The sequence below is a fragment of the Nerophis lumbriciformis genome, linkage group LG28 (assembly GCF_033978685.3).
Source record: "Nerophis lumbriciformis linkage group LG28, RoL_Nlum_v2.1, whole genome shotgun sequence".
NCBI lineage: Eukaryota > Metazoa > Chordata > Actinopteri > Syngnathiformes > Syngnathidae > Nerophis > Nerophis lumbriciformis.
Genome location: NC_084575.2, coordinates 11,365,545 through 11,426,515, shown reverse-complemented (window position 1 = coordinate 11,426,515; position 60,971 = coordinate 11,365,545). Strand labels below are relative to the sequence as shown.

Below are 60,971 nucleotides of genomic sequence, written 5' to 3'. Positions count from 1 at the left end.
TTAGGGTTAAGTTAGATTTTTTTAGGGATAGGTTAGATTATTTTAGGGTCAGTTCAGATTTTATTAGGGTTAAGTTAGGTTTTATTAGGGTTGGGTTAGGTCTCATTAGGGTTAAGTTAGATTTGATCAGGGTTAGGTTAGATTTTATTAGGGTTAGTTTAGGTTTTATTCAGCTTCGGTTAGGTTTCATTAAGGTTAGGTTAGGTTTTATTAGGGTTAAGTTAGATTTTATTAGGGTCAAGTTAGATTTTATTAGGGTTAGATTAGATTTTATTAGGGTTGGGTTACATTTTATTAGGGTTGGTAAGTTTTTTTTAAGGTCAGGTCAGATTTTATTAGGGTTAAGTTAGATTTTATTAGGGTTAGATTAGATTTTATTAGGGTTGGGTTACATTTTATTAGGGTTGGTAAGTTTATTTTAGGGTCAGGTCAGATTTTATTAGGGTTAAGTTAGATTTTATTAGGGTTAGGTTAGATTTTATTAGGGTTAGGTTAGATGTTATTAGGATTAGGTTAAGCTTTATTAGGGTTAAGTTAGATTTGATCAGGGTTAGGTTAGATTTTATTAGGGTTAGTTTAGGTTTTATTCAGCTTCGGTTAGGTTTTATTAGGGTTAAGTTAGATTTTATTAGGGTTAAGTTAGATTTTATTAGGGTTAGATTAGATTTTATTAGGGTTGGGTTACATTTTATTAGGGTTGGTAAGTTTTTTTTAAGGTCAGGTCAGATTTTATTAGGGTTAAGTTAGATTTTATTAGGGTTAGGTTAGATTTTATTAGGGTTAGGTTAGATTTTTTTAGGGTTATGTTGTAAAAAGCAGAGGCGTGGACTCGAGTCACATGACTTGGACTCGAGTCAGACTCGAGTCATGAATTTGATGACTTTAGACTTGACTTGACAAAATGTAAAGAGACTTGCAACTCGACTTAGACTTTAACATCAATGACTTGTGACTTCACTTGGACTTGAGCCTTTTGACTTGACATGACTTGCTACTTTCCCCAAAACCCAAATATTAAAAAGTTATTCAGGATCGCTGCGTATCTTTCATTTCCCAAAGTAAGAACTGAACTGGGCAAGAGAGCATTTAGGTTTTCAGCACCGAAGGCTTGGAATAACCTACAATCGAACATTAAACTTCAAACCCTAGTTACGTTGAATGAGTTTAAAGCTTCTGTGAAAGGATTGCAGTCTACCTTGTCTGTATGCACATGTGTCATGTGAGCAAGTTTTAATGTTGTAAATGTGATGTTTTATGTATTTGTTTACTGTTTTTAATGTAACCTTGCTGCTGCCCTCTTGGCCAGGTCTCCCTTGGAAAAGAGATCTTTGATCTCAATGGGATTTTACCTGGTTAAATAAAGGCTAATAAAATAAATAATTTTGTACTTGTGTGTCTATTAGAGATGCGCGGATAGGCAATTTATTTCATCCGCAACCGCGTCAGAAAGTCGTCAACCATCCGCCATCCACCCGATGTAACGTTTGATCAGAACTGCACCCGCCCGCCATCCGCCCGTTGTTATATATCTAATATTAATAAAAAATTAAAAAAAGGGTGAAAACTACGCGAATTGCACCTTGTGCAGACAAGATTTTTCGATCGGACACGGAGGAATTAGCGATGTAAAAGACCACGTTGGGACAAAAAACACAAGTCTAATGCCGTTGCTAGCGATACAAGTGGAAAACTTTCAACGTTTTTCGTCGCCCAAACAGATTCTTTGGATGTGATAAATGCCGAAGTTTTATTTACGGAGGCAATAATTGAGCATGGACTTCCAATCGCACTGGCTGATCACATGGGACAGTTAATAATGTAATGCAACCTTTAAAAATCATTACGCGGTGATCGCGATCCCAAAAATAAACTTTTCTTGCATGATAATGTCCAGAAAAATTCGCTTTATATTACTATAGAGTCCTTTTAACGAATGAGTTTGATGGTTTATCACAAACCTTAAATGAAAGAAGTCCTTTGTTCTCCTGCACGATGGCCTTGCTTCGTGTTTGGTGCGCGTGTCGGCTGTATTTCACAGCACGACATACTGTTAAAAGTGTTTATACTATTTATACTTTCAATTAACAAATTGTAGTCTTGTGAAAGGTTGACAGGATAACTGGCATTAACTGTCAAAATAATTTCAAACTATTGAAGTTAGCTTACAGAATAAACATGTCAATCAACCCATATGATTTTTTTGAAAAGTCACTGTGACTGATAGAAAAGTGATGGTTTTAGCAACATTTTAACCTGTCTGAAAGCTAATAATCATTTTGCGTCGGGGGGCGAAGCCCTGAACCCTCCACCAGGACTTTGTCCTGGACCTACCGGGGCCTGCGGCCCTTGGACCCTGGCTACTAGGTTTTTCTGATTTAAAAGTTGGCAGGTATGGTGAGGTTATAAAGCTTTTGCCTGTTAAAGAAAGGAGACTGATCCAATGGAGCACAGACTTGCGCGTGCCACGCTGTCACGACCCAGACGCACACCAGTGCGCAATGATATGGGAGCCGCGCTGAGCGCACCTCCAAGCGCGTCTCGCTGCCGGGTAAATGGGCCCACGCTCCAGCGCCATCCATTTTCAGGGCTAGTTGATTCGGCAGGTGGGTTGTTACACACTCCTTAGCGGGTTCCGACTTCCATGGCCACCGTCCTGCTCTCTATATCAACCAGGGTGAGCCCCACCCCTTTCGTGAGCGCACTGCGCACGGAGTGACCCCTGTTACGCGCCCCCGGCAACAGGGGTGGCAAGCAGGTAAGCTGCGCGGGCGGAGCGCGCGGAGTGACCCATGTTACGAGCCCCCGGCCACGGGGGTGGCGGGCAGGTAAGCTGCTTACCTGCTGCGCGTGACGCCGGCCGCGGCGAAAGCGGACGAGGCGGGGTGTCGGTGCGGTGGGCGTGGTAGTGACCCTGGACGTGCGTCGGGCCCTTCTCGCGGATCGCCTCAGCTACGGCTCCCGGTGGGGCCCTCTCGGGGGAAGGGGCCTCGGTCCCGGACCCCGGCGAGGCGTCCCTTCTCCGCTCCGTAAAAGTGTCCATCTCTTTTCTTTTTTTTTCTTCTGTTGTGGCATATGCTGCAGGTGCCTGCTCGTTTTTCGTATGTGGGTAACATTTAACTATGTATATATATTTCCGAATTGGTTTAACTGCCACCCGCAAAAAAAAAAAAAAAAAAAAAAAAAAAAAAAAATCTAATTAATCCGCCCGACCCGACCCGCGAGCGGATAAAATCTTATTTTTTTTAATTTCATCCGCCCGATCCGCGGATAATCCGCGGACTCCGCAGTTGTGTCCGCAAACCGCGCATCTCTAGTGTCTATCTATCAGCGTGTCTGGCAGCGTGTTGTTCCTGTCAGTACAACAGCCAATCAAATTAGATATACGTTGTTTTCATCACACAGCTCTCATCCAATCAAATTGCAGGACAACCAATGAACAAGAGTTGTCAAACAACGCGCCAGTGAGAAACAATTACGCCAAAGTTGGTTTCGTTCGGGTATAAAAACTACGACTTGGTCAACAAAAAACGAATTGCCGTATGCAAATCACGCAGTTCGAAGATTACAGACGGAGACACAACAACTTCCAACTTCGTTCGACATTTGAAGTTGCACAAAGAAGGGTCAGTTTTGAATGTAAGATACCGTTTATTGGCTAAGTAACGTGACTTTTATTTGCTGTGTTGTTAAATCAGTGAGACTGTAAACTCCCTGTTAATGCTATAACCATAGACATCTTTTAAGGAGACGCAGCATGGAGCGCTACTGCCTACTGGCGCAGACGAGACGCGGGGCTGCCATCTTGGAGTGGTGATCCGCTCCACTCAGTGCAATTCATTTGGCAGGAGCAGTGAACTGTCAGCGCATTTAATTCATTTTAGCTCACTGAATACCGCTGATTTTCACGCGCTTTTTTTGTCATACGTGTAGCTATGATAACGGACACATGTTTTGGCGTGTTTTATTATTAATAGTTTGCTTAACAGTAATATAATATTCTTATACGCTATAAATGACCAGACGATCAAAACTGGGAATATAATCCCAGAGAAGGGGAAAAAATTGTCGGCTATTTTTAAGTTGAAGAAGCAATATGATTAGGTTAGATATACATGCGTATATTCTACATAAACAATGTATGAATACATTAGATATTTATATATCTTATAGACTGTATCTCTGTTGCTGCAGCAGCAGAGTTTATTCTGTCTTGACACTTTGTATTGATATTTTGTATTACATTCTTCCCTTAAATGATAATGTTTACATTGATTGTTTTTTATGTATTTTTTATGTATGTCGCTTTGGATAAAAGCCTCTGCCAAATATTTAAACATATATAAACACCTGAAAGTCTTTATATCAGCTAAAACCACCAATCTGTTTCACTGGATTCAGAATAAAACCAAATGCTGTTTTACCCAACAACGTTAGTATTTGAATATTGTTACTTGAAGACTTATTCCTGGTTATAATTGTACTGTTAAGAAAGTATTGTCTTATACTTTGCCTAAAATGAGAATGCATCATAATCAGTGGCGGCTGGTGAATTTTGTTTTAGGTGGGGCTGAAAGTTTGTAAACCAAACCCCTGTAGGGGCGTCATCCTCCCCCAGAAGATTTCTTTGTGATTTTCACATACAAATATTGAAGATCTTTGCTCCTTCTCAACTCTGTGGTAATATTATTTTCATAAAATACAACCAATAGTACGTTAATGTTAAATCTTACTTGTGAAAAGTAATCCCCCGATTCCTATTTTCAACAGTCCGCTCATTTGAGTAGGAAAACGCTGAACACCAGCCCGGCATCTTTGTTTTCTACCTGTCAACTGTCAGTTTAGGCTCCTCGCCGGCTCCTCATCACCACTTCAAGATGGCGGCCAAATTGCCCGCGTCACAGCAGCCAATGCTGCGTCTACTTATAAGATGTCTATGGTTATAACGTCATTGCAAACACTGCAATCTGTTGCGTCCACTGCAGTTCGCTACCTTATTCATACTTTTTGTCAAGTGATTTTTTAAGCAGGGTTTCATGAGGTACCTACACTTAACATTACGTTAGTCAATGTATCACACACAGTAACATTACGTTAGTCAATGTATCACACACAGTAACGTAACGTTAGACGGCGGTCAGCAGCACCGCGTATTTTAGCCACATACAAAAAAACAAAACATAGTCAAATAAAGGTCTGTTAAATGTATACTATATTAAGAATATGTGTACATATTGCATAGGGCCCTGACATCTAAAAAGTACAACTCTGTTCATTGTTATGTTCATGTATTTGTTATGTTTTTCATGTGTACGCACACATCAACACACATACAGTATGAGATGAGATCAATGAGATAAGGTAAAAACAGGACATAAACTGCTGTGGAACTAGTTACAATGCAATATGCCATGGAAATACAATGTTAACACTTTTGTACAAATAAGTACAGTTGGACTTGTTTTTTCAAAAGTGTTTATTCTGTAAAGGAATGAGTTAAATGTTTAAAATGACTGGTTAATAATGCTATTATGAAGTGCAATGTCAGCACTATTTTTTTTCCTGCAATTTCAAATGCACTTGTTTTAATAAATAAATACAGTGTTTTAAAAGCATACACAATCTGTGTAAATATATTAGTCTGTGGTTAAAAAGGACTTGAAAGGACTCGAAACTCAAAATGCAGGACTTGGGACTTGACTTGAGACTTTCCAGTCTTGACTTTGGACTTGACTCGGGACTTGCCTGTCTTGACTCGGGACTTGACTCGAGACTTGAGGGCAAAGACTTGAGACTTACTTGTGACTTGCAAAGCAATGACTTGGTCCCACCTCTGGTAAAAAGACCTGAGCGTCTAATTGAGGGCTCCATCTTTCCTAAAGAATCTTCATCATCAGGACTTTTAGCCTTCAGTCCAATTACTACTTTGAGGTAAAAAACTAAGAAAAACCAAGCAATTACATTTTTCACATCAGAATAATCACACTTTTGCATTTTGTTTAATCACGTTTGATCACAGTTAATTAATGGTATGCATAGTTTAAAATAGCTTTAAAAAAGACCCTGTGGTGGACACTAGGACTAGGGCCTCAGACTCACACCCAGTAGATCTCAGGTGGGGGCGTGGCCTTGGTGCATCTTCCAGAAACTACATCCTGTTAAGAGTTATGTTGGCAGTCTTGGAATAAAGACGTGTTTTGACCTGATCACTGACGTGTAACAACACACCTTTCAGGTAACCATCCACTGTTAAGGTAAAGCAGCATGTGCGCTCATAACATATTACACAATTAATCTGTGATTATACATGATGGAATTTTTTGTGTTTGATGTGATCATTTTGTGTGGGCCTTACACAGCACATGATCTGTGTATATGCTAATGTGGACATGTGTTTATTGATATTGAGCAATTGCCATAGCAACACATTGTTCACGATTAAGTGAAGAAGAATTGAGGAAAAATGTTAGTCATTTGGATTTCAATGTAATTCTAATTCTTTATACTTTACAACAGAGGTGTCCAATATATATATATATATATATATATATATATATATATATATATATATATATATATATATATATATATGTATATGTATATATATATACATATATATACATATACATATATATACATACATACATACATAAATATATATATATATATATATATATATATATATATATATGTATGTATTTATATATGTACGTATATAAATACATATATATACATACATATAAATATATATCTTTGTATTTATATATGTACGTATATAAATACATATATATGCAAACATATATATATATACATACATACACAAATATACATAAATATATATATATGTATTTCTATATGTATATATACATATATACATACATATACATATATACATACACATATATACATATATACATACATATACATATATACATACACATATATACATATACACATATATATATATATATATATATATATATATATATATATATATATATACACACACACATATATATATATATATATATATATATATATATATATATATAGATGGATGGATAATAAATATAGATGTTAATAATTTTTATATTTGGTTTTTAAGAGTATGTGAAAGTTAAACTCCTACCTTGTTTACTTCCGTGACAACTAATCAATCAAAGTTTACCTATATAGTCCTTATTCACAAATGTCTCAAAGGGCTGCACGAGCCACAATGACACATCCTTGGCCCAGATCCCACATCAGGGCAGGAAAAAAACTCAACCCACTGGGAACAACATGAAACCCTCCACTTCCTGTTTTGGCTCGTTTTACTGTTACTTGACCTCTGCTCTTAGCGCTGGTTCCCTCACCTGTCCCTGATGAACAATCAGGAGCTTTCTTAGGCCCAGCGCTAGTTCGTTGCGTGATGATGATAAATATTGATGGTGATGAGTATTTATTGAGTATGTCGTAGTCATTTCCATATCGTACATGTAGTACATATACACATCAGTGACGTGCAGTCAGGGGAGGCAGGGCCTCACGTGCCACCATGGAAAGAAAAAAAATGTAAAAAGAAAAAAACTTAATTAAATTGTTATATGTATCCAGTGATTATACTATAAAGTTATTTTACATTTAACTTCACCAGTTTTAGATTATTTTTATTCAAAATAGCTGAATTTTCACATTTGCCGTTCAAATACTGGGAAGAGACTTGCGGTGATCAACAGCCAGTTGAGCCTCACCATGGATTGCACAATGACTCGGCTAACTGCTGGCCTGCTGTGCAGTGAGACCGTATTGCTATATGAATTATATTATACATTTCCATAGTTTAGTTAGCTGAGGTATATAATGTACAGTGTATTTTGTCAACAACTGTATGTGTGTAACGTATTTCTTGTGCTGAGCAATCATAAAACTGCTGCAAAGACGCACTGTGTGAGGCTCGCAGCAATCCCGCCTCATGGTGGTAGAAGGCGCTAGTGATCCCCGGGATCATTTTTGCGACTACTCGGCTGCAGAAGAAGTGACAACAAGCAGCAACAGTTAGCGATGGACTTTCAATCGAAGCAGGAGTTAATAATTAAAGGAAGATCTCCATCGAGACAGAGAGACTTTTAAAACTGAAGAAAGATAAGGAAGATTTCTATAAACAAGTTATCGATGTTTTTGTTCAGAAGGAGCGGCGCATGGACTTCATTTGTAAGTAAAGGTAAGACCATAACGTTTTTTTTTTTTATTAAATGCACTTTTTTGTGTGCTACAGTTTGTATGCGTAAAGTTAAAGTTAAGTTAAAGTACCAATGATTGTCACACACACTAGGTGTGGTGAAATTTGATGCGGGGCCTAACGTGCCATCATGGAAAGAAAAAAATGTAAAAAGAAAAAAAAATAATTAAATTGTTATATGTATTCAGTGATTATACTATAAAGTTATTTTCCATTTAACTTCTCCAGTTTTAGATTATTTGTATTCAAAATCGCTGAATTTTCACATTTGCCGTTCAAATACTGAGAAGAGACGGTGCGGTGATCAGCAGCCAGTTGAGGCACGTCACTCAGTTGTGCCTCAACATGGATTGCGGACTCGGCTAACTGCTGGCCTGCTGTGCAGTGAGACCGTGTTGCTATGTGAATTATATTATACATTTCCATAGTTTAGTTAGCTGAGGTATATAATGTACAGTGTATTTTGTCAACAACTGTATGTGTGTAACGTATTTCTTGTGCTGAGCAATCATAAAACTGCTGCAAAGACGCACTGTGTGAGGCTCGCAGTAATCCCGCCGCCTGGTGCCGGTTAATGCACCCCCGCCGCAGAATGCACCCCCCGACGGGAGCGCCACACCAACCAAAGCCCACACCCAAACCCTCCACGTGCAAGACCGAATCCACCCAAAAAAAGTCACTTAACAAGAAGCCAAAAAGTGCAAAAAACAACAATGCTCGCGCCGGAGGAGCCGTGGACAACTGCAGGGACACAACATTAGGTACACCTGCAGACTGCAGCGCGGATTTCATATTTCATTCATTCACAACTCCTCCAACACGAACACCACTGTTCCCGCACTTATAAGTAAAGGTAAGACCATAATAACATTTTTTTAATTAAATGTGCTTTTTCGTGTGCTACAGTTTGTATGTGTAAAGTTAAAGTTAAGTTAAAGTACCAATGATTGTCACACACACACTAGGTGTGGTGAAATGTGTCCTCTGCATTTGACCCATCCCTTGATCACCCCCTGGGAGGTGAGGGGAGCAGTGGGCACCAGCGGCGCCGCGCCCGGGAATAATTTTTGGTGATTTAGCCCCCAATTCCAACCCTTGATGCTGAGTGCCAAGCAGGGAAGAATGCTGGTATGAGATTTTAAACATAACCCGTTAACTGCTGCCAATCAAATGGTGAATAAGATACTCTTTAGCCTCACCGCATGTCACTGATATATATATATATATATATATATATATATATATATATATATATATATATATATATATATATATATATATATATATATATATATATTTATATATATATATATAATATAATCCATCCATCCATTTTTCTACCGCTTATTCCCTTCGGGGTCGCGGGGGGCGCTGGAGCCTATCTCAGCTACAATCGGGCGGAAGGCAGGGTACACCCTGGACAAGTCGCCACCTCATCGCAGGGCCAACACAGATAGACAGACAACATTCACACTCACATTCACACACTAGGGCCAATTTTAGTGTTGCCAATCAACCTATCCCCAGGTGCATGTCTTTGGAGGTGGGAGGAAGCCGGAGTACCCGGAGGGAACCCACGCAGTCACGGGGAGAACATGCAAACTCCACACAGAAAGATCCCGAGCCCGGGATTGAACCCAAGACTATTTAGGACCTTCGTATTGTGAGGCAGATATATATTATATTTATACATACATATATATGTAAAGATTATTCGATATTTTTTAAAACTATTAATGTCAATTCAACTTTATAATATAGAATAACATATAATTATTCTTTAGCTCCGCTTTCTATTTGTAAATATGCACCATCTGTGTGGCACTCCCACTTTAGTCACTTAATATTATCAAGTGGGTATAGTGTGTGTGTGTGTGTGTGTGTGTGTCTGTGTGTGTGTGTGTGTGTGTGTGTGTGTGTGTGTGTGTGCAGTATTTATAACCCTCTCAGCACAGCAAAGTGATCTGTAAATGCCATTCAGGCCAGCGCAGCCTTCCAAATATAACTAAACTAACTTTTCTGCAGGCGGCTGAAGGGGCCCCACTCGGAGACTCTGCAGTCTGGACTGTGTTTGTCTCACTTGTTTAAATGGACATCCCGAAGGAGAGGGGCGATCTGGAGGAAGTGGAGATTGACCTGGAAGATTCCAGTGACGTGGAGGATCTGGATGACGGGGAGCGAGCGGAGGCGCCATGGAGGACCCACCCTGACCTGCGGGACGAAGAGGAAAACATTGATACGTCTTCTTTGGTGGATATCAGCGATACCAAACCTCTGCTCAATATCAGAGACCCTCGAGGGATCAACGACTGCCTCAAGGTATCACATGCTAACATGCTAACGTGCTAACACTACTAAAAAGGTATTTTTAGTTTACTTCACAAAAATAGCACAGATGATCAAAATTGTTTGCATTCTTTTTCCTGCTCACCCATTTGTGCTGTCAATTGTTGCTAGGCAGAATATGAGGGCACGCCCACCACTCTGTCTGTCGCTACTCTGCACGAACTATAAAATAGTATAAAATAAAAGCAGTGTCATGCAAATATTTAAAGTAGTTTTTGTTCCAGGGCCCCTAAGCAGAATTTTAATTTTAAACTCTTCCATTACATTTTTTCTTTACACATTTTTTTAAAAGGCAAATTTAAGTGGATGCATGTATTCTACACAAAACAATGGGAAAGATTTTTGAATATAAAATAACTCAGTGATCATAATCAAAACATAACTTTATAAATCTTCCTATCCACCACCAGATTCAAACCCAGTACCTTTGTGTGGAAGTCGATCCCTACCCGTTCCACGGATATCACGTCACAGGAGCCCGGCGTGCCGTTTAACAGAGTTTTATTTTTTCCATGCATATATCAAGCACATTTTTTCATGTAGCTTTTCTCCAGTCTTCCCTTCCTCCGCTGGCTGCTCACTGTTAAAGACAACAGATGATTAGATTAACACGTACCACCTGGGAAATCTAATCACCTGCCAGCTGTGTCTCGCCGTCCCGCACATGCCCCGCCCCTAGCTGATGGTGCTTCGCCCTCGACACCATTGCCAGAGGCGGTGACCTTTGCTCCTGCAGGCGCGATGACGCACTTCCCTCCACACTTTGGTTTTAAGACCAGGCACCACGGGGGACAGTGAGAATGTCTTGGAACATTTGCCATTATATTGTTGTCACTGACAGAGCAGGAAGGGGCTAGGAATACGTTTGGAGTAAAAATTCATGATAAGCGCTGTGTCATTCTTTAATGGACATTTTAAAGTTAAAGTTAAAGTACCACTGTAGTCACACACACACTTGGTGTGGTGAAATTACTTTCTGCGTTTGACCCATTCGCTTGTTCACCCCCTGGGAGGTGAGGGGAGCAGCAAGCAGCAGCGGTGGCCACGCTCTGGAACCGTTTTGGTGATTTAACCCCCAATTCCAGACCTTGATGCTGAGTGCCAAGCAGGGAGGTAATGGGTCCCATTTTTAGTCTTTGGTATGTCTCGGCCGGGGTTTGAACTCACGACCTACCGAACTCAGGGCGGACACTCTTAACCACAAGGCCACTGAGCAGGTTCGAGCAGGTTTACATGTGCTTCTTCTCCTGCGTATTCGGAGGGGTTTTGTTCATTTGTGCGCGACAATTTACTGTTTGACTTGTTGCTAGGCAGAATATGAGGTTAGGCCAGCCACGCCCACCAGCTGTCTGTCACTAGCAGAGGGAAGGGGAGGGGGGCAGGAGGCGTATGAACGGCCTTTCAAAAATAAAAAATAAAAACTTGTCTCTTCTCTTGTAAACCAGCGTTCATGAAGCTAACGTCAAGTTAGTGGAGTTACTTTCTGACTATCACGATTACTTCCACCACGCCAATTATTAGCGACTGCAGAGGTTGTGTGAGAGTGAAAATGAAACAAAGGACACGAGAGATAGACTGACCCTGGATGATGGATGATCAAACTGCTTCCAAATAAATTGTATATTATCCATAAAATGAGTATAGATCCACATAGCTGCATGTCATTTATTGGGTTATATGAAAAGGTTATCAAAAAAAAAAAAAAAAAACCATAAAAATCCACATCTGTAATTGCAAGTGGACTAACTGTCTTTTTTATTTATTGTATTCCTTTTATTTGTGTCATGAATAAATGTAATGGGTTTTATGTTTAGATATTGTATTTTCTCGTTGCTTTGTCGTGTTTAATGTGTAAATAAAATTCTGTGTTCAGGGGGAAGCACGTGGTTAGCCCTTGTGCCTCACAGCGAGAAGGTCCTGGGTTCGATCCCCGGACTCGGGGTCTTTCTGTGTGGAGTTTGCATGTTCTCCCCGTGACTGCGTGGGTTCCTCCCACCTCCAAAGACATGCACCTGGGGATAGGTTGATTGGCAACACTAAATTGGCCCTAGTGTGGGAATGTGAGTGTGAATGTTGTCTGTCTATCTGTGTTGGCCCTGCGATGAGGTGGAGACTTGTCCAGGGTGTACCATGCCCTCCGCCCGAGTGGCACAATGAAGAAAATGGATGGATGAATGACTGGGCAGGGCGCCAAGGGAGGGTTCACAAAGAGCGTAAAACAGGGGTGTCAAACTCATTTTAGTTCGGGGGCCACATGGAGAAAAATTAACTCCCAAGTAGGTCAAATCACGGCACGATAACTTAAAAATAAAGACAACTTCAGATTGTTTTCTTTGTTTAAAAATAGAACAAGCACATTCTGAAAATGTACAAATCATAATATTGTTGTTTTTTTTACACTTCCATGTTGCGGTAAATAGTATTCTATCTTTATTTGTCGTTATTTATACTTTCTGAATAAATTATGTGATAACGTTCATCAGTCAACTCATTTGTGTTAATTTTCAATCTATTAAGATAAAAAAATAATATCAAAATCAAATTACAGGATGTTATTTATGTAGTTTGATCACTTTCCTCAACTGGTGCACTAACATCATGTGGTTGATTTTTTTTTACATATGTAGTATAATCTACAAAGATACAAATAATTGCTATTGTGACATCTAGTGGACACATTTAGGACAGCAGTTTCTTTCATTAAAAAATTTCGGCTCATTTTCATACTTAACAAACTCATCCTGCGAGCCGGATAAAATCTGTTCGCGGGCCTGATCCGGCTCGCGGGCCTTACGTTTGACACCGGTGGCGTAAAACAATTAGCCTCTGGTCACAACTCAGCATTAACTACAAAGTAGTATGATTGAAACAAAAACAGCCTCGTCAGGTGGGACAGTGCACCAATGCAAAGACTTAAAATATTTTTTATTGATTTGCTCAAGAGAATTTATTCTTAAAAGCCACATGTTGTGCATATATATATATATATATATATATATATATATATATATATATATATATATATATATATATATATATATATATATATATATATATATATATATATATATATATATATATATATATATATATATATATATATATATATCAGTGACATGCGGTGAGGTTCATGGCTGGTGAGGCACTGACTTCATCACAGTCAGATTTACAAACATATGAACCCTAAAGAGTATCTTATTCACCATTTGATTGGCAGCAGTTAACGGGTTATGTTTAAAAGCTCATACCAGCATTCTTCCCTGCTTGGCACTCTGCATCAAGGGTTGGAATTGGGGGTTAAATCACCAAAAATTATTCCCAGGCGCGGCGCCGCTGCTGCCCACTGCTCCCCTCACCTCCCAGGGGGTGAACAAAGGGATGGGTCAAATGCAGAGGACACATTTCATTACACCTAGTGTGTGTGTGACAATCATTGGTACTTTAACTTAACTTTTACTTTACACATACAAACTGTAGCACACAAAAAAGCACATTTAATAAAAAAAAACGTTATTATGGTCTAACCTTTACTTATAAATGAAGTCCAAGCGCCGCTGTTGTGCTGGAGTAATGCACCTCCTGACAGGAGTGTTATATCAACTAAAGCCCTCACTTAAACTTTCCACGTGCAAGATTGAATCTATTTAAAAAAGTGTAACCGAGGGTTTATAAATGTCGCCTATACTGAAACTACAAAATAACAAACACGGAGGCTCCAGTTTACACGAGGACCACTTTATTTACCTTCTTTCAAAAACTTCCGCTCCACTCCGTGTCATCACTTCCGCTCTTAGCGCCTTCAAAATAAGAGCTCAAGGCATATACTGTATAACAGCGCATAACAGGAACTTAACATCACAAAGAGGAAAGACGATAAAAATAGGTTACAGAAGTTATTTAATAAGAAGCCAAAAAGTGCAAAAACAATAATGTTCGTGTTGGAGGAGTTGTGAATTAGGTACACCTGCAGTCTGCAGGTGTACCTAATGTTGTGGCCCTGCAGTCATTCACAACTCCTCCAACACAAACATTATTGTTTTTGCACTTTTTGGCTTCTTATGAAATAACTTTTTTAAATAGATTCAATCTTGCATGTGGAAAGTTTAAGTGTGGGCTTTAGTTGATACAACACTCCCGTCAGGGGTTGCATTCTACGCCGGGGGTGCAGGAGGCGGGATTACTGCGAGCCTCAGCCAGTGCGTCTTTTGCAGCCGTTTTATGATCGCTCAGCACAAGAAATACGTTACACACATACAGTTGTTGACAAAAAAACACTGTACATTATATACCTCAGCTAACTAAACTATGGACATGTATAATATAGTCAGGGGCGCCGAAAAGGGGGGTAAAGGAGACGGATTCTAGGGGCCCATGATGGAGGGGGCCCAGAGAGGCCCCTAATGATGATGAAATTATAATACAGAAAAAATAAGGACACTGTGTTGGGGGCCCTGTAAAGATTCTTTTCATGGGGCCCAAAATCCCTAGCGGTGCCCCTGAATGTAGTTCATATAGCAATACGGTCTCACTGCACAGCAGGCCAGCAGTTAGCCGAGTCCGCAATCCATGTTGAGGCACAACGCAGTGACGTGCCTCAACAGGCTGCTGATCACCGCACCGTCTCTTCTCAGTATTTGAATGGCAAATGTGAAAATTCAGCGATTTTAAATAAAAATAATCTAAAACTGGTGAAGTTAAATGGAAAATAACTTTAAAGTATAATCACTGGATACATATAACAATTTAATAAAAAAAAAAATTTTTACATTTTTTTTCTTTCCATTATGGCAGGTGAGGCCATATATATATATATATATATATATATATATAATAATTTTTATTTTCTGGTGTGTGTGTGTGCAGGTGACGTTTGAGGACGTTATCGCAGAGCCGTTGTCAGTGCGCAGCGGCGACCGAGTGTGGATCTGGAGCCACGCCCTGTTCGAGGTGAGCAGGGTGTGGATGTACCGAGTGTTCACGGTGCTTCTGGCCCTTCCCATGTCTCTCCTCTCTGGGCTCCTCTTCGCCGTCCTCAGCTGCCTCCACGTCTGGTACGTTTGACAGCAGCCCATAAAAAACAAAACACGGTTTGCATTTTCACTCCAGGTGTCAGCCGCTTCCACAACTTCCTGTGGGATGCAAGCCCCGCCCACTTTGACAATGCCACACTCAAAATAGCAATCAATCAATCAAAGTTTATTTATACAGCCCTGTGGAGGGGGGCGTGGCCTGCTGGCCTGCAGCGAAGCGGGGTGTGCCAGGACCGGCCTCGAAATCAGCGACAGGTGCGTAGATGGCCCAGGTGGGCCTTATTAGCTAATCACCTGTCGCTCTGTTTAAGCAGCAGCCGGGAGAAGAGACGTTGTTGGAGCTGGGGGACAGCGAGAGCAAGACTAACACCTCATTTACCTTGCGGTAATCCACACTGAATCCCACAGACCCATCCTTCTTCCCTACCAGAACGATGGGGCTGCAACATGCACTGTGGGATTCTGTATGGATTACCGCAAGGTAAATGAAGTGCTCGTCTTGCTCTCGTTCTCCCCCAGCTCCAACAACGTCTCTTCTCCTGGCTACTGCTTAAACAGAACGACAGGTGATTCTAAAAATAAGGCCCACCTGGGCCATCTACGCACCTGTCGCTGACTTCGAGGCCGGTCCTGTCACACCCCGCTTCGCTGCAGGCCCGCAGGCCACGCCCCCCTCCACAAGCCCTTAATCACAAGTGTCTCAAAGGGCTGCAAAATAAAGACATAGAGAAAAAAAACCCACTTTAAACTATTTAGTGGACCAATTATCCACTTGTGTTGGAATATGTACTAATATCAAAAACAAACAAGAAACAGTAAATCACAAAAAATTATTCCCGGGCGCGGCCACCGCTGCTGCTCACTGCTCCCCTCACCTCCCAGGGGGTGACCAAGGGGATGGGTCAAATGCAGAGGACAAATTTCACCACACCTAGTGTGTGTGTGACAATCATTGGTACTTTAACTTTAACTTTTAACTTCAAATACAAGAGTGGCATATTCAACTTGATGGCAAAGACTATCCTGAATGCATCAAAACATTTTCAGAAGTGTAAGAAAACAACATATGACAACTAAATATCACTTGATCAAACATGTTCTAACATCCCACACTACAAAACAAGTCATACGTTTTTATGACTCCTGCTGATATCATATTGGATTGATATCAGTATCAGCCAATAGCCAATAGAATATCTATTGGAAGTGGGAAAGTTGTATCATACTCATATGAGATTTATGTTGAACTAATCAAACATTGGCCTGTTATTATTTTATTATTTGTATTCACATTAATTGATTTTTTTTTTTCAAAATAATGTCTTTTTTCACCCCACATCAAGTGTAAAATTAAGACTTTGGAAAAAGGCAAAGTGTCGTCAGTGTGACCTTTGACCCCTAGAGAACCAAGCAGGATACAGAGAACAAATGAAGTGATGATTTGAAGATGAATGATTGTGTCGTGTGCAGGATGATACGCCCGTGCATGCAGGCCATTCTTATCGGAACTCGCTGGCTGCAGAGCCTGTGGAAGGCGACGCTGGACGTCCTGGTGCGCCCCCTGCTGACCAGCGCAGGACGATGCTGTGGCGGCTTCAGCGTTCACCTGGCAGAGAATTGACACATTTTTCTTTGGTTTTTTGTCAAGCGGACGTTCTTATGGTTGAATCTTGAGATCATATTTACTGTTTACTACTGCTTTGCTCACGTAATAACCTTTCTGCGTGCTTCAAACAGCCAACAAAGTAACTTTCACATGGAAATATTTGGGGTATTTGAAAAAAAAAACAAAAAACATAATTCTTATTTTTAAATCATGTAAACAGTTCCAGTCAAAAGTTGCTCACATAATTGAATGACAAAGTGATGTGACAAAAATTCAGACAGCTACCGTATAAACAATGATAAACATAACTATTGTATAATACATTTTTTACTTATTTTCCGGACTATGAGGCACACTTAAAATATTTTTTTCCCCTCAAAACTCGACATTGGCCTTATAACACGGTGCGCCTAATGTAAGGAATACGTTTGGTTGAGCTCACCCAACTCGAAGCTATTTTATTTGGTGCATAGTGTAATGATAAGTGTGACCAGTAGATGGCAGACAAACATAAGAGATAAGTGTAGGCTGCACTGTGACGGGTCTCAAGTAAACAACACCAACATTTTAAATGTTCCATTGAAAATATAGAACATTACACACACGCTCAAAAATCTTATCAAAATGTTTTAGTACGACTTTGGTAAGCTATGAAGCCGCACCGCTTGATGGATTGTCGGCACATTAAACATACAAGTATTATTATGATGTGTGTATAAGGTAAAACATATTATCTGGCGTTTTGTTTTGCAATATTATGCAAAATCAACTTTTCCTATCTTCTGGTACCTGCTGATCTGTATTTGGGATCTGCATAAATCCTGAAAAATTGCGCCTGTCCGCCTTTGTAGTCCGTGTCGACACCGTAGTCGATAAGCTTCTTCTTTTTCTCTATCTTTTCGTTATGTGACATTCATCCTCCGCTGTTGCCATTTCTAATTTAAAGTAGTGTAAAGTTCTTACTTATATCTGTCAGTAAACTCGCCATGAAAGTACTAAAACATACCGGTGTAGTGAGTTTATATTATTCACCTAAGGAACTTTAGTTATTAGAGTTCCGATCGGACGGTTTTTCACGGGACACATTTCCGGTGTTGTTGTTTCCGGATGAGGAGATGCTGCTCCGTTATTGATTGAAGTAAAGTCTGAATGTCATTAAAGGGGAACATTATCACAATTTCAGAAGGGTTAAAACCATTAAATATCAGTTCCCAGTGGCTTATTTTATTTTTCGAAGTTTTTTTCAAAATTTTACACATCACGCAATATCCCTAAAAAAAGCTTCAAAGTGCCTGATTTTAACCATCGTTATATACACCCGTCCATTTTCCTGTGACGTCACACAGTGATGCCAATACAAACAAACATGGCGGATAGAACAGCAAGGTATAGCGACATTAGCTCGGATTCAGACTCGGATTTCAGTCTGATAAGATAATTACTAACAACTATGAACTAGGTTTACAGCATATGAAATACATTTGGCAACAACATGCACTTTGAGAGTGCAGACAGCCCATTTCAGGCGCGCTAAGAACATATATTTTTCCACGATTTCAGCACTCAGGTTAACCATACCTAAATAGACACAAAATACTGCATTACACAAGACTACCCGAATGTACTCGAATGATTGAAAAAAATAAATGTTTTTAAGCTAAATTATTGGTAAACACAGTTTATGTCTAATAATTTACGTACAACCGCGAGTAATGAATAAAGTTTTCATCAATTAATATATTCTGTAGACATACCCTCATCCGCTCTCTTTTCCTGAAAGCTGATCTGTCCAGTTTTGGAGTTGATGTCAGCAGGCCAGGGAAGCTAGGGTCGATATTCTTCTCTTGATCATCTTCAGTGGCATAAAGGACGGTGTGAGCCAAGACATCCAGGGGGTTTAGCTCGCTCGTCTGCGGGAACAAACTGCCGCCATTGCTTGCCGTGCTACCGAGGTCCGTTGTCCCTGAATAGCTCACACACTCCGGCAGATTCAATGGGGGTCTGGCGGCAGATTTCTTTGACTTTATCGTTGGAAATGCATCTGCTTTGAGTGTCGCAGGATATCCACACATTCTTGCCATCTCTGTCGTAGCATAGCTTTCGTCGGTAAAGTGTGCGGAACAAACGACTGACCATTTCGTCGGCTTTCCCCACAGCCTCGTATTTTGAACAAATTTCGTCCAATTTCTTGCCACTTTCGTATCTTTGGGCCACCGTCCCCGTTCATGTTGTTACACCCTCCGACAACACACCGACGAAAGTGAGAAAATGGCGGATTGCTTCCCGATGTGACGTCACAACGAGAGCGAATAATAGAAAGGCGTTTAATTCGCCAAAATTCACCCATTTAGAGTTCGGAAATTGGTTAAAAAAAAAGAAGGTCTTTTTTCTGCAACATCAAGGTATATATTGACGCTTACATAGGTCTGGTGATAATGTTCCCCTTTAAAACAGTTAGCTCCATCTTTTGACACTTCTTCCACACCCATCCTTGCACGCTACACCGCTACAACAAAGATGACGGGGAGAAGACGCTGTCGAAGGTGAGCCACGTAAATAAGACCGCCCACAAAACGGCGCATCCAGAAGCGACTGTCAGAAAGCGGCTTGAAGATGATCTGTAAAACATAATCCATGCAACATTTTGACCAGTGGTCCCAAACCTTTTTTGCACTATGGACCGGTTTAATGTCAGCATTATTTTCAGGGTGCATAAGTGCATGAAAAATACAAGTAACTATAAGGCTGAATTAGTGGGAGCTTGTTTCTTTGCAATCAGATGCAGATGGAAATCAGCCTTTGGCTACAATCTGTCACATTTATATTCGATATGTTCAATAATGTGCATTGTATCTTGTCACACAGTTATAACAAATATAACAACTTCCAATGAGGAGTTTTATTGTACATCTATAAACCAGCTTATTGGTGTGTCTAGTGGGACAGGCCAAACTTAAGTCGGAGAAAATGCAGTCCTTTATAAATTATTTCATGTTTTTCTGCGGCCTGGTAGCAAATGCGCTACGGACCAGTACCGGTCCCTGGACCGGTGGTTGGGGACCACTGATGTAGACCACAAGGAAGTGTTTTCCATTTAGAAAAAATATATATAATATGACTCCTTTAATGCGACATGTAATCCGGTGTGCCTAATATATGAAAAAAGATAAAAAAAAGACCATTCATCGGCAGTGCGTCTTATAATCCGGTTCGCCCTATGGTCCGGAAAATACGGTAATAATTTTATCAAGATGTTTTTGGCCAGCACTTCTTTATTGCATAAATAATAGGAATATCCGTCATACAGAAAGAGAATGAAGTCGGCAAACTTTAGATCAATCCATCCATCCATCCATCTTCTACCGCTTATCCGAGGTCGGGTCGCGGGGGCAGCAGCCTAAGCAGAGAAGCCCAGACTTCCCTCTCCCCAGCCACTTGGTCCAGCTCCTCCCGGGGGATCCTGAGGCGTTCCCAGGCCAGCCGGGAGACATAGTCTTCCCAACGTGTCCTGGGTCTTCCCCGTGGCCTCCTACCGGTCGGACGTGCCTGAAACACCTCCCTTGGGAGGCGTTCGGGTGGCATCCTGACCAGATGCCCGAACCACCTCATCTGGCTCCTCTCGATGTGGAGGAGCAGCGGCTTTACTTTGAGCTCCTCCCGGATGACAGAGCTTCTCACCCTATCTCTAAGGGAGAGCCCCCGTCACCCGGCGTAGGAAACTCATTTCGGCTGCTTGTACCCGTGATCTTGTCCTTTTGGTCATAACCCAAAGCTCATGACCATAGGTGAGGATGGGAACGTAGATCGACCGGTAAATCGAGAGCTTTGCCTTCCGGCTCAGCTCCTTCTTCACCACAACGGATCGATACAGCGTCCGCATTACTGAAGACGCCGCCTGTCGATCTCACGATCCAGTCTTCCTTCACTCGCGAACAAGACTCCGAGGTAATTGAACTCCTCCCCTTGGGGCAAGATCTTCTCCCCAACCCGGAGATGGCACTCCACCCTTTTCCAGGCGAGAACCATGGACTCGGACTTGGAGGTGCTGATTCATAATTTTTGCCTTCTGGGGAGTTTTTTTCTACTTTGTTCCAGGGAGATGGACACATTATTAGGGACACCTCTCAGTAGTTTACTGTCCATTGCATCTTGTAGGATTTAATGTGTGTTATACTGTAACCATGATCAATTTACAGCATTAATAATCATATTTCATATTTCTATTAATTATGAAACTTGTCTTGGCTTTCATATCATACGACAAATGATGGGAGAATATGTTGTTATGTTGCGTCCGTGTGTGTGCTGGACGTGTGTGCCGAGCTCCTCTGTCTGCTGCTGGTGTTGATGATGTTGTGATGGCTGCTGCCGGAGGAGGCGGACAGGAAGCGGCTGCAAGAGCAGCAGCAGAAGACGAAGCCGTGCGTCACGCCCTGGAACATGTGACCCGCGAAGAACATGTAGATCCAAGGGTTGCAGCAGCTGTTCAGACTGGCTAGCAACATGGCGATGATGAAGGCTGCGTCTGTCAGAAAACACAATTAAAGCTCCCTTTTTGAGATTGTGCTAGCTTTACATTGGATTTGCCATACACATTAGCATTAGTGATTTTACATGGCAATTTGAACACCTACAAAAACTAGAACTAAGATGCACGTTACAATTAAACAGCTGGTGTGTATTCTTACAGTGCAAACACTTTGTAAGACTCAACAAAAGACAAGACTGGTCCATTCAACCTAATGGCAAAGACTACTTCCTGACTACGGCAACACACGTACAACAAACTGAAATGAATGCATACTTGCGAAGGATACTTAGAAGAAAACAAGATAACAACTCAAAGGCATATTTGGAAGCCATGTTAACATTTGACGTCTATAGTCATAGTTTAATGAAGTTAACCAGTTACTGAGCAACTCAAATATGGAACTTGGTTACTTGATGATATCCCAACCAGCATGATCAACGTTCTTGGGCACACGGGTCTCAGGAAAGATCGTCAAAATGGAAGAGAGTTCTCATTTATATCAGAGAGAGATTTAAATGTTTTATTACTGAAGCTAATACAATCAGGATTGAATGCCATGTTTAAATACCCCCCACAATCAAATTTAACATTTTAGATTTATATAGTACACGGTACATATTTTTATCTTGATTTTGATGAAATGCTGAAGCAATTTAGCCTAAAAAAAGGAAACAAATTTGATTGATTTTAATATAAATTGGATGTACAAAAGTAAAAAAAAGATACATTTAAACATAGAGTATCAAATCATAAACTGTGCCAATTTATAAAATATCAAAACAGAATTATTAGGAGTAGTCAAAACTTATCAGATTTTACCTTCACAAACAAACCAGAACGTGTCATTAAACATGTAACTTTGTGACAGGGTTGTCAGATGACAATATGACCCTGATGTAGTGCTGTCCCAATACCAAAATTTTGGTACCAGTACCAAAATGTATTTAGATACTTTTCGATACTTTTCTAAATAAAGGGGACCACAACATTTTTTATTATTTGCATTATTTTAACAAACATCTTAGGGTACATTAAACATATGTTTCTTATTAAAATAGTGAACATACTAGACAACTTGTTAATAAGTAAGCAAACAAAGGCTCCTAATTAGTCTGCTGACATATGCAGTAACATATTGTGTCTTTTTCTATTCTATTATTTTGTCAAAATTATTAAGGACAAGTGGTAAAAAAAATAATTATTAATCTTACTTGTTCATTTACTGTTAATATCTGCTTACTTTCTATCTACAATTATGTTAAAATGTAATAATCACTTATTCTTCTGTTGTTTGATACTTTACATTAGTTTTGGATGATACCACCAATTTAGGTATCAATCCGATACCAAGTCGCTACAGGATCATACATTGGTCATATTCAAAGTTCTCGTGTTCAGGGACATATTTCCTGAGTTTATAAACATAATATATTTTTTTTCAAACGAAAGAAGATGTGATGCCAAAAAATATCGACATAATGTACTTGGTATCATTACAGTGGATGTTAGATGTAGATCCACCAATGGCGTTTGTTTACATTTTGACGCTGGTGAGCTACGGTGTGTAGTGAAACATGTTTCCGTATTTTCCGCACCATTAGCCGCACCTAAAAACCACAAATTTACTCAAAAGCTGACAGTGCGGCTTTTAACCCGGTGCGCTTTATATATGGATAAATATTAAGATTCATTTTCATAAAGTTTCGTTCTCGCAACTTCGGTAAACAGCCGCCATCTTTTTTCCCGGTAGAGCAGGAAGCGCTTCTTCTTCTACGCAAGCAACCGCCAAGGTAAGCACCCGCCCCCATAGAACAGGAAGCGCTTCTTCTTGTACTGTAAGCAACCACCCGCCCCCGGAAGAAGAAGAAGCGCGCGGTGCATGCTGGGATATGTGACGTTTCATTTCCATTTGTGTGTTTATGTAAAGACCCCAAAATGGCTCCTATTAAGTGTGTTGTCTGTCTAATTATAAATAATGCAGACGAGGCGTGTTAACTGAGTTCTCAACGTTTACTCACAGCGTGCTCATAACCACATTCTAACTCCCAGCATACAACAACGCTTCTCAGGGCTACCGCGCATGCTCGTAACTATCGTTGCATGCTGGGTAGTGTAGTTGTTATATTTGCTAGCTCATAACATCACTTTAAGAGACACGCTTACGCGCTTAATTCAATACTCGCCGTCATTCCGGGTGGATTGACAAAAGACCTCCAGCCGCTAGATATTGGTGTCAACAGGGCATTCGAAGCTAGACTGCTAACTGCGTGGGAACAGTGGATGACAGAAGGCGAACACACATTCACTAAGACGGAGGCAGCGCCAGACGACGCCAACATCTGCCAGTGGATCGTAAATGCCTGGGCAGATATTTCGGTCACAACTGTGGTCCGAGCTTTCCGGAAGGCAGGATTCACAGAACTGCTGGATAACAGTGACACTGACTCCGATGACTTCGACGAGACGGAACCGTCCATTTTGGATCTCACATTTGCCCAACTTTTCACTTCGGACACCGAAGACGAAGGATTTACGAATGAAGAATAACTTCAGAAAGTGAGCGCTATGTTTATTTTGTGTGTTGTGACATTAACGTTCGAGCAACATTATGTTGCTATTGCTCTGCACTATTTTGAATTTTACTATGTTTGTGATTGCACATTTGTGTACATTTTGGGAGTGAACAGAGTTGTTAGAACGCTGGTTTTCAATATATTATTAAAGTTTGACTGACCTATCTGACTGTTTTTTTGACATTCCCTTTAGCGCAGCGTAGGCGCGGCTTATAGTCCGGGGCGGCTTATTGGTGGACAAAGTTATGAAATATGCCATTCATTGAAGGTGCGGCTAATAGTCCGGTGCGCCTTATAGTGCGGAAAATACGGTCGCTATTCCTCGTCCTGCAGGGATGATACTTGTAAGAAACGTACTTTATGTGTCACCATGGAGGCGCGGATTAGTGATTTAGAAGTAGCTACAACACTGCTGACTGGGGCTGGACTTTAGCCGCTAGCTAGCTAGCCATGTCTTAAAGGCCTACTGAAACCCACTACTACCGACCACGCAGTCTGATAGTTCATATATCAATGATGAAATCTTAACATTTCAACACATGCCAATACGGCCGCGTTAACTTATAAAGTGCAATTTTAAATTTCCCGGGAAACTTCCGGTTGAAAACGTCTAGGTATGATGACATATGCGCGTGACGTCAGTAGTTGAATCAGACATTTTGGAATAGGTCGGTCGCCAGCTTAAATCGTCTTTTTTCATCGCTAAATTCCACAGTATTCTGAACATCTGTGTTGGTGAATCTTTTGCAATTTGTTTAATGAACAATGGAGACTGCAAAGAACAAACCTGTAGGTGCGATCGGTGTATTAGCGTCTGGCTACAGCAACACAACCAGGAGAACTTTGACTTGGATAGCAGACGCGCTATCCGATGCCAGCCGCCGACCGCATCGATGATCGGGTGAAGTCCTTCGTCGCGCCGCCGATCGCTGGAACGCAGGTGAGCACTGGTGTTGATGAGCAGATGAGAGCTGGCGTAGGTGGAGAGCTAATGTTATTAGCATAGCTCTATCGAGGTCCCGTAGCTAAGTTAGCTTCAATGGCGTCGTTAGCGACAGCATTGCTAGGCTTTGTCAGGCGGTACATCATTAACCGTGTGGTTACAGGTCCAGAGTTTGGTAGTATTGTTGATATTCTGTCTATCCTTCCAGTCAGAGGCTTATTTCTTTTGTTTCTATCTGCATTTAAGCACGATGCTATCACGTTAGCTCCGTAGCTAAAGTGCTTCGCCGATGTATTGTCGTGGTGATAAAAGTCACTGTGAATGTCCATTTCGCGTTCTCGACTCTCATTTTCAAGAGGATATAGTATCCGAGGTGGTTTAAAATACAAATCCGTGACCCACAATAGAAAAAGGAGAGAGTGTGGAATCCAATGAGTCCTTGTACCTAAGTTACGGTCAGAGCGAAAAAAGATACGTCCTGCACTGCACTCTAGTTCTTCACTCTCACATTTTTCATTCACGAATCTTTCATCCTCGCTCAAATTAATGGGGTAATCGTCGCTTTCTCGGTCCGAATCGCTCTCGCTGCTGGTGTAAACAATGGGGAAATGTGAGGAGACTTTCAACTTGTGACGTCACGCTACTTCCGGTACAGGCAAGGCTTTTTTTTATCAGCGACCAAAAGTTGCGAACTTTATCGTCGATGTTCTCTCCTAAATCCTTTCAGCAAAAATATGGCAATATCGCGAAATGATCAAGTATGACACATAGAATGGATCTGCTATCCCCGTTTAAATAAAAACATTTCATTTCAGAAGGCCTTTAAAGCATATTTTCCGGTGGGCATTTCAGTGTTATAACTTCACCTTTTTCTTAAGTTTTTAAGCCAAAATGCTTTCGTTCTCCCTTTTCTTTCTACACACTACGTCTGCTTGTAAGTACTCTGTGATTGTGCGCTGCCGAACATGCTCGTCTGCTCCTAAACAAGCAATGACACGCCGTGATGACGGACCGGTACTTTTCAGAGGCGGTATAGTACCGAATATGATTCATTAGTATCGCGGTACTATACTAATACCGGTATACCGTACAACTCTACTTTACAGATACTCTATTTTCTGGAAGCCGTAACACAACCATTCTTTCAAATGTTTTTGTCTCTATTTCTGAGAATGTATATTCATAGAGCAATTTAACCGTAACAAACTCCAAACAGAAAGTAAAATATTTTACATCGCTAACTCGGATCATTTCTCCAAATTGAGAGCTGACATTGAATGTGAAAGTATAGATGAGACACAGATGTGCTGACGCTGCAAATCATTGTTGAAGCGCAGCAACATCTGGCCTTATAAGTCAACCGGCACACACTTTTCTATAGAAGGAAATATGTTAAAAGTCTTCTCGAATGTCCTGTTATGTTATTTATGGAATTGATTACAACTCCAGTTGTGGGAGGCACAGAAGACATGGGGGGGTTACCATTGGGACAGTGAAAAAGACGAGATGTCATTTGGTTTTAAGTCCTAATGGGGTGCAGAGGATTTTTTCCCCTCTGAAGGTGCTGACCTGCTTTGACATCCTCAAGTGTGCCCGCTTCAAACTGTCAAGACTAGAAAACGCTTTCCGTGCAAGAAATACCTCAAACCACACCGAGACCTTTGAGCGTCCACATTCTTATCGTGCCGCGCTCTGCGCTCCATTTCACGCCTCCGTACGAGCGGAGAGGAGGTCACGTCGAGATTACCGCGCCATCATTTATTCCATTAGGAGCGAGCGCATATCAAAGACGAGGAGTTTAAGCAAACATTGCATGAGTGCACAAATCCCATTTGGCGTTGAGGCCCTGTTGAGCTCATTCAAGTCAACTTCCATACATGGTTCCCCAAAAAATAGACTTAGAAGTCAGTGGAGCGTGCTGGCAAGTGAAGATTGTCCAAATAATCAAGAACGAGGATAGACAATTCAACCCTAAACTCACTCCTTTCCTGCAAATTAAATTTCACAGATGCTGCCCATACTTATGCTCCTTCAAAGGCTGTGCTACTGGCTGCAAAGCATTGCACTTTTAAATACAACAATGAGTAGAGGAGTGTTATGTGTGTGTATATGTGTAAATAAATGAAAACTGAAATTCAAGTATTTATTTTATTTTATTTTATATATATATATATACATATATATATATATATATAAATAAAATAAATACTTGACTTTCGGTGAATTCTAGCTATATATATATATAGTTATTTTATTATATATATATATATATATAAATAAAATAAATACTTGACTTTCGGTGAATTCTAGCTATATATATATATATATTTATTTTATTTTATATATATATATATATATATATTTTTTAAATATATATATATATATATATATAAATATACATATATATATATATATATATATATATATATATATTATATATATATATATATATATATATATAAAATAAATATATATATATAGCTAGAATTCACCGAAAGTGAAGTATTTATTTTATTTATATATATATATATATATATATATATATATATATATATATATATATATATATATATATATATATATATATATATATATATATATATAAGAAATACTTGAATTTCAGTGAATTCTAGCTATAAATATACTCCTCCCCCCTTAACCCTGCCCCTGCCCCGCCCTGCCCCCCCTCTCCCCAGTCTCTCGAATTTGGAGGTCTCAAGGTTGCAGCATGTAGTTCATTGCTTTGTAGATGTCGGAACTCGTCGAGGATGGTTTGTCGTGATCCCAATATGCAGAGCACAGCGGGAGACAGCGTGCAGGTAAAAGGGTATGTAATGCTTAAAACAAAAAATAAACAAAAGGCAAGTCCCGCTAGGAAAAGGCACTGAAGCATAGGGATGGCTATGCAAAACGTGAGCAAAACTGAACTGGCTACAAAGTAAACAAAAACAGAATGCTGGACGACAGCAAAGACTTACAGTGTGTGTCCGTACATGACATGGCAATCAACAATGTGCCCACAAAGAAGGATATAGCGTCCACACAACTGAAATAGTCTTGTTTGCCAATACAAAGCAGGTCAGGCAATGGCACTCAAAGGAAGGAAAACACCGACAAAACAGGAAAAGCCACTAAAATAACAGCGCAAAAGAGGAACTAAAGCACGTATACACACAGGAAAACAACAAACTAAAAAAAAAGGACAACCTGGTGGAGTTTCATTCTTTAACGTTTCTGCTGGTGGTGTGCCTCCTTATTTTTTCAATGAAAAAAATGTGCCTTGGCTCGAAAAAGGTTGAAAAACACTGTCCTAAAGGGCGCATCCCCCCCTAAAGCTAACGTCATTTAGTCATTTGGGGGCCCAGGGCAAACCGAGATATTCAGACCCTCCACATAACAAAAACAACATTCAGCACTTTATCTTTTATTATGTGTCTTATATATTTTATTTATTTATTTATTATTACCTTATCTATTCATTTATTTGTTTGTAATATATTTTGTTAGATTGAATCTTTGTTTGCATATATTCATGTGTATCTATATCTGTAATAGGCACAAAGGGACAATTACCTTGGGAACTGAGTGGGTGGGTACTGTAAGGGTATTGGAGATTTGTAATTGTTCTTGGGTTTATTATGTTACATATCTTAAAATGTGCAGATACCTCAACTTGTTGTTGCCGTGAGACACTATACTGTACTGTCTGCAAAATCCAATAAAAATATTTGGAAAAACAACATTTAGCATGTTGTTAGAAACTATCATACCAACTGATCTAACGCGTTTACTGTAACTAATAGGAACATTCCTCAACATTTAATAAAGAGTAAGCCATTTTTTAGAGATCATTATTTTGTTAGCAAAGTTGGACAGGATGTAATGTGTAGCGTTATTATTGTGAAGGCCAAAAGTGTGTGACTGGTGGGAAAAAGAGAGCTCTTGAAAGTGAACGGTGGCCGTGTTTGAACAGGAGACGAGATTGATGACTCAAAAAAGTGCCTCTGGAGTTCTTCACAGACCCTCAGTTACTTTCCATTATTTTTACAGCCTTTTAATACTCACATATTTGTGATGAAAAGCATCATCCTCCCCTTGCAATAATTCTTTTTAAATAGAAGAAAACTTTTGTTTTTTATGAGACATTTTGCAGGCTCCATAACACCACCATCCATCCATTTTCTACCGCTTGTCTTTTTTCGGGGTCGCGGGGGGTCGCTGGAGCCTATCTCAGCTACATTCGGGCAGAAGGCGGGGTATACCCTGGACAAGTCGCCACCTCATCACAGGGCCAACACAGATAGACAGACAACATTCACACACTTGGGCCAATTTAGTGTTGCCAATCAACCTATCGCCAGGTGCATGTCTTTGGAGGTGGGAGAAAGCCGGAGTACCCGGAGGGAACCCACGCAGTCACGGGGAGAACATGCCAACTCCGCACAGAACGATCCCGAGCCTAGGATTGGACTCAGGACCTTTGTATTGTGAGGCAGACGCACTAACCCCTCTACCACCGGACTCCATGACACTAAAAATAAATTCACTTTTAAAACATGTAAAAACGTATGCTTATTTCTTTGTTTCATCAATAATGTTTTTCCTTAGGCGATCCAACCAGTGGCGTCATTTGACCTTTTCAGGGATTTAAAGACAACTTAAAATATTCTTAAAACCCCCTAAATTATTTGGTGTTTTATTTTTTTAAATATTTTCACAAAAACCTTAACAACAAAATATAAAGTAGCCAGAATGTGAGTTTTAATAATCATACAACATGTTATTATTCACTTAAATATGATTATAAATACACTATATTGCCAAAAGTATTTGGTCACCTGCCTTGACTCACATATGAACTTGAAGTGCCATCCTATTACTAACCCAAAGGGTTTAATATGATGTCGGTCCACCTTTTGCAGCTATTACAGCTTCAACTCTTCTGGGAAGGCTGTCCACAAGGTTGCGGAGTGTGTTTATAGGAATTTTCCACCATTCTTCCAAAAGTGAATTGGTGAGGTCACACACTGATGTTGGTCGAGAAGTCTCCATTCTAATTCATTCCAAAGGTGTTCTATCGGGTTCAGGTCAGGACTCTGTGCAGGCCAGTCAAGTTCATCCACACCAGACTCTGTCATCCATGTCTTTATGGACCTTGCTTTGTGTACTAGTGCACAGTCATGTTGGAAGAGGAAGGGGCCCGCTCCAAACTGTTCCCACAAGGTTGGGAGCATGGAATTGTCCAAAATGTTTTGGTGTCTTGGAGCATTCAAAGTTCCTTTCACTGGAACTAAGGGGCCAAGCCCAACTCCTGAAAAACAACCCCAGACCATAATTCCTCCTCCACCAAATTTCACACCCGGCACAATGCAGTCCAAAATGTACCGTTCTCCTGGCAACCTCCAAACCCAGACTCGTCCATCAGATTGCCAGATGGAAAAGCGTGATTCATCACTCCAGAGAACGCGTCTCCACTGCTCTAGAGTCCAGTGGCGACGTACTTTACACCAGTGGTACCCAACCTTTTTGTAGCTGCGGACCGGTCAACGCTTGAAAATGTGTCCCACGGACCAGGGGGTGTGGGGGGTGGGATATGGTATATGTTTTTTGTTTTTTTTCTGTCATAAAAAAATACAATCATGTGTGCTTACGGACTGTATCCCTGCAGACTGTATTAATCTATATTGATGTATTATGTAGGAACCAGAAATATTAATAACAGAAAGAAACAACAATTTTGTGCGAATGAGTGTGAATGAGTGGGGTGGGGGTTTGGGTTGGTGCACTAATTGTAAGTGTATCTTGTGTTTTTTATGTTGATTTAACAAACAAAAAAAAAAGTTGTATTTTTTTTATTTTTGTTATTTCTTGTGCGGCCCGGTACCAATCGATCCACGGACCGGTACCGGGCCATGGCCCGGTGGTTGGGGACCACTGCTTTACACCACTGCCACTGCATCCAACGGTTTGGATTGGACTTAGATGCAGTTGCTCGGCCATGGAAACCCATTCCATGAAACTCTCTGCGTACTGTGCGTGGGCTAATAGGAAGGTCACATGAAATTTTGGTGCTCTGTAGCAACTGACTGTGCAGAAAGTTGGCGACCTATTTGCACTATACGCTTCAGCTGACCTCTCTCTGTCAGTTTACGTGGCCTACCACTTCGTGGCTGAGTTGCTGTTGTTCATGACTGGATTTGTTGCACAGGTGGCATCCTATGACAGTTCCACGCTGGAAATCACTGAGCTCCTGAGAGCGGCCCCATTCTTTCACAAATGTTTGTAGAAACAGTCTCCATGCCTAAGTGCTTGATTTTACACACCAAGTGATTAGGACACCTGAGTTTGATCATTTGGATGGGTAGCCAAATACTTTTGGCAATATAGTGTATGTCAAGTTTTCCTTTAACTCATAATGCAATGTAGAGAGTAGCTGATTCATCCTTTTAAAAAGGGGTTCTTGAATGTATTACAGTTATGAGCTATGAGATGCAAAAGTAAAATGTAATAACTTCATAATTTCCATCCATCCTTCCATGTTCTACCGCTTATTCCCTTTGGGGTCGCGGGGGGCGCTGGAGCCTATCTCAGCTACAATCGGGCGGAAGGCGGGGTACACCCTGGACAAGTCGCCACCTCATCGCAGAACTTCATAATTTATTATATATTTACATTTCTTCTTCCTTGTTACCAAAATATTGTTGCTGTGCGTGAGCTTTGATGGGGTTATGACGTCTGTGTTGAACGCATAAATAGAATCAAATAAAATAGAACTGTACTGTCATTGCTCTAAAAAGTACAACAAAATGATGCAAAAGTGAAACTTAAACCTGACTTTGTCTGATGCTGCCACACTTTCTTCACTCATCTATCTCCTCCTGGTTCCCAAATGTTGGTGCTTTGTTTTGGATGCATAATCGTGCGCTTTGATGGCGTTATGACGTCTATGTTAAAATGCATAAATGTGAGCTTTGATGTATAATGAATTATATTTATATAGCGCTTTTCTCTAGCGACTCAAAGCACTTTACATAGTGATACAGATTGTCTAATCAATCAATCAATCAATCTTTATTTATATAGCCCTAAATCACAAGTGTCTCAAAGGGCTGCACAAGCCACAACGACATCCTCGGTACAAAGCCCACATACGGGCAAGGAAAAACTCACCCCAGTGGGACGTCGATGTGAATGACTATGAGAAACCTTGGAGAGGACCGCATATGTGGGTAACCGCCCCCCTCTAGGGGAGACCGAAAGCAATGGATGTCGAGTGGGTCTGACATAATATTGTGAGAGTCCAGTCCATAGTGGATCCAACATAATAGTAAGAGTCCAGTCCATAGTGGGGCCAGCAGGACACCATCCCGAGCGGAGACGGGTCAGCAGCGTAGAGATGTTCCCAGCCGATGCACAGGCGAGTGGTCCACCCCGGGTCCCGACTCTGGACAGCCAGCACTTCATCCATGGCCACCGGACCTGTGCCCCCCCCCCCCCTCAAGGAAAAGGGGAGCAGAGGAGAAAAGAAAAGAAACGGCAGATCAACTGGTCTAACAGGGGGGCTATTTAAAGGCTAGAGTATACAAATGAGTTTTAAGATGGGACTTAAATGCTTCTACTGAGGTAGCATCTCTAATTGTTACCGGGGGGCATTCCATAGTACTGGAGCCCGAATAGAAAACGCTCTATAGCCCGCAGACTTTTTTTGGGCTCTGGGAATCACTAATAAGCCGGAGTTCTTTGAACGCAGATTTCTTGCCGGGACATATGGTACAATGCAATCGACAAGATAGGACGGAGCTAGACCGTGTAGTATTTTATACGTAAGTAGTAAAACCTTAAAGTCACATCTTAAGTGCACAGGAAGCCAGTGCAGGTGAGCCAGTATAGGCGTAATATGATCAAACTTTCTTGTTCTTGTCAAAAGTCTAGCAGCCGCATTTTGTACCAACTGTAATCTTTTAATGCTAGACATAGGGAGACCCGAAAATAATACGTTACAGTAGTCGAGACGAGACGTAACGAACGCATGAATAATGATCTCAGCGTCGCTAGTGGATAAAATAGAACGAATTTTAGCGATATTACGGAGATGAAAGAAGGCCGTTTTAGTAACACTCTTAATGTGTGATTCAAACGAGAGAGTTGGGTGGAAGATAATACCCAGATTCTTTACTGATTCGCCTTGTGGTAATTGTTTGGTTGTCAAATGTTAAGGTGGTATTATTAAATAAATGTCGGTGTTTAGCAGGACCGATAATCAGCATTTCCGTTTTCTTGGCGTTGAGTTGCAAGAAGTTAGCGGACATCCATTGTTTAATTTCATTAAGACACGCCTCCAGCTGACTACAATCCGGCGTGTTGGTCAGCTTTAGGGGCATGTAGAGTTGGGTGTCATCAGCATAGCAATGAAAGCTAACACCGTATTTGCGTATGATGTCGCCTAGCGGCAGCATGTAAATGCTAAAGAGTGCAGGGCCAAGAACCGAACCCTGAGGAACTCCGCACGTTACCTTAACATAGTCCGAGGTCACATTATTATGGGAGACGCATTGCATCCTGTCAGTAAGATAAGAGTTAAACCACGACAAAGCTAAGTCTGACATACCAATACGTGTTTTGATACGCTCAAATAAAATATTATGATCGACGGTATCGAAAGCAGCGCTAAGATCAAGAAGCAGCAACATAGATGACGCATCAGAATCCATCGTTAGCAGTAGATCTAAGTTGCATTTAAACCTGTGTGGGTGGCACTGGGAGCAGGTGGGTGAAATGTCTTGCCCAAGGACACAAGTGACTAGGATGGACACGCAGTAACTAGGATGGTGGAAGCGAGGATCGAACCTGGAACCCTTAAGTTGCTGGCACGGCTGCTCTACCAACCAAAATGCGCCGTCCCACAAATTTATGGCGTTATGACGTCTGTGTTCAATGCATAAAAGTGAACTTTAAAAGCATTATGAGGCATGCGTTGAATGCTTAAAAGTGAGCTCTGATGCGTTATGACGTCTGTGTTCAATGCATACAAGTGAGCTTTAATAGAATAGAATAGAATAGAATAGAATGCCTTTTATTGTCACTATACACAGGTACAATCAGATTAAAATCAACTCCAGTCTACAAATATGCAAAACGTAGGAAGAAAAGAAAGAAAAATAGTGCAAAAGGAGGTAAGGTGATGGCGTTATGAGGTATGTGTTCAATGCATAAAATGTGAGATTTGATGGCGTTATGATGTCTGTGTTGAATGCTTAAAAGTGAGCTCTGATGGCGTTATGATGTCTGTGTTGAATGCTTAAAGGTGAGCTCTGATGGCGTTATGACGTCTGTGTTCAAAGCATAAAAGTGAGCTTTGATGATGTTATGAGATGTGTTGAATGCATGAATGTGAGCTTCGATGGCGTTATGACGTCTGTGTTCAATGCATAAAAGTGAGCTTTGATGGCGTTATGAGATATGTGTTGAATGCATGAATGTGAGCTTCGATGGCGTTATGACGTCTATGTTCAATGCATAAAAGTGAGCTTTGATGGCGTTATGAGGTATGTGTTGAATGCATAAATGTGAGATTTGATGGCTTCATGATATCTGTGTTGAATGTATTGATTTGCGCTTTGATGGCGCTATGATGTCTGTGTTGAATGCATGAATGTGAGCTTCGATGGCGTTATGACGTCTGTGTTCAATGCATAAAAGTGAGCTTTGATGGCGTTATGAGATATGTGTTGAATGCATGAATGTGAGCTTCGATGGCGTTATGACGTCTATGTTCAATGCATAAAAGTGAGCTTTGATGGCGTTATGAGGTATGTGTTGAATGCATAAATGTGAGATTTGATGGCTTCATGATATCTGTGTTGAATGTATTGATTTGCGCTTTGATGGCGCTATGATGTCTGTGTTGAATGCATGAATGTGAGCTTCGATGGCGTTATGACGTCTGTGTTCAATGCATAAAAGTGAGCTTTGATGGCGTTATGAGATATGTGTTGAATGCATGAATGTGAGCTTCGATGGCGTTATGACGTCTATGTTCAATGCATAAAAGTGAGCTTTGATGGCGTTATGAGGTATGTGTTGAATGCATAAATGTGAGATTTGATGGCTTCATGATATCTGTGTTGAATGTATTGATTTGCGCTTTGATGGCGCTATGATGTCTGTGTTGAATGCATGAATGTGAGCTTCGATGGCGTTATGACGTCTGTGTTCAATGCATAAAAGTGAGCTTTGATGGCGTTATGAGATATGTGTTGAATGCATGAATGTGAGCTTCGATGGCGTTATGACGTCTATGTTCAATGCATAAAAGTGAGCTTTGATGGCGTTATGAGATATGTGTTGAATGCATGAATGTGAGCTTCGATGGCGTTGTGTTGTCTATGTTCAATGCATAAAAGTGAGCTCTGATGGCGTTATGAGGTGTGTTGAAGGCATGAATGTGAGCTTCAATGGCATTATGACGTCTATGTTCAGTGCATAAAAGTGAGCTTTGATGGCGTTATGAGGTATGTGTTGAATGCATGAATGTGAGCTTTGATGGCGTTATGACGTCTGTGTTCAATGCATAAAAGTGAGCTTTGATGGCGTTATGAGATATGTGTTGAATGCATGAATGTGAGATTTGATGGCGTTATGACATCTGTGTTAAATGCATAAAAGTGAGCTTTGATGGCGTTATGAGGTATGTGTTGAATGCATGAATGTGAGCTTTGATGGCGTTATGACGTCTGTGTTCAATGCATAAAAGTGAGCTTTGATGGCGTTATGAGGTATGTGTTGAATGCATGAATGTGAGCTTCGATAGCGTTATGACGTCTGTGTTAAATGCATAAAAGTGAGCTTTGATGGCGTTATGAGATATGTGTTGAATGCATGAATGTGAGCTTCGATGGCGTTATGACGTCTGTGTTCAATGCATAAAAGTGAGCTTTGATGGCGTTATGAGATATGTGTTGAATGCATGAATGTGAGCTTCGATGGCGTTATGACGTCTATGTTCAATGCATAAAAGTGAGCTTTGATGGCGTTATGAGATATGTGTTGAATGCATGAATGTGAGATTCGATGGCGTTGTGTTGTCTATGTTCAATGCATAAAAGTGAGCTCTGATGGCGTTATGAGGTGTGTTGAAGGCATGAATGTGAGCTTCAATGGCATTATGACGTCTATGTTCAGTGCATAAAAGTGAGCTTTGATGGCGTTATGAGGTATGTGTTGAATGCATGAATGTGAGCTTTGATGGCGTTATGACGTCTGTGTTCAATGCATAAAAGTGAGCTTTGATGGCGTTATGAGATATGTGTTGAATGCATGAATGTGAGCTTCGATAGCGTTATGACATCTGTGTTAAATGCATAAAAGTGAGCTTTGATGGCGTTATGAGATATGTGTTGAATGCATGAATGTGAGCTTTGATGGCGTTATGACGTCTGTGTTCAATGCATAAAAGTGAGCTTTGATGGCGTTATGAGGTATGTGTTGAATGCATGAATGTGAGCTTTGATGGCGTTATGACGTCTGTGTTCAATGCATAAAAGTGAGCTTTGATGGCGTTATGAGGTATGTGTTGAATGCATGAATGTGAGCTTCGATAGCGTTATGACATCTGTGTTAAATGCATAAAAGTGAGCTTTGATGGCGTTATGAGGTATGTGTTGAATGCATGAATGTGAGCTTTGATGGCGTTATGACGTCTGTGTTCAATGCATAAAAGTGAGCTTTGATGGCGTTATGAGGTATGTGTTGAATGCATGAATGTGAGCTTCGATAGCGTTATGACGTCTGTGTTAAATGCATAAAAGTGAGCTTTGATGGCGTTATGAGATATGTGTTGAATGCATGAATGTGAGCTTCGATGGCGTTATGACGTCTGTGTTCAATGCATAAAAGTGAGCTTTGATGGCGTTATGAGATATGTGTTGAATGCATGAATGTGAGCTTCGATGGCGTTATGACGTCTATGTTCAATGCATAAAAGTGAGCTTTGATGGCGTTATGAGATATGTGTTGAATGCATGAATTTGAGATTCGATGGCGTTGTGTTGTCTATGTTCAATGCATAAAAGTGAGCTCTGATGGCGTTATGAGGTGTGTTGAAGGCATGAATGTGAGCTTCAATGGCATTATGACGTCTATGTTCAGTGCATAAAAGTGAGCTTTGATGGCGTTATGAGGTATGTGTTGAATGCATGAATGTGAGCTTTGATGGCGTTATGACGTCTGTGTTCAATGCATAAAAGTGAGCTTTGATGGCGTTATGAGATATGTGTTGAATGCATGAATGTGAGCTTCGATAGCGTTATGACATCTGTGTTAAATGCATAAAAGTGAGCTTTGATGGCGTTATGAGATATGTGTTGAATGCATGAATGTGAGCTTTGATGGCGTTTTGACGTCTGTGTTCAATGCATAAAAGTGAGCTTTGATGGCGTTATGACGTCTGTGTTCAATGCATAAAAGTGAGCTTTGATGGCGTTATGAGATATGTGTTGAATGCATGAATGTGAGCTTCGATGGCGTTATGACGTCTATGTTCAATGCATAAAAGTGAGCTTTGATGGCGTTATGAGGTATGTGTTGAATGCATAAATGTGAGATTTGATGGCTTCATGATATCTGTGTTGAATGTATTGATTTGCGCTTTGATGGCGCTATGATGTCTGTGTTGAATGCATGAATGTGAGCTTCGATGGCGTTATGACGTCTGTGTTCAATGCATAAAAGTGAGCTTTGATGGCGTTATGAGATATGTGTTGAATGCATGAATGTGAGCTTCGATGGCGTTATGACGTCTATGTTCAATGCATAAAAGTGAGCTTTGATGGCGTTATGAGGTATGTGTTGAATGCATAAATGTGAGATTTGATGGCTTCATGATATCTGTGTTGAATGTATTGATTTGCGCTTTGATGGCGCTATGATGTCTGTGTTGAATGCATGAATGTGAGCTTCGATGGCGTTATGACGTCTGTGTTCAATGCATAAAAGTGAGCTTTGATGGCGTTATGAGATATGTGTTGAATGCATGAATGTGAGCTTCGATGGCGTTATGACGTCTATGTTCAATGCATAAAAGTGAGCTTTGATGGCGTTATGAGGTATGTGTTGAATGCATAAATGTGAGATTTGATGGCTTCATGATATCTGTGTTGAATGTATTGATTTGCGCTTTGATGGCGCTATGATGTCTGTGTTGAATGCATGAATGTGAGCTTCGATGGCGTTATGACGTCTGTGTTCAATGCATAAAAGTGAGCTTTGATGGCGTTATGACGTCTGTGTTCAATGCATAAAAGTGAGCTTTGATGGCGTTATGAGATATGTGTTGAATGCATGAATGTGAGCTTCGATAGCGTTATGACATCTGTGTTAAATGCATAAAAGTGAGCTTTGATGGCGTTATGAGATATGTGTTGAATGCATGAATGTGAGCTTTGATGGCGTTTTGACGTCTGTGTTCAATGCATAAAAGTGAGCTTTGATGGCGTTATGACGTCTGTGTTCAATGCATAAAAGTGAGCTTTGATGGCGTTATGAGATATGTGTTGAATGCATGAATGTGAGCTTCGATGGCGTTATGACGTCTATGTTCAATGCATAAAAGTGAGCTTTGATGGCGTTATGAGGTATGTGTTGAATGCATAAATGTGAGATTTGATGGCTTCATGATATCTGTGTTTAATGTATTGATTTGCGCTTTGATGGCGCTATGATGTCTGTGTTGAATGCATGAATGTGAGCTTCGATGGCGTTATGACGTCTGTGTTCAATGCATAAAAGTGAGCTTTGATGGCGTTATGAGATATGTGTTGAATGCATGAATGTGAGCTTCGATGGCGTTATGACGTCTATGTTCAATGCATAAAAGTGAGCTTTGATGGCGTTATGAGGTATGTGTTGAATGCATAAATGTGAGATTTGATGGCTTCATGATATCTGTGTTGAATGTATTGATTTGCGCTTTGATGGCGCTATGATGTCTGTGTTGAATGCATGAATGTGAGCTTCGATGGCGTTATGACGTCTGTGTTCAATGCATAAAAGTGAGCTTTGATGGCGTTATGAGATATGTGTTGAATGCATGAATGTGAGCTTCGATGGCGTTATGACGTCTATGTTCAATGCATAAAAGTGAGCTTTGATGGCGTTATGAGGTATGTGTTGAATGCATAAATGTGAGATTTGATGGCTTCATGATATCTGTGTTGAATGTATTGATTTGCGCTTTGATGGCGCTATGATGTCTGTGTTGAATGCATGAATGTGAGCTTCGATGGCGTTATGACGTCTGTGTTCAATGCATAAAAGTGAGCTTTGATGGCGTTATGAGATATGTGTTGAATGCATGAATGTGAGCTTCGATGGCGTTATGACGTCTATGTTCAATGCATAAAAGTGAGCTTTGATGGCGTTATGAGATATGTGTTGAATGCATGAATGTGAGCTTCGATGGCGTTGTGTTGTCTATGTTCAATGCATAAAAGTGAGCTCTGATGGCGTTATGAGGTGTGTTGAAGGCATGAATGTGAGCTTCAATGGCATTATGACGTCTATGTTCAGTGCATAAAAGTGAGCTTTGATGGCGTTATGAGGTATGTGTTGAATGCATGAATGTGAGCTTTGATGGCGTTATGACGTCTGTGTTCAATGCATAAAAGTGAGCTTTGATGGCGTTATGAGGTATGTGTTGAATGCATGAATGTGAGATTTGATGGCGTTATGACATCTGTGTTGAATGCATAAAAGTGAGCTTTGATGGCGTTATGAGGTATGTGTTGAATGCATGAATGTGAGCTTTGATGGCGTTATGACGTCTGTGTTCAATGCATAAAAGTGAGCTTTGATGGCGTTATGAGGTATGTGTTGAATGCATAAATGTGAGATTTGATGGCTTCATGATATCTGTGTTGAATGTATTGATTTGCGCTTTGATGGCGCTATGATGTCTGTGTTGAATGCATGAATGTGAGCTTCGATAGCGTTATGACGTCTGTGTTAAATGCATAAAAGTGAGCTTTGATGGCGTTATGAGATATGTGTTGAATGCATGAATGTGAGCTTCGATGGCGTTATGACGTCTGTGTTCAATGCATAAAAGTGAGCTTTGATGGCGTTATGAGATATGTGTTGAATGCATGAATGTGAGCTTCGATGGCGTTATGACGTCTATGTTCAATGCATAAAAGTGAGCTTTGATGGCGTTATGAGATATGTGTTGAATGCATGAATGTGAGATTCGATGGCGTTGTGTTGTCTATGTTCAATGCATAAAAGTGAGCTCTGATGGCGTTATGAGGTGTGTTGAAGGCATGAATGTGAGCTTCAATGGCATTATGACGTCTATGTTCAGTGCATAAAAGTGAGCTTTGATGGCGTTATGAGGTATGTGTTGAATGCATGAATGTGAGCTTTGATGGCGTTATGACGTCTGTGTTCAATGCATAAAAGTGAGCTTTGATGGCGTTATGAGGTATGTGTTGAATGCATGAATGTGAGCTTCGATAGCGTTATGACATCTGTGTTAAATGCATAAAAGTGAGCTTTGATGGCGTTATGAGATATGTGTTGAATGCATGAATGTGAGCTTTGATGGCGTTATGACGTCTGTGTTCAATGCATAAAAGTGAGCTTTGATGGCGTTATGAGGTATGTGTTGAATGCATGAATGTGAGCTTTGATGGCGTTATGACGTCTGTGTTCAATGCATAAAAGTGAGCTTTGATGGCGTTATGAGATATGTGTTGAATGCATGAATGTGAGCTTCGATAGCGTTATGACATCTGTGTTAAATGCATAAAAGTGCGCTTTGATGGCGTTATGACGTCTGTGTTCAATGCATAAAAGTGAGCTTTGATGGCGTTATGAGGTGTGTTGAAGGCATGAATGTGAGCTTCGATGGCATTATGACGTCTGTGTTCAATGCATAAAAGTGACCTTTGATGGCGTTATGAGGTATGTGTTGAATGCATGAATGTGAGCTTCGATGGCGTTATGACGTCTATGTTCAATGCATAAAAGTGAGCTCTGATGGCGTTATGACGTCTGTGTTCAATGCATAAAAGTGAGCTTTGATGGCGTTATGACATCTGTGTTCAATGCATAAAAGTGAGCTTTGATAGCGTTATGAGGTGTGTTGAAGGCATGAATGTGAGCTTGGATGGCATTATGACGTCTGTGTTCAATGCATAAAGGTGAGCTTTGATGGCGTTATGAGGCATGTGTTGAACGCATGAATGTGAGCTTCGATGGCGTTATGACGTCTATGTTCAATGCATAAAAGTGAGCTCTGATGGCGTTATGGCGTCTGTGTTCAAATCATAAAAGTGAGCTTTGATGGCGTTATTACATCTGTGTTCAATGCATAAAAGTGAGCTTTGATGGCGTTATGAGGTGTGTTGAAGGCATGAATGTGAGCTTCGATGGCATTATGACATCGGTGTTCAATGCATAAAAGTGAGCTTTGATGGCGTTATGAGGTGTGTTAAAGGCATGAATGTGAGCTTCGATGACATTATGACGTCTGTGTTCAATGCATAAAAGTGAGTTTTGATGGCGTATGTGTTGAATGCATGAATGTGAGCTTCGATGGCGTTATGACGTCTATGTTCAATGCATAAAAGTGAGCTCTGATGGCATTATGACGTCTGTGTTCAATGCATAAAAGTGAGCTTTGATGGCGTTATGAGGTATGTGTTGAACGCATAAATGTGAGCTTCGATGGCGTTATGACGTCTATGTTCAATGCATAAAAGTGAGCTCTGATGGCGTTATGACGTCTGTGTTCAATTCATAAAAGTGAGCTTTGATGGCGTTATGACATCTGTGTTCAATGCATAAAAGTGAGCTTTGATGGCATTATGACGTCTGTGTTCAATGCATAAAAGTGAGCTTTGATGGCGTTATGAGGTATGTGTTGAATGCATGAATGTGAGCTTCGATGGCGCTATGACGTCTATGTTCAATGCATAAAAGTGAGCTCTGATGACGTTATGACGTCTGTGTTCAATGCATAAAAGTGAGCTTTGATGGCGTTATGAGGTATGTGTTGAACGCATAAATGTGAGCTTCGATGGCGTTATGACGTCTATGTTCAATGCATAAAAGTGAGCTCTGATGGCGTTATGACGTCTGTGTTCAATTCATAAAAGTGAGCTTTGATGGCGTTATGAAATCTGTGTTCAATGCATAAAAGTGAGCTTTGATGGCATTATGACGTCTGTGTTCAATGCATAAAAGTGAGCTTTGATGGCGTTATGACATCTGTGTTCAATGCATAAAAGTGAGCTTTGATAGCGTTATGAGGTGTGTTGAAGGCATGAATGTGAGCTTGGATGGCATTATGACGTCTGTGTTCAATGCATAAAGGTGAGCTTTGATGGCGTTATGAGGCATGTGTTGAACGCATGAATGTGAGCTTCGATGGCGTTATGACGTCTATGTTCAATGCATAAAAGTGAGCTCTGATGGCGTTATGGCGTCTGTGTTCAAATCATAAAAGTGAGCTTTGATGGCGTTATTACATCTGTGTTCAATGCATAAAAGTGAGCTTTGATGGCGTTATGAGGTGTGTTGAAGGCATGAATGTGAGCTTCGATGGCATTATGACATCTGTGTTCAATGCATAAAAGTGAGCTTTGATGGCGTTATGAGGTGTGTTAAAGGCATGAATGTGAGCTTCGATGACATTATGACGTCTGTGTTCAATGCATAAAAGTGAGTTTTGATGGCGTATGTGTTGAATGCATGAATGTGAGCTTCGATGGCGTTATGACGTCTATGTTCAATGCATAAAAGTGAGCTCTGATGGCGTTATGGCGTCTGTGTTCAAATCATAAAAGTGAGCTTTGATGGCGTTATTACATCTGTGTTCAATGCATAAAAGTGAGCTTTGATGGCGTTATGAGGTGTGTTGAAGGCATGAATGTGAGCTTCGATGGCATTATGACATCGGTGTTCAATGCATAAAAGTGAGCTTTGATGGCGTTATGAGGTGTGTTAAAGGCATGAATGTGAGCTTCGATGACATTATGACGTCTGTGTTCAATGCATAAAAGTGAGTTTTGATGGCGTATGTGTTGAATGCATGAATGTGAGCTTCGATGGCGTTATGACGTCTATGTTCAATGCATAAAAGTGAGCTCTGATGGCATTATGACGTCTGTGTTCAATGCATAAAAGTGAGCTTTGATGGCGTTATGAGGTATGTGTTGAACGCATAAATGTGAGCTTCGATGGCGTTATGACGTCTATGTTCAATGCATAAAAGTGAGCTCTGATGGCGTTATGACGTCTGTGTTCAATTCATAAAAGTGAGCTTTGATGGCGTTATGACATCTGTGTTCAATGCATAAAAGTGAGCTTTGATGGCATTATGACGTCTGTGTTCAATGCATAAAAGTGAGCTTTGATGGCGTTATGAGGTATGTGTTGAATGCATGAATGTGAGCTTCGATGGCGCTATGACGTCTATGTTCAATGCATAAAAGTGAGCTCTGATGACGTTATGACGTCTGTGTTCAATGCATAAAAGTGAGCTTTGATGGCGTTATGAGGTATGTGTTGAACGCATAAATGTGAGCTTCGATGGCGTTATGACGTCTATGTTCAATGCATAAAAGTGAGCTCTGATGGCGTTATGACGTCTGTGTTCAATTCATAAAAGTGAGCTTTGATGGCGTTATGAAATCTGTGTTCAATGCATAAAAGTGAGCTTTGATGGCATTATGACGTCTGTGTTCAATGCATAAAAGTGAGCTTTGATGGCGTTATGACATCTGTGTTCAATGCATAAAAGTGAGCTTTGATAGCGTTATGAGGTGTGTTGAAGGCATGAATGTGAGCTTGGATGGCATTATGACGTCTGTGTTCAATGCATAAAGGTGAGCTTTGATGGCGTTATGAGGCATGTGTTGAACGCATGAATGTGAGCTTCGATGGCGTTATGACGTCTATGTTCAATGCATAAAAGTGAGCTCTGATGGCGTTATGGCGTCTGTGTTCAAATCATAAAAGTGAGCTTTGATGGCGTTATTACATCTGTGTTCAATGCATAAAAGTGAGCTTTGATGGCGTTATGAGGTGTGTTGAAGGCATGAATGTGAGCTTCGATGGCATTATGACATCTGTGTTCAATGCATAAAAGTGAGCTTTGATGGCGTTATGAGGTGTGTTAAAGGCATGAATGTGAGCTTCGATGACATTATGACGTCTGTGTTCAATGCATAAAAGTGAGTTTTGATGGCGTATGTGTTGAATGCATGAATGTGAGCTTCGATGGCGTTATGACGTCTATGTTCAATGCATAAAAGTGAGCTCTGATGGCATTATGACGTCTGTGTTCAATGCATAAAAGTGAGCTTTGATGGCGTTATGAGGTATGTGTTGAACGCATAAATGTGAGCTTCGATGGCGTTATGACGTCTATGTTCAATGCATAAAAGTGAGCTCTGATGGCGTTATGACGTCTGTGTTCAATTCATAAAAGTGAGCTTTGATGGCGTTATGACATCTGTGTTCAATGCATAAAAGTGAGCTTTGATGGCATTATGACGTCTGTGTTCAATGCATAAAAGTGAGCTTTGATGGCGTTATGAGGTATGTGTTGAATGCATGAATGTGAGCTTCGATGGCGCTATGACGTCTATGTTCAATGCATAAAAGTGAGCTCTGATGACGTTATGACGTCTGTGTTCAATGCATAAAAGTGAGCTTTGATGGCGTTATGAGGTATGTGTTGAATGCATGAATGTGAGCTTCGATGGCGCTATGACGTCTATGTTCAATGCATAAAAGTGAGCTCTGATGACGTTATGACGTCTGTGTTCAATGCATAAAAGTGAGCTTTGATGGCGTTATGAGGTGTGTTGAAGGCATGAATGTGAGCTTCGATGGCGTTATGACGTCTGTGTTCAATGCATAAAAGTGAGCTTTGATGGCGTTATAAAAACAAAACAAAAAAAAAAACAAAAAAAAAACAAAAAAAACTTACGGCTCTCCATTTCAGTGCTCTTTCGTCCTTCTTTTCTTCATGTTTTTTTTCCTTTTGTGCACCACCTGTACTGCAAACTCCCGGTACACCCGCCAGTCACTCTTGGATATCGGTAACTCGCACCAGATATCTGTTTCGAGCGACTTTCACCACGAGCACAACATCCTAGATGACATAGCGAGAGCACAGGGCTCTCCGTGGTTTGTTGTCGGGTCTGGGAGACGGCGCAGACGGAGGAGGGAGAGGAAGCAGAAGCGTGGCCGCAGGTCCGGCGTCTTGCTCAGGCTTAGGAAACAACCCCACAAGCCACCTCTACCGAGCCTGTTCCTCTCTAATGCCAGATCCCTTGTACAGAAGATGGACGACCTGGAGTTACAACTTGCTGGAAACCGCTATGTTCGGGACTGTTGTGCTATGATTATCACCGAAACCTGGCTTCACCCGGAAATACCCGATGCTAGCATGCAGCTAGCCGGACGCACTCTGCTCCGCCGGGACAGAACTAAGGACTCCGGTAAGAGCAGAGGAGGGGGGCTCTGTATCTACGTGCATGAGAACTGGTGCAACAACGGGACAATCACTAAACAGCACTGTTGCCCGGACGTGGAGTACATGTCTGTTAGATGTCGGCCTTTTTTTCTCCCGAGAGAGCTGTCTGTTGTTATCATCACGGCTGTGTATATTCCACCGGACGCCAAAGTAAACACAGCGCTCTCTCTTCTGCTGAACACCGTCAACGAACAGCAGCGGGCCCACCCCGACGGTGTTCATATCATAGCAGGGGATTTTAATAAGGCCAATCTGAAGACTGTACTCCCTAAGTTCTACCAGCACGTGAAGTGTTCTACAAGGGGCAAGAACACCCTGGACCACGTGTATACCAACATAAAGCACGCGTACAGAGCTACACCCCTCCCCCAGCTTGGACAGTCAGACCATCTTTCCCTCCTGCTCTCTCCTACCTACACCCCCATCAGACGCCAGGCCAGGCCTATCACAAAGACTGTTATGACCTGGCCTGACGATGCACTCCCCAAACTTCAGGACTGCTTCCAACACACAGACTGGGACCTCTTCCAACAACAGGAGCTGGAGACAGCCACAGGAACGGTGCTGGACTACATAAAGTTCTGCATCGGGAATGTGACTGTGGAAAAAACCATCCGGGTTTACCCCAACAAGAAACCCTGGATGACCAGCCAGGTCCGCACACTCCTCAGGGCCCGCGACGCAGCCTTCAGGTCATGGGACAGGGCACTGTACAGTGTTGCTAGAGCCGACCTGAAGAGAGGGATTAAAAAGCAAAGGCGGACCACAGGAGGTGCATAGAGTCCCATCTGTCCAGCAAAAACTCACGGGAGGTGTGGCGGGGCATTCATGACATCACGAACTTCAGAGGCTGCAATATGACAACTGCGGATCAGAGTGCGACACTGGCAGAGGAGCTTAACTGTTTCTTTGCCCGTTTCGAAACCCCCCAGCGACACTCATCTGCTCCAGCCCTGCCCCCGCCCCCACCGGGCTCCGGCGCCACTCCACTCACTGTACAGGAGCACAGTGTCAGACGAGTGCTCCTGGCTGTGAACCCCAGGAAGGCTACCGGACCAGACGGAGTACCTGGAAAGGTGCTCAGGACGTGCGCCCACCAGCTCGCTCCCCCCCTCACCAGGATCTTCAACCTCTCCCTGGCTCAGGCAGTCATCCCATCCTGCCTGAAGTCATCTACAATAATCCCGGTGTCGAAGAAGTCTCCCATCACCAGCCTGAATGATTACCGACCAGTGGCCCTCACTCCGGTAATCATGAAGTGCTTCGAGCGACTTGTTCTCCAGCACATCAAGGACCATATCCCTCCAGACTTCGACCCCCACCAGTTCGCATACCGGGCGAACAGGTCCACAGAGGACGCCATCGCTGTTGCTCTCCAGTCTGCTCTGAACCACCTGGAGCAGCAGCAGAGCTACGTCCGGATGCTCTCTGTGGACTATAGCTCTGCCTTCAATACAATAATCCCGGACAGACTCTGCAATAAACTGGACACTCTTGGCCTCCCCCCTCTCACAAACGCCTGGATAAGGGACTTCCTAACGGACCGACCCCAGAATGTGAGACTGGGCCCGCACCTCTCATCCTCCCGCACCCTGAGCATCGGCTCCCCACAGGGCTGTGTGCTGAGCCCCCTCCTCTACTGCCTTTACACCCATGACTGCAGTCCGGCCCACAGTGACAACCTTACCGTCAAGTTTGCCGACGATACCACAGTGGTCGGGCTCATCTCCAGGGGTGACGAGGCTGCCTACAGAGAGGAGGTCCTGAAGCTGACGGCCTGGTCTTCGGAGAACAACCTCGCTCTCAACACCAGCAAGACCAGAGAGATCATCGTCGACTTCAGGAGGAGCAGCACCGACCCTGCCCCCCTCTACATCAACGGCGAGCGTGTAGAGAGGGTCCACACCTTCAGGTACCTTGGAGTCCACATCTCTAATGACTTCTCCTGGACAGTCAACACCACATCAATCATCAAGAAGGCTCAGCAGCGGCTACACTTCCTTAGAGTCCTCGGGAAGTACAACCTGAAGCCTGACCTGCTGCTGACCTTCTACCGCTCGTCCATCGAGAGCCTGCTGACCTACTGTATTACGGTATGGTACGGCAGCTGCACTGCAGCAGACAGGGAGAGGCTGCAAAGAGTGGTCAAGACGGCTCAGAAGATCATCGGCCGCCCTCTCCCCTCTCTGACGGACATCTACACCTCCCGCTGCCTCAACAGAGCCAGTGCCATCATCAAGGACAGCACCCACCCTGGCTCTGACCTGTTCCACCTGCTGCCCTCTGGGAAGCGCTACAGGTGCATTAAAACCAAAACAAACAGGCTAAAGAACAGCTTCTTCCCCAGGGCCATAACCATCCTGAACGGACTGCCCCATTGTCCCTCATAACTGCCTTCTCTTCGGTGCAATAACCCATTCCACCAACCACCCTGTTTTTGTTTTTGTTTTTTTCATGTATATATTCATTTCACACCATATTCATTGCACTTCTACATTTTTTATATTTTTATATATTTGCACATTGTTTTTCTAGCATGCACACATCGCACTGTATGGAATGGCCTCAATCTCGTTACCTTGCGTAATGACAATAAAGCTGATTCTGATTCTGATTCTTCTTATGAGGTATGTGTTGAATGCATAAATGTGAGATTTGATAGCATTATGATGTCTGTGTTGAATGCTTAGAAGTGAGCTCTGATGGCATTATGACATCTGTGTTCAATGCATAAAAGTTAGCTTTGATGGCGTTATGAGGTGTGTTGAAGGCATGAATGTGAGCTTCGATGGCATTATGACGTCTGTGTTCAATGCATAAAAGTGAGCTTTGATGGCGTTATGAGGTATGTGTTGAATGCATGAATGTGAGCTTCGATGGCGTTATGACGTCTATGTTCAATGCATAAAAGTGAGCTCTGATGGCGTTATGACGTCTGTGTTCAATGCATAAAAGTGAGCTTTGATGGGGTTATGACGTCTGTGTTCAATGCATAAAAGTGAGCTTTGATGGCGTTATGAGGTGTGTTGAAGGCATGAATGTGAGCTTCGATGGCGTTATGACGTCTATGTTCAATGCATAAAAGTGAGCTCTGATGGCGTTATGAGGTATGTGTTGAATGCATGAATGTGAGCTTCGATGGCGTTATGACAATTATGTTCAATGCATAAAAGTGAGCTATGATGGCGTTATGACGTCTGTGTTCAATGCATAAAAGTGAGCTTTGATGGCGTTATGACGTCTGTGTTCAATGCATAAAAGTGAGCTTTGATGGCGTTATGAGGTATGTGTTGAATGCATGAATGTGAGCTTTGATGGCGTTATGACGTCTATGTTCAATGCATAAAAGTGAGCTCTGATGGCGTTATGACGTCTGTGTTCAATGCATAAAAGTGAGCTTTGATGGGGTTATGACGTCTGTGTTCAATGCATAAAAGTGAGCTTTGATGGCGTTATGAGGTATGTGTTGAATGCATGAATGTGAGCTTTGATGGCGTTATGACGTCTGTGTTCAATGCATAAAAGTGAGCTTTGATGGCGTTATGAGATATGTGTTGAATGCATGAATGTGAGCTTCGATAGCGTTATGACATCTGTGTTAAATGCATGAAGTGAGCTTTGATGGCGTTATGACGTCTGTGTTCAATGCATAAAAGTGAGCTTTGATGGCGTTATGAGGTGTGTTGAAGGCATGAATGTGAGCTTCGATGGCATTATGACGTCTGTGTTCAATGCATAAAAGTGACCTTTGATGGCGTTATGAGGTATGTGTTGAATGCATGAATGTGAGCTTCGATGGCGTTATGACGTCTATGTTCAATGCATAAAAGTGAGCTCTGATGGCGTTATGACGTCTGTGTTCAATGCATAAAAGTGAGCTTTGATGGCGTTATGACATCTGTGTTCAATGCATAAAAGTGAGCTTTGATAGCGTTATGAGGTGTGTTGAAGGCATGAATGTGAGCTTGGATGGCATTATGACGTCTGTGTTCAATGCATAAAGGTGAGCTTTGATGGCGTTATGAGGCATGTGTTGAACGCATGAATGTGAGCTTCGATGGCGTTATGACGTCTATGTTCAATGCATAAAAGTGAGCTCTGATGGCGTTATGGCGTCTGTGTTCAAATCATAAAAGTGAGCTTTGATGGCGTTATTACATCTGTGTTCAATGCATAAAAGTGAGCTTTGATGGCGTTATGAGGTGTGTTGAAGGCATGAATGTGAGCTTCGATGGCATTATGACATCGGTGTTCAATGCATAAAAGTGAGCTTTGATGGCGTTATGAGGTGTGTTAAAGGCATGAATGTGAGCTTCGATGACATTATGACGTCTGTGTTCAATGCATAAAAGTGAGTTTTGATGGCGTATGTGTTGAATGCATGAATGTGAGCTTCGATGGCGTTATGACGTCTATGTTCAATGCATAAAAGTGAGCTCTGATGGCATTATGACGTCTGTGTTCAATGCATAAAAGTGAGCTTTGATGGCGTTATGAGGTATGTGTTGAACGCATAAATGTGAGCTTCGATGGCGTTATGACGTCTATGTTCAATGCATAAAAGTGAGCTCTGATGGCGTTATGACGTCTGTGTTCAATTCATAAAAGTGAGCTTTGATGGCGTTATGACATCTGTGTTCAATGCATAAAAGTGAGCTTTGATGGCATTATGACGTCTGTGTTCAATGCATAAAAGTGAGCTTTGATGGCGTTATGAGGTATGTGTTGAATGCATGAATGTGAGCTTCGATGGCGCTATGACGTCTATGTTCAATGCATAAAAGTGAGCTCTGATGACGTTATGACGTCTGTGTTCAATGCATAAAAGTGAGCTTTGATGGCGTTATGAGGTATGTGTTGAACGCATAAATGTGAGCTTCGATGGCGTTATGACGTCTATGTTCAATGCATAAAAGTGAGCTCTGATGGCGTTATGACGTCTGTGTTCAATTCATAAAAGTTAGCTTTGATGGCGTTATGAGGTGTGTTGAAGGCATGAATGTGAGCTTCGATGGCATTATGACGTCTGTGTTCAATGCATAAAAGTGAGCTTTGACACTGTGCTCCTGTGCACACATCGCACTGTATGGAATGGCCTCAATCTCGTTACCTTGCGTAATGACAATAAAGCTGATTCTGATTCTGATTCTTCTTATGAGGTATGTGTTGAATGCATAAATGTGAGATTTGATAGCATTATGACGTCTGTGTTGAATGCATAAATGTGAGATTTGATAGCATTATGATGTCTGTGTTGAATGCTTAGAAGTGAGCTCTGATGGCATTATGACATCTGTGTTCAATGCATAAAAGTTAGCTTTGATGGCGTTATGAGGTGTGTTGAAGGCATGAATGTGAGCTTCGATGGCATTATGACGTCTGTGTTCAATGCATAAAAGTGAGCTTTGATGGCGTTATGAGGTATGTGTTGAATGCATGAATGTGAGCTTCGATGGCGTTATGACGTCTATGTTCAATGCATAAAAGTGAGCTCTGATGGCGTTATGACGTCTGTGTTCAATGCATAAAAGTGAGCTTTGATGGGGTTATGACGTCTGTGTTCAATGCATAAAAGTGAGCTTTGATGGCGTTATGAGGTGTGTTGAAGGCATGAATGTGAGCTTCGATGGCGTTATGACGTCTATGTTCAATGCATAAAAGTGAGCTCTGATGGCGTTATGAGGTATGTGTTGAATGCATGAATGTGAGCTTCGATGGCGTTATGACAATTATGTTCAATGCATAAAAGTGAGCTATGATGGCGTTATGACGTCTGTGTTCAATGCATAAAAGTGAGCTTTGATGGCGTTATGACGTCTGTGTTCAATGCATAAAAGTGAGCTTTGATGGCGTTATGAGGTATGTGTTGAATGCATGAATGTGAGCTTCGATGGCGTTATGACGTCTATGTTCAATGCATAAAAGTGAGCTCTGATGGCGTTATAACGTCTGTGTTCAATGCATAAAAGTGAGCTTTGATGGGGTTATGACGTCTGTGTTCAATGCATAAAAGTGAGCTTTGATGGCGTTATGAGGTGTGTTGAAGGCATGAATGTGAGCTTCGATGGCGTTATGACGTCTATGTTCAATGCATAAAAGTGAGCTCTGATGGCGTTATGAGGTATGTGTTGAATGCATGAATGTGAGCTTCGATGGCGTTATGACAATTATGTTCAATGCATAAAAGTGAGCTATGATGGCGTTATGACGTCTGTGTTCAATGCATAAAAGTGAGCTTTGATGGCGTTATGACGTCTGTGTTCAATGCATAAAAGTGAGCTTTGATGGCGTTATGAGGTGTGTTGAAGGCATGAATGTGAGCTTCGATGGCATTATGACGTCTGTGTTCAATGCATAAAAGTGAGCTTTGATGGCGTTATGAGGTATGTGTTGAATGCATGAATGGGAGCGTCGATGGCGTTATGACGTCTGTGTTCAATGCATAAAAGTGAGCTTTGATGGCGTTATGAGGTATGTGTTGAATGCATAAATGTGAGCTTCGATGGCGTTATGACGTCTGTGTTCAATGCATAAAAGTGAGCTTTGATGGCGTTATGAGGTGTGTTGAAGGCATGAATGTGAGCTTTGATGGCGTTATGACATCTATGTTCAATGCATAAAAGTGAGCTCTGATGGCGTTATGAGGTATGTGTTGAATGCATGAATGTGAACTTCGATGGCGTTATGACAACTATGTTCAATGCATAAAAGTGAGCTCTGATGGCGTTATGATGTCTGTGTTCAATGCATAAAAGTGAGCTTTGAAGGCGTTATGACGTCTGTGTTCAATGCATAAAAGTGATCTTTGATGGCGTTATGAGGTGTGTTGAAGGCATGAATGTGAGCTTCGATGGCATTATGACGTCTGTGTTCAATGCATAAAAGTGAGCTTTGATGGCGTTATGAGGTATGTGTTGAATGCATGAATGTGAGCTTCGATGGCGTTATGACGTCTGTGTTAAATGCATAAAAGTGAGCTTTGATGGCGTTATGAGGTATGTGTTGAATGCATGAATGTGAGCTTCGATGGCGTTATGACGTCTATGTTCAATGCATAAAAGTGAGCTTTGATGGCGTTATGAGGTATGTGTTGAATGCATAAATGTGAGATTTGATGGCTTCATGATATCTGTGTTGAATGTATTGATTTGCGCTTTGATGGCGTTATGATGTCTGTGTTGAATGCATAAATGTGAGCTTTGATGGCTTTATGACGTCTGTGTTGAATGCATAAGTGTGCGCTTTGATGGCGTTATGACGTCTGTGTTAAATGAACAGTTAAAAAGTGTCCATGCAGGGTTTGCTGCTACTAGAGGGAATGAAGCGTTTTTGTATTTTAGATAATGTTGCACATTCATATTTTGATGCAAACAAACTTGTTAAACTTTGATAACAAATTGACTTTTATTAACTTTTAATGACATCTTTTATAACTGAATGATTCATTTAAAAGGAAAAAAAAATTAAGTTTTACAAAATCCCTCACTATGATCATGTGACCCCCTCCTAGTGGTTGTGGCCCTAATTCATAGGTTAGGTTTAAGATTCCTCCGAAATTATATTATTTATTTTTATGTTTTAAAAAAAAAATTATTACACTATAATGTAGTTATCAAATACCAGCTTCTCAACAACAACGACAATGTAAATATTATATTTATTTTATGATGTTCTCATGGAAGCAAACCCACTTTGATGTGCGGACACATTTCCTCTCCCAGAGGCTCAGCAGGACTTCTCTGGCTGATAACACTCTTTCACTCTTGGGAAGAAAGTTACACAATACTTTGGAACATGAAGGTCTTATCTTATGCGAGCCGGGGAAATGATTGGAATACCCTTCATTTGGCCACAACATAAAGGACACCCGCACAATCAACACAAAGTACCAATAGCATGAGCCTTTACAATAATAAACTATGGTCCATTGTTATTGGGAATATTATTATTGATTGGTTTGAGTAATAGTCAAGCTGAACACATTTGGTCTTTGTTTGTTATCAATAATGAACAATTTCTGTGATGCTTATTATTTATTTAAGGAAAATTAGATTGTTTTTAATGAGATATTTTTTCAAAACAAAGTTAATCATCATTTAAATTGCTATTATTCTCCAGTGTTTTTATTGGGGTTTCTTTTTCACTTTTCGATTCGTTACCTTGACTACTGGCCGATACCGATCATAATAAATATTTTTGATTTATTTTGTAGTGTATAGTGTTATAAAAAGTATCTTTATAATTGTATTTTTCTCAAAAGTAAACAAGGATGCTCACCCCAGTGACCTGGACTTCCTGATGCCTTATTTTAAACCCACAGTTAAAAATGTTGGTCTTATGTTCGACAGTGACTTTAAATTGGAACAGCAGATTAACTCTGTTATTCGATCCAGTTTGTTCATTTAAGACTTTTAGCAAAAATCTAATCCGTTTGATCTTTTCACGACTTTGAGCGGGTAATCCAGGCCTTGGCAATTATTTTGACTCGGGGGGCCAAATGTAGAGAAAAAAACATGTCTGGGGGCCGGTATATCTGATTTTTAGGAACACTAATACAAAAACTGACAATAATGTCTGATTGAATGCTGAAAACGTTATGACAGACCGCCTTAAAAAATGGAATGGAATTTTGAGGGTTTTTTTTACTGAATGAGACACCAAGAATGTACATGAAAATAAAGAATGTGGGATTTACAATATTAACTATGAACGATAAAACACTGAATATTGACTGAACGTCACGCCGCCTCTCGATCAACATTATTTATAATCAAGCGAAACGCAACAAAAATGCAACAAACACAGCGAAATATGAACGCGAAGGGTAAAAAAAAACAACCTCACCTACAATCTGATATATGTGTTATATCACTAAGCTTTATAACTTTGTTGTAAAAATCTCCTTCCGCGTCTGTCCCTGACACCCGCATTTCAGGCTGGCCACTCTGGAAACACTCTGTGGAAACGCACCCCACCCACACTGCTTGGTGCCTCGTCTGAGCTGCTGTGATTATCATAGTAACTAATTCGATTACCATAGTAACTAATTAGATTACCATAGTCACTAGTATATCATGCAAAAGGCAGATTCCAACCATTGAAATACTTTGTATAGTTCAAGACTTCCGATCATTTGAAAACATCACTGCACATCATAATGGCAGCTACACTTTCCATCTTAATGACCTAAAAAAAAAAGATTTGGGAATGTCCGGCGGGCCAGATTGAAAAGCTTAACGGGCCTTAATTTGGTAGTTTGGACTACTGCAGTTCACGCTATGTTGGAATGAACCAGGCCTCAGTCGCTTGATTACAGCTCGTCCAAAATGCTCCTGCTCGCCTTTTAACTGGCACAAAAAAACATTACCCCCATTTCAGCATTCCTTCCCTGGCTCCCAGATCATTTGAAATTATTGTTTGTTTTTAAATCTCCTAATGGATAAGCGTCAAAATATATGTCAGACCTTCTAAAAAAACAACACAAGGTCTCTGAGGTTAGCTGATCAATTTCTTCTTGTCGTCCCAAAGACCCGACCGGTTAAATCGAGAGGGGGGTGTGCATTTTCTGATGTTGCTCCAAAACTTTGAAACGGTATATCTCTCACTATTTAGACCGCTCCATCTTTAATGACTTTTTTAAATCACGATTTAAAACATATTTTTACTCCTTGACTTTTAAACCAGCATGAGAGTTGTGTGATTTTAGTCTTTTTTCTTTTCTTTGATGTATCTCTTTTCAGTTAAATGTTTTTTGTTTATTTTTTACAATTGACTGTCCTTAGTTTTACCCTGCTTCTAATTGTGGGCTTTAACTCATGTGCACTTTGTGAAACTTTTAAATGTGCTGCATAAATAAAGTGTATTGGATTGGATTGGATATCAAGTGATACGTTGTTGTGATCTGCATGATGAATGGAATCTGGAACTTACTGTATAATATTTGGTCGTTTTATTTTGTTTTAAAGTTAAAAGTTAAAGTACCAATGATTGTCACACACACACACAATTATTCCCTGCATTTGACCCATCACCCTTGATCACCCCCTGGGAGGTGAGGGGAGCAGTGGGCAGCAGCGGTGGCTGCGCCCGGGAATCATTTTTGGTGATTTAACCCCCAATTCCAACCCTTGATGCTGAGTGCCAAGCAGGGAGGTAATGGGTCCCATTTTTATAGTCTTTGGTATGACTCGGCCGGGGTTTGAACTCACAACCTACCGATCTCAGGGCGGACACTATAACCAGGTGGCCTAAGTTATACACTTCTGAGTATAACTTTCAAGCATGCATTAATTTCAGTTTGTCCTAGGAGTGTTGCCGCAGTCAGGAAGTAGTCTTTGCCATTAAGTTGAATATGCCAGTCCTGTCTTTTGTTGAGTCCCACAAAGTGTTTGTACTCTAAGTACTGTACTTATTACATACCAGCTGTTAGATTTGAAACGTGCATCTTAGGTGTAGTTTGCATCAACACATTTGGAGGTGTTGAAATCACCATGTAAAATCAGTAATGCTAATCTGAAGCATGTCTATGGAATATACATTTAGCGTTGAGCTAGCAAATGTATTTGAATGCATTTATTTTACATTGTACTGTTACACATCATTTATTTTGTATTTCATGTAAGTTATATTGACATAGTGTTTTAAAGTAAACATTATTAAAAGGTTGTCAAATGAAGAAAAGCTGTTCTTTGTTTGCTAGGCAAGCAAGAAGAGATATCAGCAAGAGTAGAACAAACTTCTCGTATCGTAGTTCTTGTATTGAACGTTTTGGATATATAAACCCATACTTCATTTTTTTTCTGACATTGGACCAATATCAATATTGTCTCTGGACACCGCCGATTTTTTAGTTTCTTAACTTTTATTAATCCAGGGTTCAACTTTTTTTTTCATAATTAGGGATGTCCGATAATGGCTTTTTGCCGATATCCGATATTCCGATATTGTCCAACTCTTAATTACCGATACCGATATCAACCGATACCGATATATACAGTCGTGGAATTAACACATTATTATGCCTAGTTTGGACAACCAGGTATGGTGAAGATAAGGTCCTTTAAAAAAAAAAAAAAAAAAAAAAAAAAAAAAAAAAGATAAATAAATTAAAAACATTTTCTTGAATAAAAAAGAAAGTAAAACCTTTTTAAAAAAATTAATAAAATAAGATAAATCAATTAAAAACATTTTCTTGAATAAAAAAGAAAGTAAATAAATATAAAAACATCCATCCATCCATTTTCTACCGCTTATTCCCAGTTACATTGAAAATAGTAATTAATGAAAATGAGTAAAATTAACTGTTAAAGGTTAGTACTATTAGTGGACCAGCAGCACGCACAATCATGTGTGCTTACGGACTGTATCCCTTGCAGACTGTATTGATATATATTGATATATAATGTAGGAACCAGAATATTAATAACAGAAAGAAACAACCCTTTTGTGTGAATGAGTGTGAATGAGTGTAAATGGGGGAAAGAGTTTTTTTGGGTTGGTGCACTAATTGTAAGTGTATCTTGTGTTTTTTATGTTGATTTAATAAAAATAAAAAAACCAACAAAAAAAAACCTGATACCGATAATAAAAAACCGATACCGATAATTTCCGATGTTACATTTTTAAAGCATTTATGGTGCACTAATTGTAAGTGTATCTTGTGTTTTTTATGTTAATTTAATAAAAATAAAAAAAACTGATACCGATAATAAAAAAACCAATACTGATAATTTCCGATATTACATTTTTAAAGCATTTATCGGCCTGCCGATATTATCGGACATATCTGGTCATAATGAATGTAAAAAATGTATTAGAGGTGAGTGTAAAGAGTGTCCTACCTTCTCTGGGAGCTGCAGGGTCCCAGGCAGACCACATCTGGACAAAGAAAAAAGGAGTCCAGCACAAGACGTAGGCCAGCACCACCACAAAAGTCATCTTGACGGTGCGTATCTTGGCCTTGGATATGAGCCTGACGCTGCTCACGCGACACAGGTGGTGCGCGCCCTTGGGGGCCTGAGCCAGGAAGTGTTCTTTCCTGGTCTTGAGGTTGAAGTTCTGCCATATTTTCAGGCAAATCAGACCGTAGCAGACGCTGAGGACGCCCATAGGGAGGATGTAGATGCTCAGGCTCATCCAGGTCACGTAGGCCTTGGCCCCCCACGGCTGCACAAAGTCCCCCCAGCAGTCGTACACGCCGTCCCCGACGTCCTGCATGGAGAAGATGTACACCTGAGGCGTGCTGAAGATGAGACTGAGCAACCAGGACATGCCCACGCACATGCGGTCCCTTGTGGTGTGCGCCGGTCTGAGCGGCTGACAAATGGCCAAGCACCTGTCGATGGACATCAGCACCAGCATGTAGGTGGACGCAAACATGCCCACCACCTGGGAGTACTTAATCAGCCGGCACAGCACGTCGGGCCCGTAGAACCTGAACGTGATGTCCCAAATGAGCTGTGGGAGCACCTGGAAGACCGCCACCACCAAGTCGGCGATGCTCAGGTGCCACATGAAGTAGAGCATCCGAGACTGGCGCTGCTTGGCGGCGTGCACGGCCCACAGGACGCTCAGGTTGCCGCCCAGGGCCAGCAGCAGAACCAGAACCAGCACGGCCACCTCGGCTTTGGCCACCTCGTCGTTGCGTTTCAAAGGGTTGGCCCGGGTGGCGTTGGTGCAGTTGGACCAGGACATGTTGTGGGGACCAGGTAGGAAGTCCTCCATGGTGGCGCCAGGAGGGGGTCACATGGTGAAGCTGCTCAAAAGCAGAGACAGAAAAAAAATAAACCCACGAAGACGTAGGATTACATCTGGAAACTGACCTTTGATGCTGCTGATGATCATGTGTCCTCATGTCTCACTGAGTCCAGTCTGCTTGACTCAGAGACTTTATGACAAACCGGGCAAGACTCCGCCCCTTTTCTTCCTCTGGGAAAAACTGCTGTTGCTTTTATCTCACAAGGCAAGAAATAAACATTTCCTTCGTCACTCACACCCACAATACATGCTCAATTTGTGGCGCTTCACGTTTCACTCGCTGCACTGCGCTCATGCTTTAAAACAATCTGTTCCAGGGTCAAACTGTCACCTTCATTTAAGATTTAGTAGTAAAAATGGAACATTCCTAAGCCTGATACAAGTGTAAAAAGATGTTAAAGGAGCCATATGTAATAATTTAATGTCAAGTCATTATTAAATGGCCCTGGTATGTCAAAAGGCATTAATAAATCATGTTCTTTTTGAATACCTTTATAACTGATAACGGTAGTTCAGCCGGGATATGCTCATTTCAAAATTAGATTTACAGCCCCGAAATCTTGTTATTGTTTTCATTTCGATACCCCGCCCTGAACCGTTTGACCAATTAGAAAGTCTGTGAGTGTGTCACATCCAGGTTGCCAGATACGCACCGCCCTCTTTGTCTAACTACTGCCACTGGTAAAGTTACTAAACATGTCAGACCTTAGTAAATCTAAAAAGCGTTGTTACGATTCTCAACTTATTCATGACAAAGCCAGGAACAAAATGAGGATTTGTATCGGGGGTGCCTTTGAAAGATGGAGACGATTGAAGGCGGAGAAGATTTTTTTCATCTGACGCCAAACTTCCTAATTTCCTCCTTGATAGGTAAGTAAGGCATTTACGTTTTCTTATTACTTGTAATAAATGGAAATTGACATTTCGTATGTAAACTATACAGGTAAAAGCCAGTAAATTAGAATATTTTGAAAAACTTGATTTATTTCAGTAATTGCATTCAAAAGGTGTAACTTGTACATTATATTTATTCATTGCACACAGACTGATGCATTCAAATGTTTATTTCATTTAATTTTGATCATTTGAAGTGGCAACAAATGAAAATCCAAAATTCCGTGTGTCACAAAATTAGAATATTACTTAAGGCTAATACAAAAAAGGGATTTTTAGAAATGTTGGCCAACTGAAAAGTATGAAAATGAAAAATATGAGCATGTGCAATACTCAATACTTGGTTGGAGCTCCTTTTGCCTCAATTACTGCGTTAATGCGGCGTGGCATGGAGTCGATGAGTTTCTGGCACTGCTCAGGTGTTATGAGAGCCCAGGTTGCTCTGATAGTGGCCTTCAACTCTTCTGCGTTTTTGGGTCTGGCATTCTGCATCTTCCTTTTCACAATACCCCACAGATTTTCTATGGGGCTAAGGTCAGGGGAGTTGGCGGGCCAATTTAGAACAGAAATACCATGGTCCGTAAACCAGGCACGGGTAGATTTTGCGCTGTGTGCAGGCGCCAAGTCCTGTTGGAACTTGAAATCTACATCTCCATAGAGCAGGTCAGCAGCAGGAAGCATGAAGTGCTCTAAAACTTGCTGGTAGACGGCTGCGTTGACCCTGGATCTCAGGAAACAGAGTGGACCGACACCAGCAGATGACATGGCACCCCAAACCATCACTGATGGTGGAAACTTTACACTAGACTTCAGGCAACATGGATCCTGTGCCTCTCCTGTCTTCCTCCAGACTCTGGGACCTCGATTTCCAAAGGAAATGCAAAATTTGCATGGTTGCAAGTTTAAACAAGTCGAAAAACTTATTCGGGTGTTACCATTTAGTGGTCAATTGTACGGAATATGTACTGTACTGTGCAATCTACTAATACAAGTTTCAATCAATCAATCAAATGCTAGCCCGGTCAATGACACATCGACATACAGGCTAACGGGGGAAATGTATGCCTGTATGTCGATGTGTCATCCAACTGACAAGGCAAAATATATTTTCGACAAATAAAACCTATGTGGATATGGGTAGTGTCAGTGCCTATTTGGTTCTCAATATGCAGATATGCTGAAGAAATACATTCCAACATTAGCCCGGCTAAGTGCGGTTTCTTGGTATTTGCTTGGCACAATATAATGCATTACATGTAATGATGTTCTACTTTGTGTATTGACATGGTAGTAGGCTATATGATTTATGCGTAACGTGGGTTGGCTCATAGAGTCACAATCTGAACTGAAAGATGGTGATTGATTGATTGATTGAGATGAGTTTATTTCGAACGTGAACACGCTTACAGTATAATACATCTCACATAGTTTCATATCATTTCTCTTTACATCATGTCCGAAAAGGAGTAGGAAGAAGCAAAGCTTATTTGATCCTACCCCTTCCCCACTTCAGAGTGTTTACAAATACATAT

The 60,971-nt window shown here is 41.1% G+C and overlaps 2 protein-coding genes across 3 annotated transcripts; one reads left to right on the top strand and one right to left on the bottom strand.

The window, feature by feature from the left end:
• Nucleotides 1-10,282: 10,282 nt before the first annotated feature.
• cav4a (caveolin 4a) lies at nucleotides 10,283-17,614 on the top strand. The gene is made up of 3 exons (XM_061923428.1): nucleotides 10,283-10,537; nucleotides 15,428-15,615; nucleotides 17,065-17,614. The coding sequence occupies exons 1-3, from the start codon at nucleotides 10,307-10,309 to the stop codon at nucleotides 17,213-17,215; spliced, it is 570 nt and encodes a 189-aa protein (XP_061779412.1). The 5' UTR covers nucleotides 10,283-10,306; the 3' UTR covers nucleotides 17,216-17,614.
• Nucleotides 17,615-20,476: 2,862 nt separating this feature from the next.
• On the bottom strand, nucleotides 20,477-59,468 carry LOC133570848 (isotocin receptor-like). Of its 2 annotated transcripts, XM_061923596.1 has the most exons (3): nucleotides 58,611-59,468; nucleotides 57,630-58,543; nucleotides 20,477-21,725 (listed from the first exon to the last, which is right to left on the bottom strand). In XM_061923596.1, exons 2-3 carry the CDS (start codon nucleotides 58,510-58,512, stop codon nucleotides 21,484-21,486), a joined length of 1,125 nt encoding a protein of 374 aa, XP_061779580.1. In that variant the 5' UTR covers nucleotides 58,513-58,543; nucleotides 58,611-59,468; the 3' UTR covers nucleotides 20,477-21,483. The 2 variants fall into 2 exon arrangements, with proteins under 2 accessions (XP_061779580.1, XP_061779578.1); XM_061923594.1 differs by having other exon boundaries at nucleotides 57,630-59,468.
• Nucleotides 59,469-60,971: the final 1,503 nt, after the last annotated feature.

Coding starts and splice junctions, on each gene's coding strand:
- LOC133570848 (XM_061923594.1), bottom strand. CDS start 58,512: ATGGAGGACTTCCTACCTGGTCCCCACAACATGTCCTGGTCCAACTGC. Junction 21,726..57,629: donor CCCTGCAGCTCCCAGAGAAG/GTAGGACACTCT, acceptor GTTTTCTGACAG/ACGCAGCCTTCATCATCGCC.
- cav4a (XM_061923428.1), top strand. CDS start 10,307: ATGGACATCCCGAAGGAGAGGGGCGATCTGGAGGAAGTGGAGATTGAC. Junction 10,538..15,427: donor GGATCAACGACTGCCTCAAG/GTATCACATGCT, acceptor GTGTGTGTGCAG/GTGACGTTTGAGGACGTTAT. Junction 15,616..17,064: donor CTCAGCTGCCTCCACGTCTG/GTACGTTTGACA, acceptor TGTCGTGTGCAG/GATGATACGCCCGTGCATGC.